This window comes from Stegostoma tigrinum, chromosome 5 (assembly GCF_030684315.1).
Source record: "Stegostoma tigrinum isolate sSteTig4 chromosome 5, sSteTig4.hap1, whole genome shotgun sequence".
NCBI classification, from domain to species: domain Eukaryota; kingdom Metazoa; phylum Chordata; class Chondrichthyes; order Orectolobiformes; family Stegostomatidae; genus Stegostoma; species Stegostoma tigrinum.
In genome coordinates this window covers 92,456,383-92,528,471 of record NC_081358.1, presented here as the reverse complement: position 1 = coordinate 92,528,471, position 72,089 = coordinate 92,456,383, and the positions used below count along the sequence as shown (strand labels likewise).

General features: G+C 41.1%; 1 protein-coding gene across 2 annotated transcripts; it reads left to right on the top strand.

Moving 5' to 3' along the window:
- The first annotated feature begins 41,162 nt into the window (after positions 1-41,162).
- cfap418 (cilia and flagella associated protein 418) lies at positions 41,163-65,860 on the top strand. 2 transcript variants are annotated; one of them, XM_048528520.1, is made up of 6 exons: positions 41,163-41,295; positions 44,237-44,339; positions 48,674-48,741; positions 53,162-53,227; positions 54,755-54,850; positions 64,550-65,860. In XM_048528520.1, exons 1-6 carry the CDS (start codon positions 41,192-41,194, stop codon positions 64,701-64,703), a joined length of 591 nt encoding a protein of 196 aa, XP_048384477.1. In that variant the 5' UTR covers positions 41,163-41,191; the 3' UTR covers positions 64,704-65,860. The 2 variants fall into 2 exon arrangements, with proteins under 2 accessions (XP_048384477.1, XP_059502348.1); XM_059646365.1 differs by having other exon boundaries at positions 41,178-41,284.
- The last annotated feature ends 6,229 nt before the right edge of the window (positions 65,861-72,089 follow it).

Genomic DNA, 72,089 nt, shown 5'->3' with positions numbered 1-72,089 from the left:
TTCACAAAGGGAAAATCATGCCTGACAAATTCATTAAAATTCCTTGTGAAGGTAACAGTGAAGAATGTAGTATGTGGATATAGTATATTTAGATTTTCAGAAGGCATTTAATAAGATTCCACACATTAGGATCTGAAATAAGAGCCTATGCAGTTGGAGAGAGTATATTGGCTTGGAAAGATGATTGGATAACTAATAGAAGACTAAAGATTAAAGCAAAAACTTGGTAGATGGGATCCAATGTGAGATAATGTGAAGTTATGCACTTTGGCAGGAAGAATAGGGAGCTAAAAACTATATAAATGGAGAAAGACTGAACAAAGCTACAGTACAGATAGATTTGCAAGTCCTCATACATAAATCACAAGTACATACAAGATTGGCAGGGAAGGCAAATAGAATTTTTGCATTTATTTCAAAGGGAATGGAGTATAAAATTAAGGAGATTTTTCAAATAAGGTATGAGACACTGTCTCTGAACTCACATTGTCTCACTTTTGAAAGCCTTCCACGAGCCATTCCTTTACTTGCGAATAGTCTAGTCCAATCAACTTTTGAATGTTCCTGTCTTATACTATTAAAATTTGCCCTACCCCAATTAAGAACCTTAGCTTTTATACAAGGCCTATCCTTCTCCATAACTATTGTGTAGATGCATTGTGTAGCCCAAGATTTTTTCACAAGCCCATGTAACTGAGAAAGCTGGAATATTGTGACTAGTTTTAAGACTCTTATCTAAGGAAAGATGTATTGGCATTGGGGGCAGTCCAGAGAAAGGTCGTTAAGTTGATCCGGAGCATGGAATGACTGTTTATGTGATTTATGAGTTCAGAGACAGTTTGTTCCTACTGGAATGAAGGGTAAGGCTGTAGGAATAGGAACAATGGATGACAAGAGATATTAAGGTTCTCAGCACGAATAAGGAGGAGGCAAATGTGAGGTGATGGGGGCAGGAGAGCACAGGGCACCGATGGCCAACTGATATTATCACTGGATTGTTTATCCAGACACCGAGGTAATGTGCTGGGGACCCAGGTTTGAATACCACCATGGCAAATAGTGGAACTTCAAATCAATAAAAGAAATATGAAATTAAGAGTCTAACAATGACCATTAATCCATTCTCGATTGTCAGAAAAACCCATCTGGTTCACTAATGTCCTTTAGGGAAGGAAACTTACCTGGGCTAATCTTCATGTGACTCCAGAGCCACAGCAATGTGGTTGATTCTTAATTTCCCTCTAGGGAATTAGGGATGGGCAATAAATGCTGGGGTAGCTGGTGACACCTTCATCCCATGAATAAACCCTCAAAGAGTATCAGGGGTGTAAGGGCATTTTTAAGAGGGAAATGAGGAGAGCAAAAAGGGGATATGAAATAGCCTTCACAAATAATATTAATGTTAATCCAAAGAGATTCTACAAGTATATTAAGAGCAAAAGAGCAGCAAGGGAGAAATAGGGCCCCTTAAAGATCAACAAAATTGTCTATATGTGGAACCAGGAGATGGGAGAATTACTAAGAGAATATTTGCATCAGTTTTTGTCATGGAAAAAGACATTGTGACTTGGGAATTCAGGGAAATAAATACTGTGTCTTGGAGACAATCCAAATTATAGAAGAGGAGGTGCTGGAGGTCTTAAAAAACATAAAGGTGCATAAATCTCCAGGGCCTGATCAATTGTATCCCAAAACATTGTGGGAAGCTGGGGAAGAAATTGCAGGGCTCCTAGCAGAGATATTTGTGTCATCTACAGCCATGGGTGAAGTGCTGGAGGGTGGCTAATGTTGTATCTTTATTAAGAAAGACTGTAAGGAGAAGCCTGGGAACTATAGACCTGTGAACCTGACAACGGTGGTAGGTAGGCTGTTGGAGGGATTCTGACAGATAGGATTTACATACATTTGGAGAGGTAAGGACTGTTTCAGAATAGTCAGCATTGCTTTGTGTGTGGGAAATCGCGTCTCCCAAGATTGAGCTTTTTGAGGCCATAACCAAAAGATAAATGAGGACAAAGTGGTAGACATTTTCTATATGGACTTCAGTAAAGCCTTTGAAAAGGTTCCACATGGTAGTCTAATTAGTAAAGTTAAATGACATGGGATTTGGGGAGAGCTTACCAATGGGATACAAAATTGACTTGGCAGTTGGAGACAGAGGGTAGTGATGGAGGTTTGCTTTTCGAACTGGAAGCTTGTGGCCAACAGTGTTCTGCAGGGAACGATGCTGGGTCCACTGTTGTTTGTCACTTATATAAACTATTTTAATGAGAATTTAGGAGACATGGTTAGTATGTCTGCACATGATACCAAAATTGGTGGTACAGTGGACAGTGTAAAAGGTTACCGAAGAATACAAAGGGATATTGATCAGTTAGGCCAGTGGTCTGAGGAGTGGCAGACAAGGTTTAATTTGGATAAAACAAACAAGAGCAGGACTTATACAGTTAATATTAGTACCCTGGGTAGTGCTATCAAACAGAAAGACCAAGGGGTTCAGGTACTTAGTTCTTTGAAAGTTACGTCACAGGTGGTTAAGAAGGTATTTAGCACACTTGCCTTAATTGCTGAGACCATTGAGTATCAGAGTTGGGATGTCATGTTGAGGCTGTACAGGGTATTAGTGAAGCCACTTTAGGACTACTGTGTACAGTTATGGTTACCCTGTACAGGAAAGGTATTATTAAATCCGGCAGCGTTCAGAAAACATTGACCAGAATTTTGCTGGGACTGGAGAATTTGAGATACAATGAGAGGCTGGATAGGCTGAGACTTTTTTCACTTGAGCATAGGAGGTTGAGGGGTGACCTTATAAAATCATGCGAGGCATGGACAAGTTAAATAGCAATGGTCTCTTCCCTACAGTGGGGGAGTTCAAAATTAGGGAATGAGTTGGATAGAGGGGTCTGTTTCCATTCTGTATGACTATGACCAATATTTCAGAGGAGATTGCTGAGTTTATGAAACTGCATGTGGATAAGGCATGCTGGAAACAATAGCAAATGCAATCTCTAGAGCAACTATTGATTTTCCTACACCGTAGGATAATAACCTGGATGACATGGATTTGTGAATAGGAAACCATGCCTGAAGAACTTGGAGATATTTGAAGATAATACTGACAAAATTGAAAAAAGTGAGGCAATGGATGTAGTATAGCCAGACTTTTAACAATCTAACAACCTCCCAGATTGCCTTAATCCTTTATAATTTACCTATTGTCACAATAGGTCCATGAGATGCCATCTCCCTGGCCCTACACTCATCCCTGGAACATGTGGATAACGAGGATACTTATGACAAATTCCTATTTATTGACTTTAACTCCACCATAAACACCATAATCCTCATTGATGCTACAGTCAAGAATGAACAGCAAAGCCTCTACTTACTCTGAAGGCAGCCAATCAAATTCAGCGTGTCCACAATGATTTTACCAATTTTTGAAGATGCATCATAGAAAGCATCCTATCTGATTCCATCACAGTTTGATATGGCAACTACTCTGCCAAAGGCCGCAAGGAATTACAGAGAGATGTGAATGCAGCCCAGTCCATCAGAAAACCAATATTCCTTCCATTGATTCTGTCCATACGTTCAGCTGATTTGGTTATGCTCTCTTCCATCAGGCAGAATATACAAAAGTTTGAAAACATGTACCAACAAATTTAAGAACAGTTTCTTCCCCACTGTTACCAGACTTATGATTGGACCTCTAATATATTAAAGTTGATCTTTCTTTGCACCTTCTCTGTAGCTGTCACACTATATTCTGCATTCTGTTCTATTGCCCTGATGTACTTATGTAATTTATGCTTTGTCTGATGTTCATGTAATACGATACCATTCAGCATATCTCAGTACTTGTGACAATAATAAGTAAAATCAAATCAAATCAAATTTTTAGATTTTACTCAAGTCCTCCATAGGAGATTGGATAGGAAAATTAAGGGATCCAAGGCAGGCAATCTACTGGCATGATGAATGATTGGTAAACAGATGGAAAGCTGACAACAGCAAGAAACAGATCATTCTCACATTGGCAAGCTGTGACTAACTGGGTACCACTAGGATCAATACCTGAGTGCCAGCTGTTCACAAATATATCAATGATTTAGAATTTGGGGACCAAATGTAATAGTTCCAAATTTGCAGATTACACAAAGCCATGTATGTCTAAAGCCAAGCCCAGTCCAAAGATATGCTGGTTAGGTGGATTGGTCATGTTAAATTGCTCATAGTGTCCAAGGATGTGCAGGGTTAGATGGATTAGCCATGGTAAATGCAGGGTTACAGGGATAGGGTAGGGGAGTATGTCTGAGTGGGATGCTGCTCGCAGGGTCAGTGTGGACTCAAATGGGCCAAACAACCTGCTTCCACACAATAGAGATTCTATGATTCTATGATTCTAAATCACATTTGAAGAAGTAGGAATGCATATTGAGAGGAAATTGTAATGTGGATTCAGGAGAATTTGGACAGACTTAAGAAATGGGCTAGAACCTGGCAGATGGAATATAATGTGGCAAAATGTGAGGTTGGGATGTATAAAAGTACAAAGGGACGAACGAGTCCTTGTCAATAAGCCATTGAAGGTTAACACGCAGATGCAGCAAGTTACTAATAAGGTTAATGGAATGTTAACCTTTTTTGCAAAAGCATTGGAATACAGGAAAAGTGAAGGCTTGCTTCAACTGTGTAGGAGCTCTGGAGTGTGTGCAATTTTGATCTCCTTATCTCAGGAAAGAGCTTAGTTCCACAGGGAGAGTACAACGAAGGTTGACTAAACTTGTTCCTGGTAATAGCGGGACTCTCTGAAAAGAGACTGGGAAAATTTGGCCTGTAGTTTTGATAAATGAGATGTGATCTCTTTGAAACTTAAAAAAAACATCAATGGAAAGACAGCGTAGATGCAGGTAAGATGTTTTCCCTGGGTGGAAAGTCTAGAACCGAAAGAACTCCAGATTCTGGAAATCAGAAACAAAAGCAGAAATTGCTGGAAAAGGTCAGCAGGTCTGGCCGCATCGATGGAGAGAAATCTGAATTAACATTTCAGATCCAGTGAACCTTCCTCAAAACTGATGGTAGCTAGGAAAATATTGTTTTTTTTTTCTGAAGATAGGGTGGGGGGGTGGTGGTGGGGTGGGGAGATTAAGGAGTAAACGATAGGTGGAGATACAGCGCAAAGAGGGAGAAGAATATTGGTCAGACAAAGGAGTGGATAACCATCAGGCTAGGAGGGTGAAAAGCTGTTAATGCGGCCTGTTAGTGGGGGTTGGAGTAAGGATATGGGAGAGCTCAAACCTGAAAATCTTTGAACTAGATATTGAGTCCAGGAGGCTGTAGACTTCCAAAGTGGAAAATGAGGTGCTATTCTTCCAGCTTGCTTTGAGCTTCACTGGAGCGCTGCAGCAAGCCTGACACAGAGATGTTGGCCAGTGAACATGGTGGTGTATTGAAGTGGCACGGTAATATTATTGTTAGGCAAGTAACTCAGATGATGTTCATAGAATCCCTACAGTGTGGAAACAGGCCATTCAGCCCAACAAGTCCACACTGACCCTCAGAGCATCCCACCCAGACCCATCCCCCTATTCTCCAGGATCCCACAGCTGCTAACAATACATCTCACTATTCGGTCCAGAGGTTTTGCTACCTTATGAAGTAACCTCTCTAATAAAACAGTACTGGATGACAAAATCAACCATCTCCGAGCAAAATCAAGCCCAGCATTTGGCAGATCCTCATGTACAGACTTTGAAAAGAGCATGGAGTTTGCCTTAGAAGGCCAGATTGTTACACCAGTTCATTATGGGTGTGAGACTTGGTCAGTCTAGGAATATTGCATAAAGCAACTAGAAGAATTACATCAGAGATAATGGGAACTGCAGATGCTGGAGAATCCAAGATAACAAAGTGTGGAGCTGGATGAACACAGCAGGCCAAACAGCATCTCAGGAGCACAAAAGCTGACGTTTCGGGCCTAGACCCTTCATCAGAGAGGGGGATGGGGTGAGGGTTCTGGAATAAATAGGGAGAGAGGGGGAGGCGGACCGAAGATGGGAGAGAAAAGAAGATAGGTAGAGAGGAGAGTATAGGTGGGGAGGTAGGGAGGGGATAGGTCAGTCCACGGAAGACGGACAGGTCAAGGAGGTGGGATGAGGTTAGTAGGTAGGGAATGGAGGTGCGGCTTGGGGTGGGAGGAAGGGATGGATGAGAGGAAGAACAGGTTAGGGAGGCAGAGACAGGCTGGGCTGGTTGTGTGATGCAGTGGGGGGAGGGGACGAATTGGGCTGGTTTTGGGATGCGGTGGAGGAAGGGGAGATTTTGAAGCTGGTGAAGTCCACATTGATACCATTGGGCTGCAGGGTTCCCAAGCGGAATATGAGTTGCTGTTCCTGTAACCTTCAGGTGGCATCATTGTGGCACTGCAGGAGGCCCATGATGGACATGTCATCTAAAGAATGGAGGGGGAGTGGAAATGGTTCGCGACTTGGAGGTGCAGACAATGGGCTTATTGATGCCCGTTACAATTTCATTTTGCAAAGTATGAAGTAACGCAGTTTTGGGAGGAAGAGCACTATTTGGAAATACATTGAAGATTATGAACAGAGGTTTGTTGTCAGAAACACGACTTCCTGAAAGTGGATGTTCAGGTTAACAAAATCATAAAAAAGGCAAAGAGTATTTTGAGGTTTTTTTTTGTTTGTATGAGGCTGTGAAGTACGATAGTGAAGAAATAATGATGATTTTGTTTGTAAAGTTTTTAGGCTGCTGTACTATATTGATGAGTTTTGGCCCTTTATAGAAAGGACATTCAAGCTAAAGAGGTAAAATTGTGTAGCATGATGAGGATAGTTTGAGAGATGTGTAAGTATAGCCATGAGGACAAACCCAAGATATTGTAATCATCTGTACCAGAGCAGAGAAGTCAGCTGAAGTTTGGCAGAGAGTTTGTCTTTAAACAAAAATAAAGGGTGGTATTGAGGAAATATAAAAAGAAAAGGGTTTTTTTTTCAGCTAGTTATGGAAGTAGTGCAAATGGATTATCATTGAGATCCTCGGACAGTATTAATGCAGATGAAGAGGATCTCTCTATTGCTGAAGAACTGGCAAAAGTCCTGCATTGGCTTTTGTTTTTGGAAAGGCACTTATCTGGCCATCTCCAGGATCAGGAATCCATGAGTCGAAGTTCAGTCTGTCTGGGGCTGATGGCCACTGGCTAATCAGAGGCCAACAGCTCTTCATTGCAAATCCAGGCTCAATGAAGTAAGTCTCAACTATTATTATCCACAGAAAAGCTAGACCAAAGCCCTCTTTTGTTCCTTGAGGGGTATATTAGAAACCTAAAGCACAAAAGCCTATCCTACATACTTTGTCATTCTACTTAGCAACAATCCTAGCTTTTTAAATTTTCCCTTTTATTTGATCCCATAGTTTCAGCGGCTAATGAAACTTTACCATGTTTTAAGTGTTTGTGGCCAAAATCTCTTTGGGCTGACTGAAATTGTATTTCTGCTACTGTGCTAGCTGGAAAGTGCGTCATGCACTGATTAACATCGTTCAGTAGCACAGTTACCTGAAATAAGCATTCAGACCAGATTTACATTGTCCGTTCCCATGGAACCCAGTGCCAGCAGTAGGTTAGACCACTTCCTGGCAGGAACCACAAGAAAAGCCACTATCTCATTAATTACTTATATTAATCTCTTTCCTTTAGTATAACCAGATTTATGCCTGTAGGGCTTATTTTAATTGGTAAAATTAACAAAGCCAACATTTTTTCAAAGCCACTTCATTTATTAGTGACAAGAAAATTGGTCACAGAGCATTGGCTGACTGACAGAACATTCTTTCAATGACCTATGCCTCATGTGTTTTGATGGTAGTGGAAAATAATTTTTGTCAAGTGTTTGTAGTTCTTTTTGAAATTATTATTTGGACATTGATTTGTCACACAATAACTGAAATTTTGTTCACAAACAAACCCAGGTGGCCTCTGATCAAATAAAATGGCCTTTCATACACTAAGGAAAAGTATAAGAATAGATCTTGGATGGTAGAATTTACACATCATTAAATCATTCTGTGATTTGCCCACCATGCTCTTATTATTCAGCGTGTTTAACATCCATAGCATATAACAACTGTTTGTCTAGAGTCACATCGTGAATGACTTCAATTGTTGTTATAAGTTAATTAACCATTTTTCATGTTTCAGGTCAATTAACTTCATTGTATTTCAATCTTGATTTTTCCCAGATTGAGAGCCTCTTAGACTAAAGCCAGGCATTCAAATTGTAAATGTTGAGGTATTTCAAGTGCTTATTTCCAATTCCAAAACTATTTAATGTAGTATAAACTTTTGATCATAATTGCTCCAAATAATTTTCAAAGAACTTCGAAGATTTTTAATCTTCCAAATTATTTTGCTGATTTGTGAACAAAGTTCAGCTACTTATAGCTTGCTAAGTGTATGTCAACTCTAAAACAGCAATTAAAAATGAAAACTGTGCTAATATCCCCCATTCTAATCATCCCCAGCTGTAGGTTTTCATCTTTAGCACGCACAGCACAGAATTTCACCCACTAGGAGTGTTATAGTGGGAATTGGGAGTTGGGTTAATTCACTGAATGATGATTTTCCGTGCGAGGTAAATTCAGTCCGTTTTGAAATTTCTATGAGCTGCCGGATGACTCTGCATCAGCAACACTAAATATTAATATTTCATCAGCTGAGTGGCTTTTTTCAAATGAAAAATCCATATTAGTTTTTAGTGCATCTGTTGAATTAGAAATGCCCTTTTCAAACATAACAGGGCAAGATATTAGATCAGATATTTTTCATAATTTCATAACCAAAAGCATTTATATGAAACTTTCCTCAGGGGTTTAAAGAAGTGTGAATTCATATGTGAATTGTTCATGATTTATGGATACCGGCCTGATGTGCTGAACTGTCTGCTTTCCTTCGTTGCTAATAAATCAGATATGTAGCCTGCATCAGAACTCTCTTCACAAACATTATAAATCAATCAATCTAATGTCATTCTAGTTAACCTATATGGCAGACATGCTGAAGTTATTAATAAACGAACAAAAATAGTGGACCACTGGCCCAACAAGCTTGGCCCAGTCTTTCCCTCATCAGTGGCAATGCCTTTCACATCTTCATGGTTGAATTGTATCTGATGGTACTGTCTTCGTATTTTTTCCAGGAAAACTGCCTTTGTTGCACTTCTTCCATGAGTCCTTCCAAACAGGCCTCAAAAACAACAGGTGATCTTTGCATTTCTCCTTTTGTTCCAAACAACAGGAGCAGCTGCTTTAAATAGCAGCTGCAGCTTTTAAGAGCTGTTGCTGCACAGCATTTCCTGCCTCCTGCTGACAACCGAGCTCCTACAAATCAACTTAATTCAGGTTGGGACTCTGCCATGAATCCCTAATAGGACCAACTTCAGGAAATCCCATGAGAATAACTTGGCCTGGTTTCAGCAAGCTTAATGTTCACTGCTCTAAGATCACTGCTTTAGCATCTGCCCGGATGAGATCTACAAGGTGTACAATGACAGAGCCACTTATCTCCCAACCTACCCAGTAGATTTGAATTTTATTACATCAGTCTTCCACTTAATACTTGGATCCTTAACTGTGGTTAGTGAAGAGTAGGAACGGTTACTGCGTAGAGTCATGGTCATACAGCACGGAAACTGACCTATGAGTCCAACCAATCCATGCTGACCAAACTAAACTGGTCCCAACCACCTGCACTTGGCCCATATCCCACCAAGCACTTCCTATTTGTGTACTTATCCAAATGTCTGTTAAACTTTGTCACTGTCCCTGTATCCACCACTTTCTCTGGAAGTTCATAAAAAGGTTGCCACTCATATTATTTTTTAAATCTTTCTCCTCTCACCCGAAAAATATGCCCCCTAGACTTGAAATCCCCCACCCTAAGAAAAAGACCGTTGCTATTCACCTTATTTATACTCTTCTTGATTTTATACACCTCTGTAAGATCGCCCCCCTCCACCTCCTACACTCTAGTGAAAGCCTATCCAACCTCTCCTTACAACTCAACCCTTCCATTCCCAGCAACATCCTGGTAAATCTTTTTTGAACTCTCTCCAGCTTAATAATATTTTGGGATGACCAGAACTGTACTCAGTACTCCAAAACTGACCTCACCAATGTTCTCAACATGATGTCCCAACTCCTCTACTCAAAGGTCTGAGCAACCATGTTCAGTTCTGTCAAATAATGAGTGCTGGCTGCAGTATGATCAGGTCCTCACTCAGGTGTCTGAATACTAACAGGCTTTATTGAACATAACCAAATACAAGGTATAATAAGAGAAGATAGCTGGTCCCAGTTCAGTATGACCTGATTCCATACTGTTTCAATCAGACCCCAGGCATGGTTCTCCAATACATTACAGTTGCCGGCAGGATACCTTAAACTGTTAAGCTCTGGCTGAGGAGGGGTGAACTGGCTACCCCTCTTCATTCACTCACCACTTCAATTAGTTACAACAATTTTAAAAGGATCCCTTTTCTTGTGCATAACTTTCTCCTAAACCTGAGTGAACTAATGCTTTAAAAAGGAGCCAATTTAGCTACGCTTTCTTGAATTAACAAAAAATGAATGAATTGGTTATGTCATACATGAAGAAATATTTACACAACTCACACGCGGATTAAAAGTAAGAGATGAGTGGTAAAAGATTTGAAAATCAAGTTTGTAAAGCATCAGTTTCTGAATTGTTCACAAAGAACAGTTAGCTGAACATTGTTGCCACTTGCATTGGAGGTTACCAGTAGCATTGGCAAAGAGTGTTGTGCAGCTGCTTTATTGATCCTTAGTTTAGCAGTTTGGTTAAGATTCTGAGTTCAGATATCTTTCAGCACAATTCAATCCCAGCACTGAAGGCCAACAAGTCCAAACACAGGGTGGTACACAACAGAATGTTCAGTTCCACTTGCACACAGCAGTGGGCTTGAAACTGTTTTTCTTTTAAAACCATTGTTCTTATGTATTCTTCAAAGGAATAAAATCACAAATGTGAGACATAATCTGCATAGGCAGATTGCCATTGAGCAGCGCGTTATCAGCCCCTCATTAGCTTTGTAGTCACAAGAGATTACAGTCCGGTCTGTTTGAAGATAGTAAGAACTGCCAATGCTGGAGAATCTGAGATAACAAAGTATAGAGCTGGATGAACTCAGCAGGCCAAGCAGCGTCAGAGGAACAGGAAGGCTGACGTTTCGAGTCTGGACACTTCTTCTTCATTTCTGAAGAAGGGTCCAGATCCAAAACACCAGCTTTCCTGCTCCTCTGATGCTGCTTGACCTGTTGTGTTCATCCAGCTCTATACTTTGTTATCCCAGTCTGTTTGAAGCTTCTTCGACACCTCTAAGTGTTATATCCCTTCAGGCTATCACAAAGTGTTTACTGGCAACAGGTTTATTTAAAAACACAAGTTTTCAGAGTGTCGTTTCTTATTCAGGTGTTAGTGAGAGAGGTGTATCAGACACAGAATTAATACTAAAAGATCAAAGGGTCACACCACTGATGAGGATGTATTAAGCAAACTGAAGATGCTATTACAGATAATGGGAACTGCAGATGCTGGAGAATCCAACATAACAAAGTGTGGAGCTAGATGAACACAGCAGGCCAAGCAGCATCTTAGGAGCACAAAAGCTGACATTTCAGGCCTAGACCCTTCTCAGAGAGAAGGGTCTAGGCCCGAAACATCACCTTTTGCGCTCCTAAGATGCTGCTTGGCCAGTTCACCCCTCCTCAGCCAGAGGTTAACAGTTTAAGGTATCATGTTCATCCAGCTTCACACTTTGTTATCTCTGCAGATGCTGTTAAATCTTTAATCAGTTAGAAGATTTTATTTGGTTAATATATGTAAATCCTCAAATTTCTTTCAAGTCACTGCCCTGACAGACCTAGGGTTTTATCAGTGTAAAGAAGAGATGACATTTTAGGTCAGATACTGCATGTTAGGTATGAGGCCTTGTTCAGAATTTGTTTGTGTTTTGGTGTGGAGTCAGACTGTTTGTATTTCTAAACTAGGAATTTATAAAATGCCACATTGACTGACTGTCTATAAATTGTGTGCTTTTGGAACAAAATAGAATGTATCTGCAAATACACTTTCACCTCATAGATTTACACGTGTGTGTGTGTGTGTGTGTGTGTGTGTGTGTGTGTGTGTGGGGGGGGTATAGACAGAGTACGTGTGTGTGTGTATGCGTGTGTGTGAATGGGTGTGTGTGTGTGTGTGTGTGTATATATGCATGTGTGTGAATGGGTGTGTGTGTGTTGTTGTGTGTGTGTGTGTGTGTGTGTGTGTGTGTGTGTGTGTGTGTGTTTAAGTGTCATGAGGTCACCTATAATGCAACATGCACTCAAGATCCCAGTTGAGGCCGTCCTCATGGGTACTAAATTTGGCTATCAGCTGCTGGTCAGCAACTCTGCATTGATGTGTATCCCAAAGTCTGCCTCGAGAAAGATCTTACCCGAAGGTCTGAGACTGAATGTCCTTGACTGCTGAAGCGTTCCCCCACTGGGAGGGAACATTCCTGTCTGGTGATTGCTGCATGGTGTCCATTCATCCATTGCTGTGGCATCTGCATAGTTTTGCCCATGTACCATCCCTTGAAGCATCCTTGCCTGCAGCAGAAGAGATAGACAACATTGGCCAAATCACATGAGCATCTGCCGTGTATGTGGTGGGTGGTGTTCCCACATGTGATGGTAATGTCCATGTCGATGATCTGACACGTCTTGCAGAGGTTACCATGACAGGGTTGTATAGTGTTGTGGTCGGGGTTGCCCTGAAGGCTGGGTAGGTTGCTGCAGTCAATGGTCTGTTTAAGGTTTGGCATTGTTTGAAGGTGAGAAGTGAAGGCGTGGGGAAGATCTTGGTGAGGTGCTCATCGTCATCAATTATGTGTTGAAGGATGTGAAGAGCATGGTATAGTTTCTCCGCTCCCAGGAAATAGTGGATGACAACTGGTACCCTATTGGTTGTATCCCGTGTCTGTCTTCTGAGGAGGTCATTATGGCATGTCAGAATTGGCAATTGATGAGTGGAGCATCATATCCTATTCCTATGAGAGCGTCCTTCAACATCTTCAGGTGTCTGTCGTGTTCCTCCTCATCTAAATAGATTCTGTGTATGCATGGGTCTTGTCCATAGGGAATGGCTGTTTTAACATGTTTAGAGTGAAGGTTAGAGAAGTGCAGCATCATGAGATTATCAGTAGACTTGCAGTAGAGTGATGTACTGAGGTGTTCATCCCCGATGGAGATATGTGTGTCCAAGAATGAGACTGATTATAAAGATTAGTCCATGGCATGTCAGATGGTGGAATAAAACTTCTTGATGTCGCAAAAAAAGTTGTCTCAGTGATTCCTCGCCATGAGTCCAAAGGAAGAAAATGTCATCCATGTATCTGGTGTATTGCACTGGTTGGAGATTCTGTGCAGCAAAGAAATCTTGTTTGAACCATTGCATGACAATGTTGGCATACTGGGAAGCAAATCTGGTCCCCAAGGCTGTTCTGTGTATCTAGATGAAAAACTGGTAGTCAAAGATGAACACGTTGTGGTTAAGGATATGAAGTTGTAGATGGAGTTGGAAATTAGCAGTTGGTGGCATTGAGTACTGAGGCTGTCACAGCGATGCCATTTTCATGAGCAACGCTGGTGTACAATGCCAAAAGCATCTATTGTGACAGGAATGTTCCTGGTTTGAATGGTCCGTCGGTGCTTGAAAGGAATTTGGGGATTTACATATACATATTAATCAATTAAACCTTCTAAATGATTAAAGATTTAACAGCATCTTAGGTTTGTTTAATACATCCTCATCAGTGGTGTGACCGTTTGATCTTTTACTTACAAATTCTGTGTCTGATATCACCTCTCTCATTAATACTTAAAGAAGAAGCGAGCCTCCGAAAGCTTGTGTTTTCAAATAAATCTGTTGGACTATAACCTGGTGCCGCTTGATTTCTGACCAAATCCACCTCAGTCCAACACCAGCACCTCCACATCATGTTTATTTACACCTGCAGTGACTTTTCCTCTGAAACAATCTTCTTTCAGAAAAGGTATTTTGGAATTGAGAAGTAGAAATGCCAAAAATGCTTTGAGATTCTGATCCATCTTCATAATATATAGCTACTTTACGTAAAGGACAATTAATACAGAACAGGAATAATAAATCTTCTACTTCACATATTCACCTCAGTCTTTCTCTCCATTGACTGCTCACACTAGAAATATATCTTGGACACCTCCCATCTCCAAAGTCTATGTGCTTGACAGGGACAGTCTGTGTGATGCCTTCACCAATCTTGCTAAATTTATGTAACGTTCCCTTGGGGATTATGGAAAGTTAATGCACACCATGCTGTTTTTGAAGGTCCTCAATTCTTGCCTCAGTGGTGAGTGGCTGCGTTGTCACAAGATCCTCCTGTGGATTACTGTTTGCAGCAATCTGGTTATCTGCTTTTCTTTCATTGACATCAAGACACTCCTATGCCTCCGAACATTAACATTTAGTGTCCAGGCAAGATATAATATCATTTACTGGAGCCTAATATTCTCCATGCACTTGCAGCACAGACCCCTGAGCCACACCTGTACTCTCCTCTCCAACATGGACAGGTCATAAGCTCTGTGTTGAAGTGGGGAACTTGGCCTGTCCTATAATGTTTTTCTGTCATTTTACACATGACACTTAGCATGAGAACATAGGAAAGGGACAGAAGTTTGATTCACAGACTACAACCCATCAAAAGATGGTGTGATGTGGGTCAAGGCATTCTGCCATGCTTGTGAAACACTGGTTGTGGAGGTTTAAATGAAAACCTTCATTAACACACAGCAGGCTTTTCCCCATTAATATGTCTCTCTCAACTTCACCAATGGCTGGTGGGTGCCTTGGTGAGTTTGTCAAGTGGACAAGTCCATATGTGGCTGAAAAAGAATGGAAAAACTCATAGACAAACTGTGGCCCATTGTTAGAGATGTCTGAGATTCCATACATGGAAAACATATGTTTTTCAAAGAGATTTTTGTGGCCACAGTGCTTCTGGATCAGGAATAATAGTCAACTAGTGTGAGTAAAGCCAAATCTTGAACTTAGGATACCAAGGCATTCCCATGACCTAACTGGAAGGCAAGGGAGCAGTTGTTCTCCTTACCTTGGCATCATGTTGGCCTTTAGTTGATCCATACAATGCCTTTCACCCCTTCACCTAGATTGTCCAATAGATGATGACAAATCTTGAAGGCAGGCATGAAACCAAAGGTCAGGTGGCTAAATGAATTGTGATCAGAGACAGTGAAAATGTTTACAGCTTGAATTCCTTGTCTAGGAGAAGGTGCCAGGATCCACAATTTGCATCCAGGTTAATGAAGATTGTGTTGTTGGAGAAATTAGCAAGTTTCTCATCTTCTGTAACCACTTGATGTCTCTCATTCTACTGCTTTGTTCAAATATGTTAAGTCAGTGCTATTTCTAATAGAATCCCTACAGTGTGGAGACAGGCCCTCTGGCCCAACAAGTCCACACCAAACCTCAAAGCATCCCACCCAGACCCATCTCCCTAATCTACACACCCCTGAACACTACGGGCAATTTAGCGTGGCCAATCCTCCTAGCCTGCACATCTTTGGGCTGTGGGAGGAAACTGAAGCACCTGCAGGAGACCCACACAGGCACAGAGAGAATGTGCAAACATCACATAGACAGTTGCCTAAAGGTGGAATTGAACCCAGGTCCCTGGTGCTGTGAGGCAGCAGTGCTAACCACTGAGCCGCCGTGCCATCCTATAGGGTGGCACGGTGGCTCAGTGGTTAGCACTGCAGCCTCACAGTGCCAGGGAACCGGGTTCGATTCTCGCCTCGGGCAACTGTCTGTGTGGAGTTTGCACATTCTCCCCGTGTCTGTGTGGGTTTCCTCTGGGTGCTCTGGTTTCCTCCCACAGTCCAAAGATGTGCAGGCTAGGTGGATTGGCCACGCTAAATTGCCCGTAGTGTTCAGGGGTGTGCGAATATAGGGGGATGGGTCTGGGTGGGATACTTCAAGGGGCGGTGTAGACTTGTTGGGCCGAATGGCCTGCTTCCACACTGTAGGGAATCTAATCTAATTTCTAATGGACTTGTTGAGTTTAGTACAGCCACATGACAGATCACCATGTAGTCAGTAATACGATTTTTAAAATAACTCTCTTTAGGAACATGTTCCTCATTTTTAAGTAAGTGTCTGGCTTTCCTGGGTGTGAACAAGAAGAGAGATTTAGTATCTGCCTTCTGCATGTGCTGTAGCATACTGTGTTCAGTTTCTCCAATGCCTTGAAGGAGTTTTGGGAACTGATGTTAAAACTCATTTGCTAGTTCATGGCTGATACCCGCATCTGCTTTAATGATGAAATTGAGAACTATGCAGGTCCACCTGCTGAATAGTGAATATGGTTGGCTGTGAATAACATCAAGTGTTTCAATAACTTCAAATTTTTTTGCCTTAAGGTTGCCTGCAGCTGGCATTTAGCCTTGAGACTGTTCTTTTTTAGACTTGTAGTTGGACAGATGTAGCGTCAAGGTAGTTTTCCACAGCCATTTAAGGCTGTCTGGTTGAACAGTGACTCTAACCTTTGTAGTGTGCGCAGTGGTGTTATTAATTGCAATGTTAGTGCAATCTTATTACAATAGTTTGCCGACTGGGTTTGCCTTGAAATCAGTACAGATGTTAGTAAGGAGGACCTTGCAGGGTCAACAGGGTTGTTTCCATTGTTATCTTTTCCGATGCCTTGGTTGATGCCAGGTAATCTGTCTGGTTTCGTTTGGCTTTTGAGAAACAAGGTTTAGTCCTTGAAACTGATTGGCTTCAAGAAGGGCAATAGCATTTGCTTAATGCTAGAAAGTGCCACATTTAGAGGTGCAGCAAGATATCACATGGAGTGAATCAAATTGACTCGAAACTGGCATCTATGTTTTTGGGTTATTAGCTCCAAAAGAGGCTAAGATGAATCATTCAATCAACAGTTTAAATTATTGTAAATGCTTCAGCCTTGCTTTTCGCACTGATGCACTGGGCTCCCCCATCATTGAAGATGGAGAATTCATGAAGCCTCCTACTGCAGTCTGTTGTTTAATTGTCCATGTCTTTTGTGACTGGATGTGGCAGGGCTGAAGAGCTTAGATCTGATCTGTCAGTTATTGAATGGCTTAGGTCTGTCTATCGCTTGCTGCTTATGTTGTTGAGCACACAAGTGGTCCTGTGTTGTGGCTTCACTAGGGTGGCACCTCATTTTCAGGTATGCCTAGTGCTGTCATTGGCATGCCTTCCTGCATTCCACATTGAACCAGTGTTCAGCGTTCAGTGTTATCCTTTTGCCATAGGCTAGTGAGAATAGGAGTAGTTACAATTACTCACTGTAGGAAAGAACAGAATGGCTGAAGAATTTGAGTAAAAGAGGTGGCATTAGATTCCTGTGTCAGTGGGTTTGTTTCTGGGGAAAGGTGCAACCTGTACAAGTCAGCCTAGTTACACCTGAACGTGACCAACATACTTGCATGGGGTAACACAGTGTGGAGCTGAATGAACACAGCAACCCGGGCAGCATCAAAGAATCAGGAAAGTGATGTTTCTGGTCTGGACCCTTCTCCCGAAAAAGGGTCCAGACCTGAAATGTCAGCTTTTCTGCTCTTCTGATGCAGCCTGGCATGCCGTGTTCCTCCAGTTCCACACTGTGTTAGCTCTGACTCCAGCATCGGCAGTTCTTATTACTATCCTTGCATGGGGGTTTGCTCATGCATTTGGAGGCAGTTTAAATCAATTTGGCAGGGGCTTGGATGTGGAGAAGTTGTTGAGATACAGTAGGGGTGATGGACAGGTAAGTGTAGAAGAAGAACTGTCGGTCTTGAACACTGCAGAAATAGTCAAGTTAAGTCACAAGGAAGCTGGGAAGGCTAGTATTTATTTTAATGCAAGGAGTCTTGCAAGTAAGACAGATGAGTTAAGGGTATTAATTACTGCACTGAATTGAAACGTCACTGCTATCATGTAGACATGATCTGAGGTACTGATCTGACAGCTCAATATTCTGGGAGATAGAGTTTTTCTGTGAGATGCAGGTTATAAGAGAGGTGGTGTCACAATTAACCAAAGAGTAAAATATTATGATAAGGAGGGATACAGTCATAGAGACATAGAGCTGTTCTGCATGGAAATGAACCCTTCGGTCAAACTCTTCCATATCAACCATAGGGGAAAAAGACCTTGACTATTCCATATCCATGACCCTGATGATTGTGTAAACCTCTGTACGGTCACCCCTCAGCCTCTGACACTCCAGGAAAAACAGCGTCAGCCTATTCAGCCTCTCCCTGTAGCTCAAACCCTCCAACCCTGGCAACATCCTTGTAAATCTTTTCTGAACCCTTTCAAGTTTCACAGCATCTTTTCTATAGCAAGGAGACCAGAATTGCACACAGTATTCCAAAACTGGCCTACCCAATGTCCTGTACAGCCTCAACACGACATCCCACCTGCTATACTCAATGCACTGACTAATAAAGCCAAGTGGGCCAGTCCTCCTCCAACGACACCATCATCCGCCTGGCCAAACTTGTCCTCACTCTCAACAACTTCTCTATCGATTCCTCCCACTTCCTACAGACAAAGGGGGTGGCCATGGGCACCCACATGGGCCCAAGCTATGCCTGGCCTCTTCGTAGGTTACATGGAACAGTCCCTCTTCTGCACCTATACAGGACCCAAACCCCACCTCTTCCTCCGATACATTGATGACTGTATCGGCGCCGCCTCTTGCTCCCCAAAGGAGCTCAAACAGTTCATCCACTTCACCAACACCTTCCACCCCAACCTCAAATTCACCTGGACCATCTCCAACACATCCCTCATCTTCCTGGACCTTTCTGTCTCTATCTCAGGCAACCACCTAGAAACCGATGTCCATTTCAAGCCCACCGACTCCCACAGCTACCTAGAATACACCTCCTCCCACCCACCTTCCTGCAAAAATTCCATCCCCTATTCCCAATTCCTTCACCTCTGCTGTATCTGCTGCCAGGATGAGGCATGCCACTCCCGCACATCCCAGATGTCCTCGTTCTTCAAGGGCTGCAACATCCCCCCCCGCAGTGGTAGAGAACGCCCTCGACCGAATCTCCTGCATTTCCCGCAATTCATCCCTCATACCCTGCCCCTGCAATATCCGCCAAAAGATAATGTCCCTAGACTTCACATACCACCTCACCAACCTCCGGATACAACGCATCATCCTCCGACACTTCCGCCATCTACAATCCGACCCCACAACTAAAGACGTTTTTCCATCCCCACCCTTGTCTGCCTTCCAGAGAGACCAGTCTCTCCAGGACTCATTAGTCTGCTTCACACTCCCCTCCAACCCCGCCACACCTGGCACCTTCCTCTGCAACTGCAGGAAGTGCTACACTTGCCCCCACACCTCCTCCCTCACTCCCATCACAGGTCCCAAGATGACTTTCCATATCAAGCAGATGTTCACCTGCACATCCGCCAATGTGGTATACTGTATCCATCGTACCTGTTGTGGCTTCCTCTACATTGGGGAAACCAAGTGGAGACTTAGGGACTGCTTTGCAGAACATCTACGCTCAGTTCGCAACAAACAACTGCACCTCCCAGTTGCGAACCATTTCAATTTCCCTTCCCATTCCTTACACGACATGCCCATCCTGAGCCTCCTGCAGTGCCATAACGATGCCACGCGAAGGTTGCAGGAACAGCAATTCATATTCCGCTTGGGAACCCTGCAGCCCAATGGTATCAATGTGGATTTCACAAGCTTCAAAATGTCCCCTTCCCCCACTGCATCCCAAAACCAGCCCAGCTCATCCCTGCCTCCCTAACCTGTTCTTCCTCTGACCCATGCCCTCCTCCCACCTCAAGCCACACCTCCATTTCCTACCTACTAACCTCATCCCACGTCCTTGACCTGTCTGTCCTCTCCGGACTAACCTATCGCCTCCCTACCTCCCCACCTATACTCTCCTCTCCACCTATCTTCTCCACTATCCATCTTCGGTCCACCTCCCCCTCTCTCTCTATTTATTTCAGAATCCTCTCCCCATCCCTCTTTTCTGATGAAGGGTCTAGGCCTGCAACATCAGCTTTTGTGATCCTAAAATGCTGCTGTGTTCATCCAGGTCCACACTTTGTTATCTCGGATTCTCAGGCATCTGCAATTCCCATTATCTCTGTACCAAATGTCTCCTTCACTACTCTGTACACCTGTGACATCACTTCAAGGAATTATGAAGTTGCACTCCAGGATTTCCTTTGTTCAGCAACACTCTCCAGGGCCTTACCATTAAGTTTATAATTCCTGCCCTGATTTGCTCTACCAAAATGCAGCACCATGCATTTATCTAGATTAAACTTCATCTGCCAATCCTCAACGTATCAGTCCATCTGATCAATATCCTGTTGCATTCTAAGGTAATCCTCTTCGCTGTCCACTACACCACCAATTTTGGTTTCATCTGTAAACTTACTAAGCATTCCTTCGATATTCACAGCCAAATCATTTATATAAATGACAAAAAGCAGTGGACCAAGCACCGATCCCTGCGGCATACCACTAGCTACAGGCCTCCAGCCCAAAAAGCAACTTTGCACCACCAACCTCTGCCTCCTGCCTTCAAGCCAATTTTGTATCCAAATGGTTAGTTATCCCTGTATTCCAAGTGATCTATTCCTTGCTAACCGGTCTTCCACGCGGAGCCTTGTCAAACTCCCTTGCTGAAGTCCATTTCGACAACATCCACCAATCTGCCTTTCTCAATCCTCTTCATTATTTCTTCAAAAGTGTAGTCAAGTTATTGAGGCACTATTTTCCACACAAAAGCTATATTGGCTATCCCAAATTAGTCCTTGCCTTAGAAAAACATGTAAATCCTGTCCCTCAGAATCTCCTCCAACCACTTGCCCACCATCAGTGTCAGGCTCACCAGTGTATAGTTCCCTGGCTTTTCCTTAACACCTTTCTTATATAGAGGCACCACACTAACAAACCTCCAGTCTTCCAGCACTTCACCTGTGGCCATCGATGATACAAATATCTCAGCAAGGAGCCCAGCAATAACTTCCCTAGTTTCCCACAAAGTTCTAGGCCACATCTGATCAGATCCCAGGGATTTATCCACCTTTATGCTTTTTAAGATGTCCAGCATCTCCTTCTCTGTAATATGTAACTTTTCAAGATACTACTATTTATTTCCCCTGTTCTCCAGCTTTCATATCCTTCTCCACAGTAAACTGTTGTAAAACACGCATTTAGTATCCCTCCCATCTCCTGCGGTCCTACATATTGGCAGCTTTGCTAATTGTTAAGGGGCCTCAATCTCTCCCTCGTTACACTTTTGTCCCTATGGTATTCATAGAAATGAAAAAAATCTTAGAAGGTTTGTCAAATAAAGTTTTTTGTCTAGAAATTAAAAGCAGGGAGGTCAATCAGTTCTCTTGAACTGTACCATAGACTCCCAAACAGTCGGGAAGAGATAGAAAGACAGGATAGGAGGAAAGCTGGTTTTAATAAAACAGAATCTGGCCAGAGTGGATGAGATGCAGCTACTTGCGAGAAATCTACATCAGGGCAGTAGGAGATGTTCAAAAGGGTAATAGTGAGAGAGCAGGGCCAACATGTTCCCGTAGAGGTGAAAGGTGGGACCAACAAATGAAGGGAACCCTGTGTGTCAAAGGCTGTGCAGAATTGGATAAGGGAAAAAAAAATGCCTATGGTGGATACTAAAGGCTCAAAACAGTGGATGCCCTACCAGAGTATAAAAAATGCAGGGTGCTGCTTAAAAAAGAAATTAGAAAAGTGAACAGGACAATGAGAATATGCTTATAGATTACATTAAGGAAAATCCAAAAATCTTTTAAGCATATCAGGGGTAAGAGAATAACTAGGGAATGAATCAGGCCCATTAAGAATCAAGACGGCAATCTACATATGAAGCCAGAAGACATAGCTGAGGTTTTAAATCAGTATTTTGCATCAGTATTCACAATAGGGAAGAATTAGCTGGAGGTCAACTTTTCAGTAAAATTGACCGTAGTCAGGCTTATCTCCAGATGAATGTAGATTCTGAGTCACAGAAATACTTGATGATTCTAACACATAAGGGATAATTCAAATGCAAGAATGCTCCGTTTAGAATAACATCTGCAGCTGCATTATTACAACAAACCACCATAGCTCAGATTTAAACGGACTGGAAGGAGCCTTCTCTGACTTAGGTGATGTTTTAGCCACAGGGCAAAATGGAAAAGAGCATATCCACAATTTAGTTATTATTCTGCAGAGACTTGAAGGTTGTGGCCTAAGAGCAAAAGAAGACAAATGTGAATTTTAAGGCTTCCATCAAATATTTAGGCTATGTCATTGATGTGAAGGGACTATATGAGTCATCTTCAAAAGTAAAAACTATGACTAAGTTACAAGAACTAAAAACGAAAACCAACTGTGATCATTTTTGGGCCTGCCAAATTACTGTGGCAGATTTGGCCCAAATCTTGTAACCATTCTCAAGCAGTTACAAAATTTGTTACGTGGAACAAGAATTGGAAGGAGGAAGATCAATATGAAACAGTCTTTGCGCAAGCCAAAGAGGCTTAATTAAAGTCACAACTCCCAACTCACTTTGAACCAAAATTACCAATGCAATTAGCATGCAATGCATCACCATTTGGATTGGGAGCAGTCATTTCTCATGTATTACACAATGGTGAAGTGAAGCCAACAGCTTTTGCATCAAGATCATGAAACAAAACAGAAATAAATAGTGCATAGAAAGAGAAAGCAGGTCCAGGTAGCGTTTTTGGCCTTAGACAATTCCACTAATACTCGTATAGCTTGCAGTTGCCTTATTAACAGATCACAGATTATTGACCACAATATTTGGTCCTCAGACAGGAATACCTTCTCCAGTAGAAAGCCATATGCAGTGGAGGACAGTGTTGCTATTAGCTCACATTTCTATAATTAAGTATCAGCAAATCAACATACATGGAAATGCTGTTGAACTGTCTGGATTCCCTTTACCAAATGAGTTATCTGTATATGGAAAGATATATTTTCTACTTCAAACAAGTAGAGAAAACACAGTAATGGCAGGACAAGTTAAGAAGAACACTAGAAATGACCCACTACTATCAAGATTGCCAGACATACTATTTCATCGCAAGAACCCCAAAACTGAAGCCATTTATTACATGGAAATGAAAACTATCCATACAAGCAGCATGGTGGCTCAATGGTTAGCATTGTTGCCTCATAGTGCCACGGACCTGAGTTTGATTCCAGCCTTGAATGACTGTCTGTGTGGAGTTTGCACGTACTCCCTGTGTCTGCATGGGTTTCCTCTGGGTGCTCTGGTTTCCTCCCACAGTCCAAAGATGTGCAGGTTAGGTGGATTAGCAATGCTAAATTGCCCATAGCATCTAGGGTGGGAAATGCAGGATAGGGTAGGGGGTGGGTCTGGGTGGGATGTTCATTGGAGGGTCGGTGTGGACTTGATTGGCTAAATGGCCTGCTTCCACACTGTAGGGATTCTATGTTCTAAGCAAGTTGTATCCTCTGGCAAATGAAGGTCATCATTCCACCACAGCGAAGGAAATGCATGTTAAATCAGCTACACAAAGGCATTGTCAGAATGAAGGAGACAGCCAAAAGCTATTTTTGGTGGGCAGGGTTCGACTCCAAAATTAAGGACAAGGCATGCAGGCCATTTCTTGGCAACTAGAATTAATATGCTAGTGGCAACACTAATTGAAGATCCACAAATAACTGCCAAATAGAGACCTCAATATGGAGGGCATCTGAAGGAGGCAGTAACTTAGTGGAGAATACCACGACTTTGTGCAAACCTTTGAACATCCAGTCATGTCAGGAAAAGACAATTACAGATGATGTTCCCAGAACATATAAAATATCAGGAAGTTAAGGCCAATGAGAAAACAAACAGATGCCACAGGTGCCAAAAGCCACAAGAGGAACCAACATCCTCCAGAACACAGTGATTGTAAGAACTGCCGATGCTGGAGTCAGAGATAACACAGTGTGGAGCTGGAGGAACATGATAGGCCAGGCAGCAGCAGAGGAGCAGGAAAGCTACCGTTTCGAGTCGGGACCCTTCTTCACAAAATGATTTTCTGAAGAAGGGTCCCAACCTGAATTGTCAGCTTTCCTGCTCCTCTGGTGCTGCCTGGCCTACCATGTTCCTCCAGCTCCGCACTGTGTTATCCTCTATAACACATCACCGACTGACTGTTGCATATGATTGTCAATATTGTCCATGTTTTCATTCTAGGAACTTCTGATGTAAAGCCGTGGGATGTTTTATATTTCTGAAAGTATGGTAGAATGTCACTTTAAAACTCTGTTAATGTATTGTAACTATGACATCATTGGCCATTTTGGGCAGGAAACAGCTTAGTCGAATCTCTATAGAGTAAAAATCTCCTTAATTAAGCTGCTGCTATTTATCACTTCAGTCTCCTGGCCCTTCTTGAAACACCTGTTCTACTTCTTCACTAGCACTTACTTCCATCCTGTCAACCACTGAATGGCATGGAATTGTTCTTCAAGGGTCAAACTGTGGTTTTCTGCTGCCCAAAATCCCATTCACTTCCGCCAGCCAGCTAGCAGTTCCTACCAGGTTATGTCATATGAGATTGGTAGGACTCATGTCACACTTAACAAAACCAGCTAAGCAGGAGAAAATGTAATTGATATTTTTAGGGGCTGACTGCTATACATCAAGAACTCAGGTTGCTCTCATGCTTTTTTGCGGGCTGCGATGCTCCAATTCTTTCACAGCAAGCATATATATCTTTGTCAATATAGCAATACTGTACAGTATGCTTGTTCATCCAAACCATTTCAACTCATATGCAAGTATCAACAAAACACCTGAAATTGTGCTTTCAGCCAAAAATATATTGGATTCTATTTTTGTATTCCTGATGCACAATTATATAGGTTTTTGGCAATGGGCACTAATTCCACAGAGATTTTGTCAACCACCATTGGACCATGCACCTCAACATGTTTTTCCCTGCACATTTCAAGTTATCAGTGACAGATTTAATGCAACAGACTTATCACAGATTTCAGTGAGAAGTTCTAGCTTCATCCAGTATCTCTGAGCTGCTGGCTCCCTCCAGTGCTTTAATGCCACTTTAACCACATGAAATTAATACACTGTAAGAATGGGATATACACGTGTTCCTCAGTAATGGCTGCTTATCAAGTGGAAGAAAATATTCTTAATGGTGAGTTCCTGCCTTAATTGTACTAGAAATACCAACTCGCAATTTTACTACTTCCTATCACACAATTATTGTACATACATACTCTTAACTGCAGAACAAATTGAACCATAAAATTTATCATTCACAGAAACTGACAGGTCTAAAATGAATATGCTCTGACTATCATCCACTCCTGATAGCAACAATGCATATATAGGGTTCGCACTTCAGGAAGAACATACCAACCTTGAAGTGGATGCAATGCAGATACTGGCATTAAAAAGTTTACATTTTCATAGAATCCCTACAGCCCAGAAAGAGGCCATTTAGCACATTCAATCTGCACCAACCTTCTGAAGAGCATCCACCCAGACCCACCCCTACACACTAACCCACAGATCTCTGGACAGTATTGGGCAATTTTTAGCATGACCAATCCGCCTAAGATGCACATCTTTGGACAGTGCGAGGAAACTCATGCAGATGCGGGGAGAACGTGCAAACTTCACACAGACTGTCACCCAAGGCTAGGGTCAAACCCAGGTCCCTGGCACTGTGAGACAGCAGTGCTAACTACTGTGTTACCCTGATGACAACTTGAGAAGGCTATCTTGCTATTTCATTGAGCATTGAACATTGAGGGGGAAGCAAATTCAGGTATTTAACATCATTAGTGGTGGCGATAATGTAGGAAGATCATAAAGGTTCTTGAAATGCAGTGGTTACCCTATCTTTGAGCCAGAAAACCTGGGTTCGAATCTCACCTGGTCTGGAGCTGTGTAATAACACGTTGATTAATGGGAAAAAAATATCTGGGGAGAGTTCAGTGCAAGGGCAGAATAACTTTAAAAGTCAGTTATTCAGTGGTAAAGTAGGAAGCATTTCTCCACAGGAAGGGAAGTAGAATTCTGAAACTCTCCCTTCCGAAATGTTGTTGATGGTAGGTCAATTGAAAATGTCAATTATGTTTTTGTTCAGAAAAAAAAGTGACAACACAGAGTAGATGGAATGGAGATAATGGATCACTGGCGTAGGGAAATTTTCTAAATTGCAGGACCCACCTTTCTAAAAGATACCTGATGCACGCATTTTTTTTTCTTTTTTGGGAGATGGAGTTTGCTTGTGGTGGTGAAAGATGGGTTTAGGCCCTCTGGGTCCAGAAACAGAGGATTGGCAGCCATTGTGGAGATGAATGCTAATGTAGCTGTTTAGAAGGCCCAGTTTGTGTTTAAGATTTACCCTGACTCCTCACACTTTTCCTAGCCCACCCATTCCCCATGGTCCTTTATATGCTTGATACTAACACATGACCTCACATGTTTCCCATGGTCCTTCATATCTTCCATGTCAATTCAAGCCCCTCACCAGTCCCATGACCACTTACACCTTCATGCCAACTCATACTTCCCATTAACCTTCCCATGCTTCCATGTTAATTCATTGCTGACTCAAATTCACAGTGGTTCATCATACCCTCATACTATCCATGCCAGCTCAAATGTCAACCCATAGCCTTTTCATGCCAATGCACTCAGTGTGCATTGTGTACAAACCCAATGAGCTACCTAACAACAATGGCAAGTGTGCAGCTTCGGAGAGAAAACAGAAAGCAAAAAGTTATTTATTTAAACATTTTTCCTCTATTTCTTTATGTGTCAAAGAGACAGATATACAAAGTATCAATGATAGAGGCTTCAAACACTTAACATCCTTACTCTTGCTCAACTAAGTATTGAGATACTGACAAAAGAGATCATTGAAATAACATTTATTATAATTGCATAAAGATAATCAAGCAAAGTCAACAATGTGAGGCACTTGTGGTAGTGTCACTACCTCTGAGCCAGAGAGATGGGTCCAAGTTCCACCTGGTCCAGGGGTGTGTCATGGCAAATCTGAACAGGTTGATTTAAAGGCATCTAACAGGAAATGAGTTAGCTAGCCAGACCTGCTAGATTTTTTTCAGCACTTTATTTCTATTTGTTATTATTACTTGTGATTCACAAGTCGTCTGAGGGCTGTGAATCATGAGTCATGTGGAAGCAACTCGGCTAAATGAAAATTGTGGAAGACCAGTAGATACATACCTCTGCAATGGAGTTGAGAGTGGAATGCAGGATGCAGACTCATTATCCATACTCTAATCACAAGCCAATGAAAAGTGGGAATGCCACAAATAGAGACAGGAATCCAAGAATAAGTCCGCTGGAGTAAGTCTGACTTTGCAAAAATCCAGGCCACAGATCAGCTATGAAATAATAGAATGATGCAAAAGGCTTGAAGGGCTAAATGGCTATTCCTATTTCTAAGGTGAAATTTAGAATTTTTTTCCCATCATTTTCTGTTATCAGAGGGGCAGTGTTACTATACAGCAGTATACTTCAATGTCATTATGTGGCTCTATGTATTGAGGAATGTCCACTTTGATGCAATAATCTGTAAGAAATGAAACAGGAAAGAAACATACTAGTGCAATTCTTGGAAACTGCAGTTGGCATTGCTTATGTTATTGCATCCCAATATTATGTCATATCTGCCTTATTCCAGCAAAGTTAGACTGCAAACCAAACCTCAGCTCTTCTGTTGTCAAAAACATTTCTCACTATTAAAAGTACATCTATACATGCAATTAGCTTTGCTTAAACACCGATACTAAAGGGAGGCAGAATTGGACACAGACATAATACTCCTATAACAGATTCTTTCATTAGTCTGTATCATCAAGCCCATAAATGAAGCACATTATGCAGGAGGCTGGAAAAGAGTTAGGGTCCAGTGGATTTCTACATTAGTGATGTATGGATCAGGCCTTCACCTTGCCTGCCAGGAAAAAAAGTGGGCAGCTGTGGAGCTTTTGGACTTGGGGGAAAAATAACCTACTCATTTATCTGCACAGGGCAACTCAACTCAATGAATAGACTGAGCAGGTTTTCAATGTTATCCCCACTTTTGGTTTGCATACCACCAGTCAAAGACAGGAAATTTGCTGCAGCTATAATTTGAAAGGTGTGAGTCAGAGGTACCAAAGCATGACCATCAGAAGGCAGACATAATAAGAAAGGATGGGTTACATTCTAGGTAGCTGCTTTGGCAAAAACCTACAGATTCTCTAAGATCGCTCTGACGAAGGGTCTAGGCCAGAAACGTCAGCTTTTATGCTCCTGAGATGCTACTTGGCCTGCTGTGTTCATCCAGCTCCACACTTTGTTATCTCATTTAAAGTCCATTTTTAGAGTCCAACAGTAGTACAGTACAGAAACAGTCATTTCAGTCCAACTCATCCATGCTGACCAGATATCCTAAATTAATCTAGTCTCATTTGCCATTATTTGGCCATTATAAGGCCACTGGAGTAAGCCTGACTTTGCAAAAATCCAGGCCACAGATCAGCTATGCCCATCCTATTCATGTACGCATCCAGATGCCTTTTAAATGTTATAATTGTACCAGCCTCTATCACTCCCTCTAGCAGCTCATGCCATACACACACCACACTCTGTGTGTGAAAGTTATCCCTCGGGTCTTTTTTAAAATCTTTACCCTCTCATCTTAAACTTATGCTCGCTAGTTTTGAATTCTCTTTTTCTCGGTCTTCTGGCTCTTCACCCTCTCCATGCCCCTCTAATTTTATAAACCTCTGTAAAATCACCCCTCAGCCTCTGAAACTCCTTGGAAAATTGTAACCGCCTATTCAACCTTTCCCTACAGCTCAAACTCTGCAATCCTGGCAACATCTTGTAAATCTTTTCCGAAGTTTAACAACATCTTTTCCATAGCAGGGAGACTAGAATTGAATGCAGTATTCCAAAAGTGGCCTAACTAATGTGCTGTACAGTTGTAACTTGACATCCCAACTCCTAAACTCAGTGCACTGACCATGGCTAAGATAAAGATCATTCAGACTTTGTGAAGTGAAGTGGGAAGTTTTTTTGATGTTATTTGATTTATTGTTGTCACATGTACCTGAGTACAGTGAAAAGATTTGTTTTGAAGGAGTGCAGGTAGATTATAACATACAAGGGCACACCAATCTTACAGTGTTTAGACAGAGAGGGGCAAACAGCGTTATGGCTGCACAAGAGGTGTACAAAAGCAAGATCAACATTAGATTTGAGATTAGAGAGGTCCATTCAGCAGTCTAGTAACTGTGGAGAAAAAGCTGTTCTTGAACCTGCTGGTATGTGCATTTAAGCTTCTTTATCTTCTGCCTGATGGAAGAGCTTGGAGGGGAGTTTTACCAGGGTCGGACGGGTCTTTGATGATGTTAGCAGTCTTTCCACAGCAACGAGAAATGTAGATGGAGTCCATGGATGGGAGGTCGGCTTTCATGATGGTCTGGGCTGTGCACATAATTTTCTGTGGTTTCTTCCAGTCCCGGGTTGAGTAGTTACTATAACAGGTCACAATGTACACAGACAGAATGCTTTCTATCTGTAAAAGTTGGAGAGGTTTCTTATGAACATGCCGAATTTCCTTAGCCTCCTGAGGAAGAAGAGGTATTGTTGTGCCTTCTTGAACATCACATCTACACGGGAAGTCCAGGACAGATTGTTGGTTATCGTCACTCCTAGGAATTTGATGTTCTCAACCTTTTCCATCTGAGCTCTATGGATGCAGGTAGGGGTGTGTCCTCCTCCTTTCCTCTTGAAGTCAAAGATAAATTCTTTTGTTTTGCTGATAAAGAGAGAAAAATTCTTATCATTGCACCACGGCACCAAGCACTCTACCTCCTTCCTGCATTCTGATTCATCGTTGTTTGATATCCAGCCTAGAACAAAATTTTTGAATGATGTTCGTTCAGAATTTGTCATGGGTGTACAGGGAATATATTCGCAAGCTAAGTACCTATCCTTGCAGGGCACCAGTGTTGAGGATTGTCATGGAGGGCGTACTGTTGTCTATCTTCACGGATTGCAGCCTGTTGATCAGAAAGCTGAGGATCCAGTTGCAGAGGGTAGAGCCAGTCTCAGAGTTTTGAGATTTGTTTGGTTGGGATTATAGTGTTGAAGGCGGAGCTGTAGTTGACAAGTAGGTGCCTGACATAGGTATCCTTCTTGTCCAGATGTTTCAGGGATGAGTGTAGGGCTAGGGAAATGGCATCTGCTGTGGACCTGTTTTGCCAGTAGACAAATTGCAAAGGATGGAGGAAAGCTGGGAGGCTAGAGCTGATGTGGGCCATGACTAACCCCTCGAAGCACTTCATGATTGTGGAGGTCAGAACCATCGGGTGGATTTCATTGAGGCACATTGTATATGCTTTCTTTGGTACCAGGATGATGGTGGCCTCCTTGAAGCAGGTGAGGACCTCAGATTGTAGCAAGGATAAGTTACAGATGTCAGTGAATGCTTCCCCCAGCTGGTCCACACAGGATCTAAGTACACAACTGGGGACTCCATCCAGGCCCATCACTTTCCTTGCGTTTCCTCTCAAGAAGATTGATCTAACATCCTTAGCAATGACAGAGGGAACAGGTGTATCTGGGGCTGTCAGAGTAGGTAACACCATGCCACTGGTATTCTTTTTGAACTAAGCATAAAAAGCATTGAGCACATTGAGAAGGGATGTGTTTTTGTCCACCATTTTGTTCTGCTTCATTTTGTATCCTGCTATGTTGTGTAGGGCCTTGTCACAGGCAGTGGGTGTCGTGAGGTCAATTTGGGCCTCTAATTTGGCCCAGTACTGCCTCTTGATATCTCTGGGTTGAATTTTGGATTTGTTCGAGTTTATTCTGGGTGATACCTAAGTGGTTGACCAGAAAAGCTTTGGGATAATGAACTCTGTAGTAAATGATAGCATGTGTGAGGGTTTCAGCATCAAAAGGATTGAGGGAAGTGTAGAGATTAATACAATTATAAAGGTGTATAAAGTGGTGAAACACATGACCTACAACTCGCCCAGGAGAAGGTATTCACTGCAGCAATCAATTGGATGTTACATCTACTTCTATATTTTTAATAGCAGCCTGTTCGGAGACGTTACTGCACATTTCTGGAGCATAGAACATAGAACATAGAACAGTACAGCACAGAACAGGCCCTTCAGCCCACAATGTTGTGCCGACCATTGATCCTCATGTATGCACCCTCAAATTTCTGTGACCATATACATGTCCAGCAGTCTCTTAAATGACCCCAATGACCTTGCTTCCACAACTGCTGCTGGCAACGCATTCCATGCTCTCACAACTCTCTGCGTAAAGAACCTGCCTCTGACATCCCCTCTATACTTTCCACCAACCAGCTTAAAACTATGACCCCTCGTGCTAGCCATTTCTGCCCTGGGAAATAGTCTCTGGCTATCAACTCTATCTATGCCTCTCATTATCTTGTATATCTCAATTAGGTCCCCTCTCCTCCTCCTTTTCTCCAATGAAAAGAGACCGAGCTCAGTCAACCTCTCTTCATAAGATAAGCCCTCCAGTCCAGGCAGCATCCTGGTAAACCTCCTCTGAACCCTCTCCAAAGCATCCACATCTTTCCTATAATAGGGCGACCAGAACTGGACGCAGTATTCCAAGTGCGGTCTAACCAAAGTTTTATAGAGCTGCAACAAGATCTCACAACTCTTAAACTCAATCCCCCTGTTAATGAAAGCCAAAACACCATATGCTTTCTTAACAACCCTGTCCACTTGGGTGGCCATTTTAAGGGATCTATGTATCTGCACACCAAGATCCCTCTGTTCCTCCACACTGCCAAGAATCCTATCCTTAATCCTGTACTCAGCTTTCAAATTCGACCTTCCAAAATGCATCACCTCGCATTTATCCAGGTTGAACTCCATCTGCCACCTCTCAGCCCATCTCTGCATCCTGTCAATGTCCCGCTGCAGCCTACAACAGCCCTCTACACTGTCAACGACACCTCCGACCTTTGTGTCGTCTGCAAACTTGCTGACCCATCCTTCAATTCCCTCGTCCAAGTCATTAATAAAAATTACAAACAGTAGAGGCCCAAGGACAGAGCCCTGTGGAACCCCACTCACCACTGACTTCCAGGCAGAATATTTTCCTTCTACTACCACTCGCTGTCTTCTGTTGGCCAGCCAATTCTGTATCCAAGCAGCTAAGTTCCCCTGTATCCCATTCCTCCTGACCTTCTGAATGAGCCTACCATGGGGAACCTTATCAAATGCCTTACTGAAGTCCATATACACCACATCCACAGCTCGACCCTCATCAACTTTTCTAGTCACATCCTCAAAAAACTCGATAAGGTTTGTAAGGCATGACCTACCCCTCACAAAGCCGTGTTGACTGTATTTGATCAAGCCATGCTCTTCCAGATGGTCATAAATCTTATCCCTCAGAATCCTTTCTAACACCTTGCAGACGACAGACGTGAGACTTACCGGTCTATAATTGCCGGGGATTTCCCTATTTCCTTTCTTGAAGAGAGGAATTACATTTGCCTCTCTCCAGTCCTCAGGTACGACTCCAGTGGAGAGCGAGGATGCAAAGATCTTCGCAAGTGGCGAAGCAATTGCATTTCTCGCTTCCCAAAGCAGCCGAGGACAAATCTGATCCGGGCCTGGCGACTTGTCAATCTTAATGTTTGACAAAATTTTCCGCACATCAGCTTCCTCTATCTCTATCCATTCCAGCATGCACACCTGCTCTTCAAAGGTTTCATTCACTACAAAGTTCATTTCTTTCGTAAAGACAGAAGCAAAAAACTCATTTAGGGCTTCCCCTACCTCCTCAGGCTCCACACACAAGTTCCCTATGCTATCCCTGATCGGCCCTACTCTTTCTTTGATCATTCTCTTATTCCTCACGTAAGTGTAAAATGCCTTTGTGTTTTCCCGGATTCCTTCTGCCAAGCCTTTCTCGTGCCTCCTCCTGGCTCTCCTCAGACCATTTTTGAGCTCCTTCCCTGCCTGCATGTAATCCTCTCTAGCTGAACTTGACCCTAGCTTCCTCCACCTTATGTAAGCTACCTTCTTCCTTTTCACTAGAAGCTCCACCGCTCTCGTCATCCAAGGTTCCTTAATCTTACCCCTTCTTGCCTGTCTCAGAGGGACATATTTACTCATCACTCCCAACAACTGTTCCTTAAACCATCTCCACATGTCTATAGTTCCCTTACCATGGAACAACTGCTCCCAGTCCATGCTTCCTAACTCATGTCTAATCGCATCATAATCGGAGCAGGTGGGACTCAAACCCAAGCCTTCCAGGCTCAGAAGTAGGGTCGCTAACATGGGGCCACAAGTACCCAACTTACTTCCATTAAACCATTTAAATCTCATTATCTGTTTATATTGCAACTTTTTTGCCTCATCCCAATCCTTGACAGGAAATTCAAATTGAGTGCAACCACAATGAAGACAAGGTGGCACAATAGATAGAATACCTACGGTGTGTAAACAGGCCCTTTGGCCCAACAAGTCCATACCAACCCACAGAGTATCCGACCCAGACCCATCTCCCTATAACCCATCTAAGCTCCGCATCTCTAAACACTACAGGCAATTTAGCATGACCATTCCACCTTTACTGCAAATATTTGGACAGTGGGAGGAAACCAGAGCATCCAGAGGAAAGCCACATAGACACGGAGGAGAACATGCAAACCCAAGGGTGGAATCAAACCCAGGTCCCTGGTGCTGTGAGGCAGCAATGCTAAACATTGAGCCACCATGCTGCCCAAAGAGCTTCCAAAGAAGAAAGAAATAGGCACACCGAGGCACTTGACAGAATAAATCCACACTCCAAATATCATCGTGCTGTTTGCCCATAGAAGACATTCATAAATGCCTCAATACTTTTTCCCCTTTTTCAGCATTTTTTGTATCCTTGCTTAATGAAAGTTTACAGGGTTCAAATTGTTGAATTCTAATAAATGTGATAAAAGAAAGGGGAAAAGAAACTGATTTATCAGTGCAATCAATCATTCAATAGGAAAATAAAGGTACTTATAGCTCATTTATGGTAGAGAATGTTCAATTTACCTCTACATAAACTGTTACAGACTGCAAAAATACTAGGTCTGACGGAGTTGTTTTTTTATATATTCCCAGCAATATAAACAAATCCAAAATTTACTGCAACGGAAATGTGCATTTGTACATTCTCACACATGTTCTGTATTTAGATGTTCCATCTGATTTGAAATGTGTTGTCTAATATCATATCTGGCCATTAAAGTGTTTGTCCTGTTTATAGCGTTCACAGAAAGACAAATTGTACTTGCTCTCATTTCCACTGAGGTCATCCCTTTAAAATGTACTTTTTGCATTTAATGTTCATGTTTATAGCATACTCTTTTACTAGATTGATTGGTAATACTGGAGTGTTAGATGCAATTAAAGCAACAGGGGGCCCATTATGTCTACTGCTGTACCGCACACTGTTAGGGAAATAGGGTCAGGATGCAGGGGAGCAGGAATGCACGTCTGAGCTGGCATTGTTCCAACATGGTGGGCCTGACTGATGAATTGGAATGAATCACTTCCTCATAAAAGATATATCTGAATTTACAAGTAAGATTAATAACTAAATTATGATTATTGTCACCACAATATAGACTTATCAATATTCTTAAATTTCTTTTATCACTGTATAAATAAATTGTGCCCTATTCAAATATGCCAAAAACATAGTAATTGACTGTACCATGGAAGCGGATCCTTGAGAACTAAAAGGTTTCATAACACTTTATTTTCAAATTTCAAATGAATGAGTCATTAGCCCTTTCAGAGACCTGGGAATAGAAGCTTCTTACTGAGATTATTAAACCAGCAGGGATGCATAAATGGGTGGCAGTCAAGAGGGTATTGATGATTATTTAAATAAAAATAACATGGGAGGGTGGTCAAGAGCAGGAGAATGGACATGGTAATGATGCTCATTTAACAAGCCAGTGCAGGAATGACAAGCTGAATGGCCTCCTTCTGCACCATAACAATTTTGAGATTAAATAATTGCACATTATTCATATTAAAAAAGTAACCTTTTGCCAAGGTTACTTGCTCTTCACACAATTGGGCATCCTTCCAGATACATCTTATAAGAGCACCACTGAAAATATGAGCATCTGATTTTCATGGGAATTGAACTACTGTGCTCCAGGAGGCCTTATGTCACTGTGGTACTGTCCTTAATTCTAAACTATAAGCATTAAGTTCAAACGCCATCTCGGGATTTGATAGCCATGGATGGTCTATCATAATACAGTGGAGAAGTTTTCTGGTCACTCAGAATCATGTGGTAACTGCAGCTCGACTCTCCTTGTACAGGTTCTTCCCATGAGTGAACATCAGCCTTGTTCCAAGGGACTAATATACACACCATTCCATCGAGCAATGTGCGGGAAAGAGCTAAGAATTCTTTGCAATGCATTGAAGAACACCGTTGATCCATTTTATCTCATAAGGAAAGAAAATTAAAACTTGCCTCTGTGGGCTTCTTCTGATTCTATTCCACTTTTCACTGAGTTGGCTGGCATTTTTAAAAAATTCACTCATGGGATGTGAGCAATGCCATTTCTCAGCCAATCACATTGCGGCGGATCTGGAGTCATATGTGGGCGACACCAGGTAAGTGTTGTAAATTTCCTTCCTGAAAGAATATCAGGACATTGATTTATTTTTGATGTTATTACTGAGACTAGTTTTATATCCTCAAATTAATTAACTGAATTTAAATTCCACCAACTGCTATAGTAGGAGTTAAAGTCATGCATACAGAGCATTAACATGGATCTCTGGATTACCACTCCAATGATGTTACCATTAAGACACATTTTCCCCATGCAATTCTTGCTCAAGCTCCAAGTACAGTTTATAGTTGGGTTTTCTGTTGGCATTAGAGTCATGGAGTCACACAGCATGGAAACAGATCCTTCGGTCCAATCAGTCCATGCCGACCATAATCCCAAACTAAACTACTCCCACCTGCCTGCCCCTGGCCCATATCCCTCAAAACCTTTCCTTTTCATGTACATATCCAAATGTCTTTTAAATGTTGTAATTGCACCAACATCCACCAATTTCTCAGGAAGTTCATTCCACACACGAACCACCCTCTGTGTAAATATTTTGCCTCTTATGTCATTTTTAAATCTCACTCCTCTCAACTTAAAAAATGTATCCCCAGTCTCAAAATCCCCCATCCTGGGGAAAAGAAAACTACCATCAACTCTATCTATACCTCTCATTATTTTATAAACTTCTATCAGGTTTCCTCACAATCTCCTAAACTCAGGTGAAAAAAGTCCCCCCTTATCCAGCCTTTCTCTATAACGCAAACCTTCCATACCAGGCAACATCCAGGTCAATCTCTTTTGAACTCTCTCCAGCTTAATAATACCTTTCCTAAAACTGGGCAAGCAGAGCAGCACACAGTATTCCAGAAGAGGCTTCACCAATGTCCTGTATAACCTCTGTATGACTTCCCAATTCTTATACTCAAAGGACTGAGCAATGAGAGCAAGCATGCCAAACGCCTTTTTAACGATCCTGTTTACAGGTGATGTAAACTTCAAAGAATTGTGTACCTGCTGCACCCCATGTCCCGCTACCACACTACCTGAGGCCCCACCAATAATTGTCTAAGCCCCACCGTTGTTTGTTATATCAAAATGCAATACCATGTTACAGTTGTGGGAGCTGTGTATACATTAGTTGCTGCATTTATTAGGATTCAGTGCAGATAAGTTACAAAGGACTTCGTAGGCATTAAACAGTCACTCTTAAAGGTTATTTATGGCAAACCAGGTTAAAAAATTGTCAACTTGTGGTGGCTTAAGGATGCTTAATTAATTAAGATCTTAACTGTCTCCTCACCAATTTCTGAGTAACAGTAAGGATAACAGTGGGGACGTATAAAGGGGAAGTTGAGATGGGATGGACAGCAGGAGATAGGAAATGGCAAACAGATTCATGATATAAAGCCAAGGATATTCTCACATAACAGGTAAAGATATGTCGAGGTGAGTTGGAAATGGCACAGTAGCAGCTAATAAAACTGAAAGCAAAGACATTAAAAATGAAACAAGAAAAAGCATAAAATACAAAACAAAATGGGGTACCTGGTGGTCAATGCCTGCAATTCATGGGTGACTTGACCAGAAAAAGTGAAAAACAAGAAGACAAGGATTCTTCACACAATATTCACTGTTACTACAATACTTTCAGAAATAGATGGGTACTGTGCTCTGGAATGCATTATCTCCCTCTCTAACATTATTTTGATTTTGTTCCCTCCCTTGTTTACAGCCACTCCCCACCACAACCTCTTGATTTTTAAGAAATTTTTGTTGCACTGCTCCTGGTGGACAGTGTTTGCAATTTATATCAGAGATAATGGGAACTGCAGATGCTGGAGAATCCGAGATAACAAAGTGTGGAGCTGGATGAACACAGCAGGCCAAGCAGCATCTTAAGGGTCTAGGCCCGAAACGTCAGCTTTTGTGTTCCTAAGATGCTGCTTGGCCTGCTGTGTTCATTCACCTCCACACTTTATTATCTCAGTGTTTGCAATTTGTTGAGTTTTAACTGTGAGATTGGTTAATTTGGTTTCTAAAATAAAAAGAAGAGTTGGGTTGTTCTCTGGTGAGGAGTTGGCTTCTGGATGGGGAACATGTTAGGATTATTGCATTGTATGGCACTGTCATTGTAGTTTGTATTAAACTGCAGATTTACTATAAAATTCTTGTAAGATTCTTATAATTTTTAAAAAATCTCTGCATGTTATTTTTTGCTGCCTAATTCAACATATAGGTATTTGTTTGCTAAATAACTAGGACATCGAAATCCTTCTGAACCTCAGAATTCTGCAGTTCATCTTCCTTTAGGTAATGCTCTGCTTCTTCTTTCTTGTTGCCAAAGTCAACCATTATACCTATTATATTCCATCAGCCAGATTTTTGTCGACTCACTCAACCTATCCATATTGATCTAAAATTTCCATATATGTACTTCACAATGTATCTACCGTGACTTTGCTCATCTCTTTTAATTGTAGATTGTAAAATGTTCCAACACAGGCCCTTGTGGCACTGCACTTCTTTAGCAGATGCATCTGTCTATGACAGCATTGGCAGGAGTGGCCAGTGCACATTCTGTGTGGAAACAAAATCTGTTCTCCACTTTGCGGAGACTTTTTTATTGTGTTGAATGGGTCTGTCACAACAGTGAATAGGATAGATTCTGAACAGATCTAGCAACACAAGACTTGGCATCCACAAAATGCAATGGGCCATGATCAGCAGGAGAACTGGATTCAAACACAATCTGTAACCTCATGATCTGGCATATCTCTCACTCTACCATTAACGTTAAGCTGGGATGGCAACCCTGGCAGAATGAAGAATGCAGTAGAGCATGCCAGAAGCAACACCAAAAGCACCTAAAAATTATGTATCAATATGGTTAAGCTACAACACAGGACTACTTCTACACCAAGCAGCATTAACAGCATACAATGAAAAGAGCTAAGTGATTCCATAAACAATAGATCAAATCCAAACTCTGCAATACTGCCACATTTTTTCACATTTATTTAGGGGATGTAGGTTTCACTGGTTTCACAAGTATGTCTAATTGCCATTGATAAGATGGTGGTGAATTGCCTTCTGGAAACGTCGCAGTCCATTTGATCAAGGAACACCCACAGTGCTGTCAGGGGTGGAGTTCCAAGATTTTGACCCAGCAATACTGAACAGCGGGTGATATATTTCCAGGTCAGAAAGATGAGTGTCTTGAAGAAGAACTTGCAGGTGGTGGTGTTCCCATATGTCTGCTGCCCTTGTCCTACATGGTAGTGGTTATGAGTTTGGAAGGTGCTACCTAAGGAGCTTTAGTAAATTGCTGTGGTGCATCTTGTAGGTGGCATGCATTGCAGCCATTGGTCGTCAGTGGCAGAGGAACTGACATCCTTTGTGAATATTGATTGGCACTGAAACAATTCTCTTGAGAAGGAGATTCAACAAATATGCCTGTGCTCAATGATGGGAAAGTCCAACACATCAGCATAAAACTCAAGGCTGGAACATTTGCAAGCATCTTTAGCCACAAATGAGAAATGGACAATCCATCTCAGCCTCCTCCTGAGGTCCCAGCAACACCAATGGCACTGACAACATCCTGGAAATAATAGTAAAATATGCTCCAAAAGTTGCCGCACCCCTAGAAGAGCTTACAACACTGGCATCTGCCCAGCAATGTGTAAAATTACCCAGTTTTCTCTGTCCAATAAAAGCAGGACAAATCTAACCTAGTCATTTACTACCATATCAGTCTACTCTCAATCATCGGCAAAACAACAGAAAAGGTCATTAATGATGTTATGAAGCAGTACTTGTCTTACAATAACATGTTAATTGATGCTCAGTTCAAGTTCCATCACACACACTGAGCTCCTAATCTTATTCATACTCTTGGTTCAAACATGGATAAAAGTGTGGAACTCTAAACATAGAACTGAAGAGTGAATGCCCCTGACATCAAGGCAGCAACTGACCAAATGTGTCATCAAGAGGCCTAGCAAAACTGGCATCAACTAGAAATTTCTCCACTGGTTGTGGGTTTGCACTGTACGAAGGAAGATGCTTACAGTTGTTGGAGGCCAGTCATTTTACCTTCAGGACAGCTCTTCAGAAGTTCCTCAGACCAGTGTCCCAAGCCTAATCATCTTCAGCTCCTTCATCATTATTCTTCCCACCACCGCCTACCCCCCACCCCACACCCATTTTATGCTAAGAGGTGGGCACATTTTCTGATCATTGCATAATGTTCAGCACCATTTGCCATTCCTCAGATAGCAATGTATGTCCAAATGCAGAAAACCTTGACAATATTCAAGCTTGGGCTTATGAGTTGCAAATAATATCTGCACCACACAAGGTTCAGGCAATAACTATCTGAAACAAGAGAGAATCCAGTTGTTGCTCCATGACATTTAATGGCATTATGTTTGCTATATTCCTCAACATCTTGAGGTTTAATCCTCAGATGAACTGATGTAGGCTTATAAATATTGTGGCAGTTCAAAGGCTAGAAATTTTACAATTAGTAACTCACTTCCTGATTCTCAAAGCTAGCCCACAATCTACAAGGACAAGTCAGGAGTATGTTATCATTCTCTCTACTTGCCTGGGTGATTGCAACTGCATTTATTCTCAAGAAGATTTACACCTCCCCGGGCACAGATGCCTCCACCACTTCGAAAACTTAACATGAACTCCATCCACCAGTGACATTCTATATCAGCATTGTATATTATCTATAAGTTCCAGGGCAACTACTCATGCTTGGGTAGTCTTCAAAAATTCACCATTCTGGCTGGAAAATATTGCCATTCCTTCACTGTGAACGGGTCAAAAGACATACATCTGACTCAAAATATTAACATATCTCTCTCCATAGACACTGTTGAGTTTCTCCAACATTGTCTGTTTTGATTTCAGATTTAGATCAACTGCAATATTTTATTTACATTCTGGATCTCTCTTCCAAACAGCACGGTGCTGTTTTCCAATACACGAACGACTGCTGCAGTTTTAAGCAGGCAGCTCACCACCAATCTCCCATGTACAGTTAAGGATGGGCAAAAAGTATTTGCCCAACCAGCAATTCCCACATCGGTGTTGATGAATAAAACAAAAATGTCTGATCATTAGGTGAGCTTATTTCAGACATTTATGAATTCTTTTCACTTTTGTGTTGAGTTTATTCGCCCCATACATCAATGTGCGTACATCGCAACCTGCGTCTGCAGCGGACACAGACGCGCGCTGCCGACGGCATCGTGCGCGGCTGCGTGCGCCCCCCAGGAACGCAGCCCGTCGTTGCGTGCGCGCTCTCGCCGGCTCCAGGCAACAGGCGCTGCTGTCATGGCGGACGATTTGGATGAGCTTCTGGACGAAGTGGAGCTGCGGTTCTGTAGGGGCCGGCCGGCGCCGAGCAATGAAGGAGCGGGCAAGGAGGTGAAAATCAGGTTAAATGGCTGTAATTTGTTTCTTTGATCTTTAGTGGTGTGTTCCCGGGTGGGTGTGGTAAGGAACCTGGGTGAACAGCACTTTATCATCACACATCAGGGCTTCAGCTCGCCTGGAGCAGGACTGTCTGCTCATGGTACAAGGCGCACCCTGTGGGTCAGCAGAGGCTGGGGCTGTTGGTCTAGTTTATCCTGAACCCTGAACTTTTCTGTTTATTATTTCTGGTTGTGGAAGATATAAAGAACTTGCGTTTGTAAAGTGACTTTTCGCACGTCCCAAACCGTTTTACTGTTAATGAAGTATTTTTGATGTACTAGTATTTGCAGGAGTTTTCACTTAATCACCAGTATGGTGCACTTTGATCGCTGAGTTTACAATGTTTAATACCCAGTATGGGCTTCTCAGTGAAGTTATTTCATGTTTGTACGAACTTCTGATGTTATGCTCAGCTCTAGAGGTATAATGAGAGCAAATGTTCAGTGTCAAATAATAAAATGTGAGGCTGGATGAACACAGTAGGCCATCTTTCCACCTTCCAAAAGTCTAGGCTTTTTATAGGACTGGAAATGTTTTATGTTGGCTATTAAATTTGTGTTAATTTTGTTTTAGTGAAGTAGTGGGTGGTTGATTTGGGGGTTGTGATCCTTAATCAGAGGAATAATGCAGTCCAGGTAACCTTTTAGGAAAATAGAGTATCAAATAGACTGTCGCAATAGAAAATTCAGGAGAAACTCTGCAGGTCTTGAAGCATCTGTGGAGAAAGAAAAAAAGTTAAAGTTTCAAGTCAGAGATAAACTCTTCAAATTTTCTCCATGATACTTTGTTTTTTAAAAAACTTTTACCCTAATGTGGATGTATTCTGTTAATGGTAGGGCCTTGGATTGTGTTGTAGAGCAGAGGGATCTAGGTGTTCAGGTACATTATTCTTTGAAGTTTGCATCACGTATATTCAAGGTAGTTCAAAAAGCATGTAACACGCTTGCCTTCATTGCTCAGTCTTTTGAGTAAAGATGTCTTCTGGAATACTGTGTCCAGTTCTGGTCGCCCAGTTATGGGAAGGATATTATTAAGTTGGAGAGGGCAAAGAAGAGATTTATGAAGATGTTGCCAGGTATGGAAGGTTTGAGTTATAAAGAATGGCAGGCTGGGACTTTTTTCACTGAAGCATGGGAGGTTGGAGGCAACCTTTCGAAGTTTTTAAAATAATGAGGGGTACAAATAGCATTCATGGTAGTTGTATTTTCCCTAGGATGGGGGATTTCAAGACTAGGGGACACATTTTTAAGGTGAGAGGAGACCGATTTAAAAAAGACACAGGGTAGTTTGCATCCAGAATGAACCTGCTGAGGAAGTGGTGGATTTAGGTAGAATTGCAGTGTTTAAAAGACATTTGGATAAATACATGAATAGAAAAAGTTTGGAGGGACATGGGCTAGGACGAAGCGGGTGGGACTAATTTAGTTTGTGATTATGCTTGGCATGGACTGGTTGGACAAAAGGGTCTGTTTCTATGCAGTATGATTCTGTGGTTCTATTAAAGTTCCCATGATTATTACATTTGCTTTTGTTACAACGTCAGTTATTTATTTTTTAAGGTTCTGACCAATGGAATAACAATTGTTAGAGACATATAAGCTGTTCTCACTATCGTTTACTGATCCTTGCTATTTCTATTCTCCACCTGTATTAATAGTACCTCCTGATCCTCTAAGCTACATCCTTTCTTACTACTGTTCTTTGTTATCAGGATCACTGCTTCTCCTTTTCAAAAGGTAGCCAAAGGGAATGTGGAGTAGAAGCCACAATTAAATCAGCTGTAATTTTATTGAATGATGCAGCAGGCTCAATGGGCCAAATGACATCCTCCTGCTCCATGTTTGTATCCTCCTATGTTCATATCTTTGATACAACTGAGGAAGGAGGAATGCACTGCCTTCCTCTCATTCTACTACTTCATGGTTCACAGTGTAAATTTATTTATTTTTCCCAGTTTCTGATTTGGCTAGCTGTATGCTTTTTCTATATTAAACTTGAAATTTGAAAACATCCATCAACCAGGTTTCTTTAATAAATACAAAATTTATTATTTTGCACCAAATTTTATTCCAAGACAACAGAATCAATTAACACAAACAATACAAAATATGAAAATATTAATATTTACCTATCTGAATAACCCCCATCATACAATACACACACATTCACTTAAAAGAGAACAAAGCAGATTTTTCTCCACAGGGATTCACTTTAGAGAAAAAACATTTTTGGTCAATAACCGTTAGTTCTTGCAGGAATAAAAAAGGGACAAGGTGCAGAATGTTTAAATTGCTGTCAGGCTGGTATTCTGGCACATGTAGACAGGTATTACCAATGTGGGCAGTTATCTTTGGGATCTTGTAGAGGCATTTTGTTCAGGAAACACAGCAACAACAAGTCTTTCAGTTGCTCATTAAGAGGACAATCGGGTTTCACGTTGGATTCAGCATAAACGTGCTTGAAAACCAGGCAACATTTTCTTTCAGCACAATTTTTCACCATTAAGAGTCCAAAACCAGGGGTAATTGAATATCAGATCTTTCCACAATCTTCCAAAGTCAAATTCATGAAATAATCAATTCACAATGCTCCTGGACCTCAGCTATTGTTTTGACTACTATAATAAATTCCCATGGAGCCCCTGCAATTTTTCCTTAGGTGCAGACTTTTGCGGTGTATTTTCTGCATTTCCTGTTAAAAACAGATGTGTCAATCCAGCTGATTTCAAAAACTACACAACCTGTTTTCTTTCTCCTGCATATTTCTAATGGTTTCTGTATCAGATTTCTGGTATTTTCTGTTCATCTTTCCGCTGTTTACCTCCTGTGAAAATTTGGATTTGCAGATTTATCATAGAATCGTATCTAATGCAATATGTTAACAATATTTGTGTTATGTTTTCAGTGCACCTTCAGTCCCATCTAAAGAAATTTCCAAAGAGGAAGATGATTTAAGTGATCTTATTGATGACATTTTTCATGATGATCCAAGTTTATCTGATCCTTCTGTAAGTTGAATATTTTCAAAATAATATCCAAAAATAGTTGTGTGTATTTATCTGAACTCCTCAAACTTTACCAGAAAAATCCTTCTCATTCCATTTGAATATATGTTGTACAGTAGTTATTTTAGAATCTCTTGTGTAAATCTAATTTCTGCACCTCAGTTTGCAATTCAGTAACTGATAGATAATGTATTATCATACCAGAAGGAAAGAAAACTATTTCCATCTGCTGGTTGTTAAGGTTGAAAATGTAGAGAGTTTGGGCATTGTCAAATCAGTTTCTAGTAGATATGGGTCCCCAGCAATAATTAGCATTTGCACATCAAAGTGGCACATGAAAAATTCTTCTGAAGTCTAACCTAATTTATATGCATTGTAAATTGAACAAAAGGTGCTCTTTCCCTATGGAAAGCTTGATGGCTATTATAAAGCAGATGTTGACCCCCTCCTTCACCCCAGTAAGTAAAACCGGAACACCCAAAGAGGCGCACCTCGTCCTATAACCTTTTAAAAGAGCCCCCAATCTGTTATAAAGGAGTGGTTAAACAAAATGAACCCCCCAACACTCATTTTATAATCAACAAATAGCAATTTGTCCATCTAACTCTAACAGTGAACAAATTGACTTAACTATTAACAAACTGAATAAATCTCTTCTAACTACTAACTATTTCCAAATAAAACAAGATTCTAATGATGTGCTGTTCCAGTAAATACAAGCCCCACTTGTAAACCAAAAGAATAAAAAATTAGAACTTAGTCTCTCAAAATTACAGCCAGGTTACATGTTCCGGAATGTTCTGTGCCTTCTCTGTCAATGTTCTGTCAGGAACCCCATCTCTGTGAATCTTTCTGTCAGGAACGTCTTCTCCATTGAATTCTTTTGTCAGGAACAGTAACTAGTTATGCTGTAGGTATCTTTGATTTAAACGATACTTACTCTGAGGCTTAGAGAATTCTGTGAGAGCCTGTGATTCATTCTTTATAGCGATGGCAATTAACTCTGGCAGATGGTAGTTCACTCTCCCCTGATTTTCCAAAACCCGTCATCTTTTATACCCTTGATGACGTGTCAGTGTCTTACAATAGGATTGGTCTTATGTTGTCAAAATTAGCAGATTTAAATTTAGAGGTAGTTGAAACTGCTGATGCTGGAGAATCTGAGATAACAAGGTGTAGAGCTGGATGAACACAGCAGACCAAGCAGCATCAGAGGAGCAGGAATGCTGACGTTTTGGGCCTAGTCTCTTCTTCATATTTAAATTTAATTGGTTTTTGGTGTCTAAGGGCCTGGTTTAAATTAATCGGCTAAATTCAAAAACCTGTTGTCTTGGTAAAAATGCTGCTTTGCCTTCTAACAGTACAGCCTTTTGATACATTTCAGTTCAGGTGCTCCGTGCACCTCCAAACCCACAAACATCGTTTTGAAGCTCTAAGCATAGAAAAAATATCATCATTTAAAGTGACCACTGCTTCCCCCATCCCAAGCATTTTATAAGCATCAATATTTTACAAACACCAAGTTCTAATGTCCTGCCTTTCAATCCAAAAGCACTGTACCCAACTTCACAACAGTGGCCTTGCAGTTTTTCTTTAAACAAGGTTATCTTTGCTATGAAATGTCATATGTAAACTCCATAGGTTTTATTGACATGTAGCCACTTTTGCTTTGAAACAATTGATATGCTGATTATCACTAACTTGCCTTTACATGAATGATGAATTTAAGAGGAAGCTAAGATGCAGCTATGGGAAGCTTGTAAATATGAAATGGAAAATTTTCACATTAGAATGTAAATGAAAAAGGAGAGAGAAATCTTTTGCTGTGGAAAAGCACTGACGTGTCTGTTGGGAAGATGGCTGTTTCTGTTCTCTATGTTATAAGCAATAAATAACATATTCCTATTATGACAGCATGAATTAAGAGAATTCATGTTTATAAGTAGAACAAGTACTTAACAATAGTTCACTTATGAGCATTGTCTTGCAATTTTAAGAAAATTTCACTGAATGGCCTGGCTGTATTTTGCAAGCATGCCCCATATGTACAAGATCATCAGATATTGGAGCAGAATTAGGCCATTCAGCTTATCAAGTGTACACCACCATTCGATTAGGGCTGATATGTTTCTCAACTCCATTCTTCTGCTTCTCACTATAGCCTTGATCCCCTTACTAGTCAAGAACATATCTATCTCTGTCTTAAATACACCCATTGACTTGGCCTTCTACAGCAAAAACGTCCACAGATTCACCATCCACCAGCTGAAGAAATTTCTCTTCATCTCAGTTATAAAGGGTTTTCCCTTCACTAATGTTGTGCTGTTGGCTCAGAGCCTCTCTTACTAGTGGAAACAACTTCTCCACATCCACTGTATCCAGGCCTGTCAATATTCTACAAGTTTCAGTGAGATCCCTGTTATCCTTCTAACCATCGAGCACAGACCCACAGTTAGCAACCAACCTTCTCATGACAAGCATGTCATCCCTGGGATCATTCTTCTCAACCTCTTTTGGACCCTTCCAATTCCAGCACATCCATCCTTAGATATGGAGCCCAAAACTGCTCTCATTATTCTAAAGGTGGTCCGACCAGTGCCTTATATAGCTTTAGCAGTACAATTCTGCTTTTGTATTCTAGTCTTATTGAAATTTCATTCACCTTTCCAACTGCCAACTGACCCTGCATATTAACCTTAAAAAAAATCCTGAACTAGGACTCCTAAATCCCTTTGTTCTTCAGATTTCTGAAGCATTTCCCCAATTAGAAAATCATCTACACCTCTATTCTTCCTACCAAAGTGCATAATCTCACACTTTCCCATATTTATTCCATCTGCCACTTCTTGCCTAATCTCCAAGCCTGTCCATGTCCTTCTGCAGCCTCCCTGCTTCCTCAACACTACCCGTCTCTCCACCTATCTTTGTGTCATCTGCAAACTAAGAAACAACACTGTCAGTTCCTTCATCCAGATCAGTAGGTGTAATGTGAATAGTTGTGGTGCCAACACTGGCCCCTACAGAACTCACTGGTGACCATCTTGAAAAAACCCTTTAATTCCCACTGTCTGCCTTTTGCCAGTCAGCCAATCCTCAACACCAGCCTAGTTAGCATCCTCCTGTGCAGCATCTTGTCAAAGGCCTTCTGGAAATCAGAATAGGTCGCATCTACTGGCTCACCTTCGTCTAACCTGCTCATTACCTCCTCAAAAAATTCTAACAGAATTGTCGGGCAGGACCTCCCCGTGACAAAGCTGTGCTGACTCAACTGTTTTACCACGCACTTCCAAGAACTCTGCAGTCTCCCTTAATAATGGACTCTAAAGTCTTGCTAACAACAGAGATCAGGCTAACTGGCCTATAGAATCAAAGAATCCTCACAGTATGGAAGCAGGCTGTTTGGCCCATCAAGTCCATGCCGACCCTCCGAAGAGCAGCCAAACCCACCTCCCTACCCGCTCCCTGTAATCCCACATTTCCCATAGCTATTCCACCCAGTTTGTACATCCTTGAACACTGTGGACAATTTAGTATGGCCACTCAACCTGACCCACACGTCTTTGAGCTGTAGGAGGAAAGGAAACTCATGCTGACATGGGGAGTCTGCACACATTCATGTGAGGGTGAAATCAAACTTTGGTCCCTGGCACTGTGAGGCAACAGTCTAATCACTGAGCCACCATGCTGCACAGTTTACAGGTTTCTGCCTCCCTCCCTTCTTAAACAGGGGTTTAACGTTAGCCATTTTTCAGTCCTCTGGGACTCTCCCTCACTCCAGTGGTTCCTGAAAGATCACCTACAGTGCCTCCACAATGTCCTCAGCTTTCTTTTTTGGAACTCTAGTATGTAGTCCATCTGGTCTGGGTGATTTATCCAGCTTTAGACCTTTCAGCCTCACTGCAACTTCTCCTTAGTGATGGCCACTACACTCATCTCTGCCCTCTGACGGCACTGCAGTAAGATGAAAGCTCAGAAATATTGTTGTAAACTGAAAATTTAATCCATTTTTAATGTTGAGCACTTCTGTTTTCTTGAGCTTTTTTTTTGCTCTATGCAACAGGTCATTTAATCGGCGGTTACTATAGCAATAACAGTTAAATGCAAAATCTAAATTTTCATTCTCGACTTGAAAAGCCATTGCATTGCAGTAGCAAAACTTCATCTGCCCAGACATGCTTGTTCAGAAAACATCCTCGTGCATTCAGGTCATACTAGTTTACATATGATCTATATTTGAATCTACGTTTAAACAATCGAGATCCTTCTTAAAAAATGAAATGATCAATGCTTTTTCTCAAAGTTCTTATATTATGTCAAGTGCCATTCATTTATTGCAGAAGTCAAGGCCAAGAGCAGTAACAAATTGTACAGGTCACAGAGCTTTTTCTCAGACCAGGGGTAAAAAGTAAGTTGACGAAATTTTGTGATGTAATTTTGAAGTTACTCACTACATTCGGTTATGTTGATATCATTGATATGAAATTTTGTACATTTACAGGCAGCTCTCCTATAACAAGATAGCTGCATTCTCATGTGACCTCGCGCTATAGAAAATCGCATTCTAGGGAAATCACAACAGAAAATCGCTATACCTGTACAGCAGAAAGTTAGCATTATCCAAACCATGTCCACTATTCATCAATCCCGTTACAGCCAATTTATGTTAACGAAACACGTTATAGCAGAACTACCTGGAGTTTTAATCAAGATTTTAAGTAATACAAAATGATGAATATAAAGCAGTCCATCGGTTTTCAACTTGTTTTGTATTTTCTTCAATGTTTTGCCTTTACATGTTTTATTTGTTTACTAATATGCTAAAATATCATCTTAGAAACAATTTTACATAAATGGGCTGCTGATAAAGCTGACTGGAATTTTGGTAATATTTTATCGACAATTTCTCCACTCACAAAATTAATGGGTATAAAGTCACAGCAAGCACACTTTCAAATGTACATTGTGAACTCTCCATGGGCACAGCTACCCACCAGTGAGAGTCCTTAAAAGTTACTGTATAGATATATATATATATACCTTAGGAATTTTTTTAAAATAGTGTAATTAAAGGATTCCGATGAATTTACTGCTCACTGCAATAAACCATCACCAGAACAAGGAATCTATTTATTGTTTTCTTCTCTCCTGCCTCCTGGATGCTCTCAGAGCCTGTAATTGGTATTGAGTTCAGCTCATGGCCAACTGTGCTATTTTTGTTTAAAAATAATGCAAAGAGAGAATTCAGCTGAAGTTGATTCCTGACCCAGCTTTGAAAACCCAGCATTAACATGTTTCTCATTTGTCATTCCAGCTGTAACTATTTCTCTTTATATATAGACTTTCATTCAGTTGCAGTATCCTTATTGTGTTTTGTAACCTGAATCCTGTCTTTATCGTTTTTCTAATCGATAAATTGTATGTTTTACATTTACTTCTGGCTGAGCCGTCCACACTCAGTTATGAGTTTAAAGTCATTCTTACAATCCTGTTTATTATTTCCACTAGAACCAGCTGAGTTTTGGTGCAGACTGTTTAAAGCCCCAGTTCATTCTCAAGTGTTACATTAAATGGAACCTGCCTTGCACCACTCATTCATCCATGTGTTCACCTTCCAAAATTTTGTTACTCAGACAATGCATGATGTTGATGATAATTCTGAGATGATTATTGATCACATTGTATGGCAGAGAAAACTCAAAGAGCCTACTCCTGTTCCTGTGTTCTATGTTTCTATGAGATTACTATCTTTGAGCTTTTTTGTTCGTTTTAACTCCTGATATTCCCTCAGCAGGACATCTCTTTTCTTTCCTATATCGTTTACCCTGAAATGAATCATTGAAGAGGGTTCAGAGGCTGGGCTGGAGAGTTATAAATTTGAAGAGAGATTGGATGAACTGGGGTTGTTTTCCTTGGGTCAGAGGAGACTGGGGGTGGAGGAAGCAAGATTGAGATGCAGAAAATTATGAGGGGCATAGATATGGTAGAGAGGAAGAAAATTTTCCTCTTAGTGGAGGGATCCACTAAGACAGGGGGCATAGATTTAAAGTTTGAGACACAAAGTTTAGAAAGTATTTGAGGATTGAAATTTTCACGTAGAGGGTGGTGGGAATCTGGAACTTACTGCCTCTCAGGGTGGTAGACACAGAAACTCTCATGACATTTAAGAAGTATTTGTGATGCCAAAGTATACAAGTCTACAGGCCAAGTCATGGAAATGGATTAAAATAACTAAGTGGGTGTTTTAACTGGCTCAGACTGATGGACCGAAGGGTCTCCTTCTGTGAAGTAGACCTCTACAATGTCACCTGGATATTCTTCCTCCTTACATCTGTTCAATGGGACCAATGCCTGTGAGACCTGTTCTATATTCCCTTAGTTTTCCCTATCCTCCTAGTTGATAGTCTCAGTCTTCCCTTTTTGTACCTGTTTTTTCTGAGGAAGTGTTGAGAAAGTTGTGCAGAATTTTTTTCCCATCCTTTATATGTCAGACAGTTTCTATTTCACATTCCCAACTCGAGGACTCTTGAGTTGGCATTTCTTAAGACAGACATTTTGTGCAGATGTGCTAATTCAGGATTTCAAACTCCTTCGTTACAGGAGGGTACAAATAGAAAATTCGGTGACAAAGTCATTGGTCATCGTGGTTAACTTTTCAATAAAATAATTGGGTTATAATTTGGGTCAGTCATTAGCTGTTTCTAAGAATACTGAACTGTTATTGACAATTTTAATAATGAGCCCACTTTTCTTTCTATGTCTAAATTCTACAGAAAACAGCCTAAAATATATAATCTTTCCTCATAACTTAACCTCTGAAGTCCAGATACCATTCTTGTAAACCCAAGTTTTACTTCCTGTAAGGCTGTTAAATCCTTCCCAGGGTGTAATACCCAGATCTGCTCTGAGTACTCCACACAGGGGCTACCAGGCTTTTGTATAATTGAAGGAAACCTCTGCATCTTTACAGCAGTCCTGTAGATATAAAGGCCAGCAACACATTAACTTTCTTGATTATTTTCTGCACGTGTTTACACCATTTTAAAAATCTATGCACTTATACCATGTATCTTTCGACATCCATTGTATCTAACTTCCTACCATCTAGAAAGTACTCTGGTCTGTCTTTTTTTGGTCCAAAATTGGTAACTTCACATTTGCTTACATTGAACTCCACAGTTTTACCCGTTCACCTAGGCTATCAATATCCCTTTGTAATTTTATGCTAACATATTTACTGTCTACAATGCCACCCAACTTTTTATCATCAGCAAATTCAGATATATAACTTTCTATGTCATTATCCAAGTCGTTAATACCTAATGTGATTAATTGAGGCCCCGGTACAGATCCCTGTGGGACACTACTTGTGACATCCTGCTAGTTTGAATACCTATCGATTATCCCTATTTTCTTTCACCTGCCACTCAACAAATTTCCCAGCCATATCATTAACTTACCCTCAATTTTTCTACCTTAGATATCAGTGTCTTATGTGAGACTTTATCAAATAAATTCCTTCTGGAAATCAATATAAACAGCATCCATAGACATTGCTCCGTACACTACTTCAGTCGCTACTTTAAAAAATCCACTCCGGTTTATCAGGCATGATCTATCTGTCATGAATCCATGTTGGCCTTCCCTGACTAACTGAAAATTTTTAGGATGTTCAGTTACCCCAACCTTGATTATACACGCCAACAGTTTCTCAACCATCACAGATGGTTCCGATGAAACGTCACCAGACTTGAAACAATAACTCTGCTTTCTTCCCACAGATGCTGCCAAACTTTGAGTTTTGCCAGCAATTTATATTTTTGTTACAGATCTCCAGCAATTACAGTACATTATCTATTAACCCCACCGTAGATGTTAGGCTAATTGGTCTATAATTTCCTGGTTTTCTTCTTTTGCCTTTCTTGGAAAATGAATGACATGTTCCAAGTTTCAAATCCTGCATGATAACTCCTTTATCCAGTGAACCTGGGTCAACCTAACTATAATCTTCCAATATGCTCCCCTACATCTTTTAACACCATCGCATCAAAACTGACCAATCCTGGGAATTTTTCTTTCTTTAGTTAATTAATTTCCTATCGCTGCTTTACTCAGCTCCTGACTGTCAGCAAGTGTACTTTAAAGAACATGTTGAGATCTAATTAACGTGCAAAGGCAATATAAATTTACATCAGCATTGTCAGCAAATCTTAAAATAATAAAGGTTAACTCCTAAATGCCAGCAAGTACAAAAGAGATCAATTCAGGCCACATTAGGATGCCTTTGGTTCAACTATTACCAATTGTGGCCCACATCTTTTGCCACCCTGATCTGGAGGTGTTGGGGGGTTCTTTAACGGTCTGCTACCCCATCTGATAGCCCAGAAAAATCTACCCCACTGATTGATCTATTCCATGAGTCCTCTGCTGTAAGCTTCCTAATGCTACATTGTTTTTTTTTCCACCAGCCAGCCAGCTGGCCTTTTGGTCTGGAGTCTGCTGTAAATAATTTAAGGAAAGACCTGCCTTAAGATTGGCAAGGCTTCGACACCTCTGGCTTTGATGGATTTTTCACCTGCTGCTCGGCTTGTCTGTGCTTTCCACCCCCACCATTTAATATCATATAATCTGTGCCAGTTTTTAAAAATTCCCCCCATTGTCCCTTCTCTGTCCATGCTTTTTTCACATTGCTAATGAGCAGTAAAGATGGTGTTGGGGTGATTCATTGCTGAACTTTGTCAACATGCTAGAAGTATGAATTGCATAGATGGAACATTTTAGATACATTAAGCTGCATACTGCATCTGAAGAGAATGCTTTGTTTTCAGGTGTTGTCCAGTTTATCTCGGTGGCAGTTCTGCACCTCTAGGATTGGGAACAAACACTTCTCAGAGGTATTTTTATTTTCAGATTTAGAATGTTCGTCCCTAATTGTAGTCCACGTCAGACAGAATTTTGTGGAGCAAAAGAGAATGGATACGATGCACCTGCTTGTTTGTGTATCATTTTTACAATATTGAAATATTGTCTTTTTGTAGTTCTATCTACGAGTAACAAAGTACTGATGCTGACTACATTGTCACCTGTGCATTTCCTCATTATCCGATTACATCCATCCATTTTCCATGATGCAGAAACCGTTGCGTAAGATATAATAGCAGAATTAGACCATTTGGCCTATCAAGTCTCTTCACTGCCATTTGATAATTTGATATATTTCTCAATGCCATTCTCCTGCCTTCTCCCTGTGTATTACGGACACTCATTGGCTTGGCTTTCCCAGTCTTTTGCAGTAGTGAGTTCCAGAGATTCACTACCCTTTGGTTGAAGGAATTCCTCCCCTCAGTAGAAATTCTTCCTCATTTCAGTTGCATCAGCAGTTTTTTATCTCTACCTCAACTCACTGCTACATGATAGAAAATTTCTTCATTTAAAACTTATATTTAGTGTCCTCATATATTTGATAAAGCTGGAATTTTAATTTTTACCCGGAGTGAGTAAATTCAAAGCATGAAGTACGTGGCTAGAGCCAGCCAATTTGAAATGCAATGCAGCCATGCTGCCTTTTAAACAGATAGCTTTGTCTCGAAATATCACAGTGGTCACTAGTATAAACTCAGAAGTTAGTACATCACCATTTGAATCTCCGCTTATGGTTAGAAGATTCTCCACTTTATATTAATAAAGACATTTAAATAACAGCTTTAACATATCTTCTTTGAATGTCATAGACCTTTTAACTTCACCTTCAATCACTGACATAGGGGAATATCAGCCCTAGAACTGTACATTCAACGATGCAGCATTTTCTCACTGGTGTTGAACTAAGTTGTTTGCTTGAGTCCTGGACTGACCCAATCATACTGAACCTAGCTAATGCTAAAGATCATTTTCCTGGCATGCCCTTCTAGTACTACTAGAACACTCTTCACTGTAATTTTCAATGGGACCTTCTGATTTCCCTTTCTTAAAAACATTTCCCAGAGCACCATGTGTAACCTGGTCAGTGTTGGTGATGGAGGTGTGTTTGATCTCCTTATTCACGTTAGCCCTTGGTTTAACATTGAGATAATATGGTTGATCTTGTGTTCCATATTTGAAGAATGAAACCTTGTGCTGCTGGTTCCTCATTATTGAATCTGAATCTGAACGATACTGAGAAGAACATTGAAAATTAGTGAGCAAGTAAACACTGAAAGCAGTCCTTCACAAACATAAAACAATAGTTGAGCTTTACAGAAACTTCTAAGAAATAATTGTATTGGTTTTATTTTATGGAAGGTAAGTTTTAATGATGTCAACCCAAGTGTTGCTAGACTGAGAGCTTGGTTTGCCAATTCCACTGTTTTAATATGGTTATATAATTAAGTTTGTGAACAATATACTTTATGATGCCAAAATATTTGTTTTCTAATAAACAGAACATGTGACCAACTCCGCTGTACTACCTGTGACTTTAGAGTAATTGCACTTGATGATTATGAATGGAACAAGTCATGTGACTACTTTTTCTTCAGGTATGCAAGACTATGTACAGATATGACAGTCCAGTATGAAACTAGAAAATTTAGAATGTTCCAAACAAACTGTTGTCTAATATTGGGTTTTCACTTAACATCCATATAGTCCCAAATATTGCTGTAAAATTAATGATGATACATACATTTGTACAAATGCTATTGGCAAGTGACAGATTTTTGCTGAACTGAAATGCAGTAATTGCCATCTAATTTGCAATACTGCATCTTTGGCTTTGTAAAAGCAGCAATATGCTATCCAGTCTATTGTTTAAATGCATTGCATGAAGTTGCATGGTTTATATGGACCAAACTTGCTACAGAAAGTTAAGTGTAGCACATTTCAGTCCATGTGCCCACTTAGCATTGCAGTAAGTTTTTAAGTGCTGACACTCAACCCCTCTGGCGCTGCAAATTCACAATCTACAAGTATGAAGACCCATTCCTTCAAGTTTTCAGTGTTGGAGAGTTTAAAATTCTCTTCTCTTCTTTTTCTTGTAACAGAATCTTTTGTTTCCTCTCCATTTCTTTGTACTCGCTTTGACATTAAATTCTAAATTCATAAAATTAGCTGGTAAACATTCTGTACTGTTCAAAACTATTGTGTTACAAATCTTTCGCTTTTCTAACAAATGTTTTATCAACACATCAAGAACAAAGAAAAGTTGGCAATCAGTTTTTTTTCTGAGGGTTCCTTATTATATCCTTGTTTTTGTACTCTGTGCGCCTAAGGATAAAGTCCAGGACCCTTTTTAATCATTTTCTTGACCTACCCTGCCACCTTCAGCAATTTGTGCAGAAATATACCCAGATCTCTAACTGTACATAGCTTTTATTGTGTATTTCATTGTGTATTGCTTCCCTTCGATGTTCTTACATAAATGTATCACTCTTCTGTCTTTCAATTTTATCTGCTGTCCATCTACTAACTCCACTACTGTAGCTTGCCACTACACACCCACTGTTGTTAGTCACTAACAGTCCCCATTAACAACTATTCATCCTCCCAGCCTGATCGTTAGCAACTCCTTTGTATGTCCAGTGATACTGGGAACTGCAGATGCTGGAGAATCCAAGATAATGAAATATGAGGCTGGATGAACACAGCAGGCCCAGCAGCATCTCAGGAGCACAAAAGCTGACGTTTCAGGCCGAGACCCTTCATCAGAGAGGGGGATGGGATGAGGGTTCTGGAATAAATAGGGAGAGAGGGGGAGGCGGACCGAAGATGGAGAGAAAAGAAGATAGGTGGAGAGGAGAGTATAGGTGGGGAGGTAGGGAGGGGATAGGTCAGTCCAGGGAAGACGGACAGGTCAAGGAGGTGGGATGAGGTTAGTAGGTAGGAGATGGAGGTGCGGCTTGGGGTGGGAGGAAGGGATGGGCGAGAGGAAGAACAGGTTAGGGAGGGAGAGACAGGTTGGACTGGTTTTGGGATGCAGTGGGTGGAGGGGAAGAACTGGGCTGGTTGTGTGATGCAGTGGGGGAAGGGGAGATTTTGAAGCTGGTGAAGTCCACATTGATACCATTGGGCTGCAGGGTTCCCAGGCGGAATATGAGTTGCTGTTCCTGCAACCTTCGGGTGGCATCATTGTGGCACTGCAGGAGGCCCATGATGGACACGTCATCTAAAGAATGGGAGGGGGAGTGGAAATGGTTTGCGACTGGGAGGTGCAGTTGTTTATTGCGAACCGAGTGGAGGTGTTCTGCAAAGCGGTCCCCAAGCCTTTGTCTGTCCAACTGTCTTTCTGTCTCTTTGGGCTCTATCTTATCGTTTACTCCCTACCACACCCACCTCCCTATCTTCTGCGTATAAACTGACATTTTCCCAGCCACCATTAGTTCTGAGGAAGGGTCACCGGACCCGAAACGTTAACTGTTTTCTTCTCCACAGACGCTGCCAGACCTGAGCTTTTCCAGCAACTTTGTTTTTGTTCCTGATTTACAGCATCCGCAGTTCTTTTGGTTTTTACTCACTCTGCCAGCCTATATATATATACTCTTGATGCCCATCACTTGCTCCTCACAGTTCACAATGCTGCTAAACTGTGTCATTTGTAATTTTAAAAAAAATTGTACCCCTCACACTCGAATCTAAGTCATTATTTTTGTTCAAGGAAAGCAACAACCCTATTATCAACTCCTGGGGAAACTTGTCATATTCCTTAGTTCAATCTTATAAACAACCGTTCACCATTACTCACTGTTATCTGTCACTTAGCTAACTTTATACCCGTGCAGCTATTCCTGTTTTATTTCATATGCTTTAATACTGCTGGCAAATTGATAATGTGAGATTAAAACAGAAAATGCAAGAAATACTCAGCAGGTCAGGCAGCATCTTTCCATGAGAAAAGATTTAACATTGCAGGTTATGTTTTCATTTCAATTTGTAAACGTTGCAACACTTTGCTTTTTGTTGTAGGCACATTGCCAAACACCTTTTGAAAACGTGTACACCACATCAATTGCCTTACTCTCATCAACCCTTTCCCACCACTACTGATAAAGTTTCTGGCCTGCAGTTCCTGATTTTAGACTTGTACTCTTTTTGGAACAAGCTCTTGGCATTGTAATTCTCCAGTCTTCTGCTACCACCCTGTATTTAAAGAAGATTGGAAAAGTATGACTAGTAACTCCGCAAATAAAAATTAAAAGCTGCACACATATTAAGTTGCTTGCAGGGCAAATTCTGCAAGTTGTAAACATCTTTGTGCAGTGCTGTTTACATAGGGGATTTCTGGTCTTACTACTGGAATAAACCATATAACAATTTGTGTGAAGATGGGAAGACAGAAATCATCCAACACTGTCAGTTAGCAGAATGTCAACATGGGGAACATGGAACCAGGTGTTACTTGTGACAATGAGGAGGGGCCTAAGTTAGAACATGTAGAATTGAGGAGGTAGAAGTGTTGGAAAAAGATGCATTCAAATATATAATCACAGAATAATTACAGCATGAAAGGAGGACCACTTAGACTATTATATCTGTATGGACTTTTTGAAGGAGCAGTTTACCTAATGCTATTCCCTAGCCTTCTCTCCATAGCCCTGCTATTTTAACATAATAATCCCATTCCTTTTGAATGCCTTGATTGAACCTGGCTTCACTGGACTCTCAGGCAGTGCATTACAGATCTTGGTCAATAAAGATGTTTTTACTCCTGTCTCCATTGCTTTGTTTAGCCAATTACCTTAAATCTTTTCCTTCTTGATCTTTCCACAATGGGAGTATGTTTTGTCTCTGACCAGCCCCCTTATGATTTTGACTGCTTCTAATAAATCTCCTGTTAAGTTGAAGTTCATCATCCCTGAAACCATTTTTATGAATCTTTCCTGCAAGCTCTCTAATGCCTTCACATCTCTGCTAAAGTATGGCTTCAGAAATTTAGAAAATATTCCATCTGAGACAACTAGTTTTCTACACAAGTTGAACATAATTTCCTTGATCTTGTACTCAATTAATGGCCCTCATTACTAAAACGTAGCATGCTGTTTATTTGTGAACCACTTTTTGCACCTGCCCTTTCACTCTTATACATACTGCATCCGCTGTACCCATTGTGGCCTCCGCTACATTGGGGAAACCAAGCGGAGGCTCGGTGACCACTTCGCTGGGTTCACAATGAACAACTGCACCTCCAAGTAGCAAACCATTTCAACTCCCCTTCCCATTCCTCAGAGGCGATCATAATGGGCCTCCTGCACTATTACAACGATGCCACCCGAAGATTGCAGGAACAGCAACTCATATTCCACTTGGGAACCCTGCAGCCCAATGGTATCAATGTGGATTTCACAGGCTTCAAAATCTCCCCTCCCCCTACCACATCTGAAACCAGCCCAGCTCGTCCCCGCCTCCCTAACCTGTTCTTCCTCTCACCTATCCTCTTCTCCCACCTCAAGCAGCAACCCCATTTCCTACCTACTAACCTCAACCTGCCCCCTTGACCTGTCCGTCCTCCCTGGACTGACCTATCTCCTCCCTACCTCCCCACCTACACCCATCTTTACTGGCTCCATCCCTGCCTCTTTAGCTTGTCTGTCTCCTCTCCACCTAGCTTCGCCTCTATCCATCTTTGATTTGCTTCCCCCTTTCTCCCCGTTTATTTCAGAACCCTCTTCCTCTCCCCCATTTCTGATGAAGAGTCTAGGCCCGAAACGTCAGCTTCCCTGCTCCTAAGATGCTGCTTGGCCTACTGTGTTCATCCAGCTCCACACTTTGCTATTTCTTCATTCAGTTCCTCTGTTCCAATATCCTCTTTAGAATCGCTCCCTTTATTTTGCATTGTCTCTCCAAGTTCTTGTTACCAAATTGAATCACTTTGCAGTTCTCAGCATTAAATTCATGGTCATCTGAAGTTCAACACTCTTCTCACTATTCACGATGCTTCCACATCTCATATTCATAAATTTTGAATTTTTTACACTGTATAACATGGCCTTGATCATGTCAAAACTGCAGAAAGTTCAAGAAATACCCATTCGTTAGCGCAGAATTTCACACTGTTATCCCTTCAGCTTCCAAGGTCATAAGTTCAAATTCCCGCAATAAAAAAACACATCTGCTTCTGTAGTTCCTTTAAGACAATCCTCAAAATGTAACTCTTTGACTAAGTTGAGATTTTAGAACATAGAACAGTACAGCACAGAACAGGCCCTTCAGCCCACGATGTTGTGCCGACCATTGATCCTCACGTATGCACCCTCAAATTTCTGTGACCATACGCATGTCCAGCAGTCTCTTAAATGACCCCAATGACCTTGCTTCCGCAACTGCTGGCAACGCACTCCATGCTCTCACAACTCTCTGTGTAAAGAACCCGCCTCTGACATCCCCTCTATACTTTCCTCCAACCAGCTTAAAACTATGACCCCTCGTGCTAGCCATTTCTGCCCTGGGAAATAGTCTCTGGCTATCAACTCTATCTATGCCTCTCATTATCTTGTATACCTCAATTAGGTCCCCCCTCCTCCTCCTTTTCTCCAATGAAAAGAGACCGAGCTCAGTCAACCTCTCTTCATAAGATAAGCCCTCCAGTCCAGGCAGCATCCTGGTAAACCTCCTCTGAACCCTCTCCAAAGCGTCCACATCTTTCCTATAATAGGGCGACCAGAACTGGACGCAGTATTCCAAGTGCGGTCTAACCAAAGTTTTATAGAGCTGCAACAAGATCTCACAACTCTTAAACTCAATCCCCCTGTTAATGAAAGCCAAAACACCATATGCTTTCTTAACAACCCTGTCCACTTGGGTGGCCATTTTAAGGGATCTATGTATCTGCACACCAAGATCCCTCTGTTCCTCCACACTGCCAAGAATCCTATCCTTAATCCTGTACTCAGCTTTCAAATTCGACCTTCCAAAATGCATCACCTCGCATTTATCCTGGTTGAATTCCATCTGCCACCTCTCAGCCCATCTCTGCATCCTGTCAATGTCCCGCTGCAGCCTACAACAGCCCTCTATACTGTCAACGACCCCTCCGACCTTTGTGTCGTCTGCAAACTTGCTGACCCATCCTTCAATCCCCTCATCCAAGTCATTAATAAAAATTACAAACAGTAGAGGCCCAAGGACAGAGCCCTGTGGAACCCCACTCACCACTGACTTCCAGGCAGAATATTTTCCTTTACTACCACTCGCTGTCTTCTGTTGGCCAGCCAATTCTGTATCCAGGCAGCTAAGTTCCCCTGTATCCCATTCCTCCTGACCTTCTGAATGAGCCTACCATGGGGAACCTTATCAAATGCCTTACTGAAGTCCATATACACACATCCACATCAATTTTTCTAGTCACATCCTCAAAAAACTCGATAAGGTTTGTGAGGCATGACCTACCCCTCACAAACCCGTGTTGACTGTATTTGATCAAGCCATGCTCTTCCAGATGGTCATAAATCCTATCCTTCAGAATCCTTTCTAACACCTTGCAGACGACAGACGTGAGACTTACTGGTCTGTAATTGCTGGGGATTTTCCTATTTCCTTTCTTGAAGAGAGGAATTACATTTGCCTCTCTCCAGTCCTCAGGTATGACTCCAGTGGAGAGCGAGGATGCAAAGATCTTCGCAAGTGGCTAAGCAATTGCATTTCTCGCTTCCCAAAGCAGCCGAGGACAAATCTGGTCCAGGCCTGGCGACTTGTCAATCTTAATGTTTGACTAAATTTTCAGCACATCAGCTTCCTCTATCTCTATCCATTCCAGCATGCACACCTGCTCTTCAAAGGTTTCATTCACTACAAAGTTCGTTTCTTTCGTAAAGACAGAAGCAAAAAACTCATTTAGGGCTTCCCCTACCTCCTCAGACTCCACACACAAGTTCCCTATGCTATCCCTGATCGGCCCTACTCTTTCTTTGACCATTCTCTTATTCCTCACATAAGTGTAAAATGCCTTTGTGTTTTCCCTGATTCGTTGTGCCAAGCCTTTCTCGTGCCCCCTCTTGGCTCTCCTCAGACCATTTTTGAGCTCCTTCCTTGCCTGCGTGTAATCCTCTCTGGCTGAACTTGACCCTAGCTTCCTCCACCTTATGTAAGCTACCTTCTTCCTTTTCACAAGAAGCTCCACCGCTCTCGTCATCCAAGGTTCCTTTATCTTACCCCTTCTTGCCTGTCTCAGAGGGACATATTTACTCATCACTCGCAACAACTGTTCCTTAAACAGTCTCCACATGTCTATAGTTCCCTTACCATGGAACAATTGCTCCCAGTCCATCCTTCCTAACTCATGTCTAATCGCGTCATAGTTTCCACTTCCCCAATTAAATATCCTTCCATTTTGCCTAATCCTCTCCTTCTCCATAGCTATGTAGAATGTGAGGCAGTTATGGTCACTGTCACCAAAATGCTCTCCCACCACAAGATCTGATACCTGCCCCGGCTCATTTCCGAGCACCAAGTCTAGAATGGCCTCTCCCCTCGTCGGCCTGTCAACGTACTGCGTTAGGAAACCCTCCTGAACACACCTTACAAAAACAGCTCCATTCAAATCTTCTGCTCGAAGGAGGTTCCAATCAATATTAGGAAAGTTAAAGTCACCCATTACAACAACCCTACTGCGTCCACACTTTTCCAAAATCTGTCGACCTATGCTTTCTTCAATCTCCCTGCTGCTATTGGGGGGGCCTGTAGTAAACCCCTAACGAGGTGACTACTCCCTTGCTGTTCCTAATTTCCACCCATACTGACTCAGTAGGTAGATCTTCCTCGACAATGGAAGCTTCTGTAGCTGTGATACCCTCTCTGATTAGTAGTGCTACACCCCCTCCTCTTTTTCCTCCCTCCCTATTCTTTTTAAATGTTCTAAACCCTGGAACATCCCATTTTGTGTAACAGCGTGTTCTTTTTGTACTTATGTTAAATAAATGCATTCTGATAATTCAAATACAGTACTTCTCCACTATTATGTACCTAGTTAGGCTTTCAAAAACACAAATACATTGTCAAACATGGTCTTCCTTTCATGGAATTACTGTGCAAAACATAGCAGGAAGATGTAACAGACAAGCTTCTCGCATGAATGCAGTTGCTGATTTGGTGTTTCACCAGAGTTTGATCAGTAGTGTTAGTTATTTTAGGAAAGCAGGGAAGAAAGTTGATCTTAAAATAATGAACCCCTAAGAAGCTGAGAATAGAACTTGAGAAAATAAAATGAGCAAAGGTATTTGTAAACAACAAGAAGTTCAACAATGAGAAACGTTTAGTACAGTGTCCAGTAGAATGTGGGGAGAAAGGTAGGAATTAAGTATATCAACAGGAGAAGTCTCACGATGAAAGCAAATATGGAAAGATTAACAGGTAAGTCACAAAAACAATTAGCAAGGCAAAGAGCAACTGTGAAATTAATTTTATAATATTCAAACAAAATGATAAAAGATTCTATGGACATTTCAACAAGAAAGGAATAAGGCGGGAACAGAGAATTAAGGTCAGCCACCACAAAATGCTAGAAATGGGAGAAGTATTAAGTAATGACTTTGCTTCAATATTTGCCAAGTCCACAGTTAATAATTCCTGTTGGTAAAAGGTCTATCAGAAAGGTATTGCAGCCATATATTTAAGAAAAAGGACAGAACATAGACTTGAAATTTGTAGACCAGACAGCTTAATGTCAGTAATGGGGGGACAAAAGTAGAAGCTCTACTAGAAGAAATAATCAAGAACCTCTAGAAACAAAAGTATAAAAGTGAATAGTCAGCATGGATTTCAAAAAAGAAGATCTTCTTTCAACAACATTTTTGATTTTTTTAAAACATGTAACTGGGATAGAAAATGGATAATAGAGCAGACGCAGATAATACTTCCAGTGAAATTTATTTTGTATTTCAAAAGGTATTTCATTAGATGCCAATGAATAAGGTTAGAGAATATGGCATTGGGGAACAAGTGACAGAGTAGATTGCTATCTGGCTTCAAGATAGAAAGCAGAGGGTGGGAGTAGAGACTAGTTATTCAGTTCCAGAAGATGCCAAGTGTCCTACAACGGTCAGTACTGGAACCATTGCTGTTCATAATATACATTAGTGAATTAAGCTTTGCAAGCGAATTTTAACAATTTATTAATTTGGTGAAGGGGTAGTCAATATTGAGGGGGACTGCATCATATTATTGGATTATTTAATAATCTTGAAGAATGGGCAAATAATCTTACAAATAACATTCAACACCGAGAAAGAGGAGGGAGTATATTTTAGCAGGAATAGAAAGGTCACTTATTATTTGAAAGGTGCAAGCCTAGATAGGGTAACACAGGGAAGTGAGACTAGTTTACTTTGGGAACGTAGTCAGCCTGGACTAGTTGAACTGAAGGGTCTGTGTCCATGTCGCATGACTCTAGCCCAGAGCACAAAGCAATAAGTTATGAACCATTGTCACAGATTAACAAACCCCATTTTAAGAAGGGAAACCAAACTCTAGGATAACAAAGTGTGGAGCTGGATGAACACAGCAAACCAAGCAGCATCTTAGGAGCACAAAAGCTGACATTTTGGGCCTAGACCCTTCATCAGAAAAGGGGCATGGGAGAGGGTTCTGAAGTAAATAGGGAGAGACGGCGAGGCGGATCGAAGATGGATAGAGGAAAAGTGGGAGAGAGATCCCCTGAGGTTTGTTCGGAGGGAGGAGGGTAACTTCTTCGGGTTCTTTATTTCTGCAGCAATATGACTGAAAGGTAGGGAAGGCTATCCTAAATCTGAATGGAACTTGATTTAAAATAATGTGCACAGTTAAGGTGGCTACATTATATCTAAGAAAAAATATTGGATTCACAGACTGGGCCTCTTTTCAAAGAAAAAGGATGAGGAATAACCTAATGGAGATCTTTGAAGGGTTTTGGTAGAGTGAATACAGAGAATATTTCTGCTCATGGGGATAAGTACATTTGGACACCATCAATATGTGATAGTCATCATGAAATCCAGTAGGGAATTCAGAATAGAATTCTTTGCCCAAAAACTGGAACTCCGTATTGTAGGGAATACTTGGGAATGATACAGATTAATTTAAGCTGCTGAGAGAGGTGCAATTGAGAATTATGATGGTAGATTTAGATAAAGAAAGATGGAAGGAAATATTACCACTTTGTTAATAAATTTAGCACAGATTTTTCCAGTATAGTTTTAATTGCAAGCAATAAATGTAATATTAGACCATATTTAAAATGGTACACATCTATACTTTCTTGCTTTCACCAACAGAAATAACATGCCTGACTTAAATAAGCTGAAAGCGAAGACATTGAGTAGGAGAGGTGTACGAGCATATGCCTGTCAGTGCAGCTGGAGGTCAATCCAGGACCTGACGGACCTCAAGGAAGAACAGGAACTTCGATGGGTGTGTGGAAAACATTGAAAACATTCAGAGCACACTTGTCTCTTCCAGTTGCCATTAGATGGTTGGTCCACTGTATTATCTAATATTGTAGATTTATTTTTAAATACAAGGCGAGCTGCAGCAATTTAATTTATTTTTCTATACTTCTTGATTAAAATATTCTTTATTACTGTCCTAATTCAATAATGTAGTTTAATAAATGTATGTCACTAATTCTAATTAGAATTCAGTTTTCCCTATATTGTGGAAAATATAGCTGACAATAGACTTTACCTTGCAGATTCTGTAGTGAAAAGCTTATTGTGCAAGCAAGACCAAACTGAACCAAGTTTGATATAAAAATCCACATGTAAAGTATGTTTAAGATTTACTTCAACCTGGCTTTTCCATTTGCACTAGGGTTTTAGACACAAGGATTTATTTTCAGTGTTACTCAATCAAACAATTTTGACTGTGCACAAGGAGTTATTAGGAAATGGAAAATGTTTTTCATAGATCATAATTACTTAGGTTTCAAAAACATTCGCAATGGAAGCGGGCCATTATGTTAACTCCTTGTGTTTACTACAAAAGTTTTTTCTCCTGACAAGTTTTGAATGATGTGAAGATCACTTTTTTTTTAAATGGTTTGAAGGATCCACCTGTCCAGATTTCTCAAAGCGAATCGCATTCATTACAGCTGGAAAAGTGCACTGAACATCCAGAAACATGGAATTTGTAGCACAAATCTAAATATGCATGCATTACATCCAAACTCAAGCCTCAGAAATGGCAAATATCCCAAAGAAGAAACAAAAACAATTTTAAAGCGATCTTAGAGGTCACAATACCTTCAAGCAGGAAGAAACCTACTGAGTTTATTAAATTGTCCGTATTAGAATTTCTAAAATGAAAAAATAACTATACACTGGATAAATCAAGGCCAATTACACCTGGGCACTATGATTGTTTGTTATGCTTTTTAGAAGAGTGTTAGATCCATTTGCCGCTGTGGTAAATATTTGGTCAAAAATGTAAATAAAGTTTTGGAATATTAGCATGTAATTGTTGTGGTTTGACTTGAACATTTTTATGTAATTGCTTCAAACTTCCGCTTTTAAGTTCCGCTTTTAAAGATTTGTACATAGTGTAAGTTTTAAGCTTGCTGACATACCAATAAATTACATACTTTGAAATCAGCGGCCCAGACGAAATTGCATTTGATCTTCAGTATCCACCAGATATTTTTGATCCATCCTGTCATTATGCTGTCTTTTCTGTTTGTTTCCAAGATATGTTAGACTACAGAAAAGCTTCAAAAATTCAGTGCCGTTCCTCAGGCATATTTTAGCAAGACTAATTTCTGGAGCAAACTACACTAGAATCTTAATTTTGTTTTGCCACATTCAACACATCATGACTTTTGGCAGACTTTTTTTTTGTCAAATTAAATCTAATGTTTTGATGTACTTTTATGAAAATATAAAACCCACAATTATTTTTGAAGGTACATTTTGTAACACAAATTTTTTGGTTGTCTACAATATGCTACCGAAAATATTTGAAGAAGTGAGATTTATTTGGCTGGAAAAAATTCTTCAGCTTGATTGTACAGCAAATTTAATCTAGCTATAGAGTTTCTTCATTCATTCTCTTGCATACCTCGAGGTTTGTACAGTTGTCCTGAAGAAGGGTAATACTGTGGGGGTAGGGGGAAGTGCGGGTAAAGAGGAGGGGGCAGTGGTTAGCAGAATGGTGGTGATAGGTGGACACCGGTAGTGGGTACGACCGACCAGCTTCTGAAGAAACGTTGACTTCTCCTTTCTTCCAGATGCTGCTTAGCTTGCTGTGTTCTTCCAGTATCCTGTATAGTCTACCTTGGATGCCAGCACCTGCAGTATTTTTTTGTCTCTAATTTTCCGGGATCATGAGTTTAAATCCCACCATTGCAGATGATGAAATTTGAATTAAAAAGGGGCTGTCATGGTACAGTGGTAGTGTCCCTCTCTTTGGGACCAGGAGATCAATGTTCAAGTCCCACCTGCTCTCAAGATGTGGTTGATGAGAAGATATCTAGATACAGGCAATCTCCAGGTTCCGTTCTTGAGTCCGTTCATAAGTCGTTTCATACGCAGTTTGGAGCATAATGCAGATCAATCTAAAGTAAAGTAAGGTTCATAATACGAAATGTTCATATGTCGGATCTTTAAAATCACCCGCTTGTACAGGATCCGATTGGTAAGTACAAAACTTCAGCGATGTACTACTTAAAAGAAAACAAAGTTCTAAGATACTAGAGCTGCCACTCTCTGTGCTCCCAATCCTAGAACTGATGGCATTGTGGTGCTGAGGGAGCATAAGTAAAACTCACTCCAACAACTGAAGGAATTTGAATCTAATTAATAAATCTGGACCTGATCTGAAAAAGTTGGCCTTGTTAATTATGATCATAAAACAATCATTGACTGTCGTAAAATTTCTTTGAGTTCACTAATGTCCTCGAGAGAAGGAAATCTGCCTTCCTTCCCCTGTCTGGCTTATATGTGACTCCAGACTCTGAACAATGTGATTGACTCTAATAAAAACCAAAATAACTGTGGATGCTGTAAATCAGGAACAAAAACTAAGTTGCTGGAAAAGCTCAGCAGGTCTGGTCGTGTCTGTGAAGGAGTTCTGAGGAAGGGTCACCGGACCCGAAACATTAACTCTGTTTTCTCCTTCACAGATGCTGCCAGATCTGCTAAGCTTTTCCATCAACTTTGTTTTTGTTGTCGTTGACTCTAAAATGGCCCTGCAATGTAATTCAGCCCAGGGGTTGTTAAAAATAGGTAATAAATGCTGGTCTTACCAGCAACATTCACATCCCCAAGAAGAATTAAAAAAAACTTCTCCAAATTTATTTCAGTGCCATAATGTCCTGTGTAATACTATTTCTTTCCTCCAATTAAACTGAGAATTACCCGCCCCTGGAAAACATGCTTAGAATACGTTATTCATTTTGAACAGGGCAAATTGTACTGCTGGCTACAAAAGACTTCTAAACCCATCCAGTACTGTGGTTGTAGTTCTTACCACATTTGACTGTTTCATGTACAATCCTGCATATTTATTCTCACTTTCCAGCGCAATTTATTTAACAATATACACATTTGTGTGATTAATTGTTCAAATGGCTCCCATTCATTACACCTCATCAACACTATTTCCAAACCTTGCCAAGCCAATCACCATCCACATTGTAAATTTAGTTAACTGTCACTTTAATGCCAAATCAAACTGTGTAATGACTAGTGTCCATGTATCCCCTTAGAGTATATCACCTGTTAAATTGGTGTGATGGTCATTGTTCCAAGTAACTGAATCCTAAATTTGTCTTACTGCTTGAAATTCTTCCCATCATTTCCAACTCAAGGGCAGAGATTTGAGAGGGCTCTGGGAGGCCATAATTGTGTGGATATCCTGAGAGGAAATGCCCTAATGCAATGCAAGTATATTCTGCCAAATCACTGATCCAAATGACCTCACCAGGGTCCCAGCAAAGAATTGTATAAGCCATATTTATGGTAATGGTATCAACGCGTCTTACAGTTTCAGTCCTATCCCCAGTGGGTGTCATTCCAGTTGTCATTGCAATTCTTAATAATTTGATTCCACAGATAAATATTTGCTCTTTGCTTTATTGTTATATACAATATCATACATGGGAAAACCACCAGCCGCAAATTCCCCTCAGAGCCACTCACCATCCTGACTTGGAAATATATCGCCGTTCCTTCACTGTCACCAGGTTGAATCCCTGAACCCCCCTTCTAGTGGCACATGCTGGGTCTACTTGCAGCACAGGGACTGCAGCAGTTCAAGAAGACAGCTCACCACCACCTTCTCAAGGGCAACTAGGAATAGGCAATAAATGCTGGCTAGCCACCGACACCCAGGTTCCACACTGTTATTTTATAAAATAAAATATATTTTCTGCAAATAAATCAATTCTGTGGACTTGTCTTGCCAGTTCTAGTAAGACACCAGTCTAAACTGTTCTTTTTGTCTACATCTACATCCAAATAGAATGTGCCAGCAAATAAATTTTCTCGTGTAACTAACAATTCTATTAATTATTCATTAACTGACAGATACTGCATTATTATTAAGATGCTACTTGTCCTACGTGATGTGCTATAAAAGCACTTCAATTTAATAGTTGGATCCTCAATATTGCATAGATGCAATTGATAATTGATAAATCTTGATACTTGAGGGAAAAGATGCAATCATTGTATTGAAGTAGATCCTTGGGTTAATCAATCATATTTCAGTCCATGACTGCTGCCTCACTTTTTAATCAGCTGCTAAAATGAATCGCATCAGAAGGTGGCGCTGTGGGTAAGAAAGAAGGAGGAATACAATGGCTCATTCAAACAAGCAGAGGGGTTAACCCGATAAATTAATGTAGCTCTGGAGCTTTAAGCAGGATAAAGGGGTACCAGAGCACAGATCTGTATTACTATCTGAAAAGGAAACTTTTGTGTATCTATGGGCTAAACATGGTGCCAGTGGCACTAGGTCAATTGCTTCTTCAAAGTGTCAACACACATTAAACAGGCACCTTGGCCTGTAACCATGTTCAGATTCGTTCATCTGCAATGTACAGTGATGTTGAGTGTCCTCGCTATTCCTCCCAGTGGTGAGGTCGCTATTCAGATTAAGGAATGGTGTGAGGCCTTGGAAAGTATGGCTAGGAAGTGACCATGGGGAGACTGCTGAGGTGCAACATGAGATAGAGTAATGTCCAGCAATCGAGATTTGGTGTGGAACACTCAGGAGGTAGGAGGTCCTGATGGAGGAAGGATATAAGAGATGGTGGGAGGCAAAATAAAGGAAGAGCAATTTTACAATTTGCATTTCCGTGTCAGCTATGGCTCAGCTCTAGCACTGTCCGGCGTGAGTCAGCAGACGATGGGTACAAATCCCACTCCAGGACTTGTGCGCAAAATGTTAAAGTCAACATTCCAGTCTAGCACTGAAGTCAGGAGTGCTCTCTTTTTATTAAGACATTAAACCAAGGCTGTGCCTGCCCATTTAGGTGAATTTAAAAGATCCCCACAATGTGAAATCAAAGAATTCTCCCCAGTGTCCTGGCCTATAATTTTGTTTCTCAGGTGGCCCCTCAACACTAAGAGTAATTGTCTTCCACTCCAGAGTTGTGTCACTTCACAGAATGTTGAATGAGTGGGCAAATGCATGGCAGATGAAGTACAATGTGAATAAATGTGAGGTTACCCACTTTAGTTCCAAAACAGGAAGGCAAATCTGAACAATGACAGATGTGGAAGCAGAATGTGCAATGACACCTGGGTGTCTTTGAACATCAGCAGCTGAAAGTGAGCATGCAGATGCAGCAGGCAGTGAAGAAGGCATGACGATTCAAGTACAGGAGCAGGGATGTCTTGATGCAATTGTGCAGGGCCTTGGTGATACCATACTTGTAGAATTGTGTGCAATTTTGTTCTCTTTATCAAAGTTTTTGCTATGGAGGAAGTGCAGTGAAGGTTTAGCAGACTTATTCCTGAGATGGCAGAACTGACATATGAGGATAGACTGAATCAGTTAGGATCATATTTATATGAATTTGGAATAATGAGGGGGAATCTCATAGAAACCTATAAAATTCTAACAGACCAAACTTAGCAACTGCAAGAAAAATGTTTCGGATGTCTGGGGAGTCCAGACCCAGGGGTCACAGCCTAGGGTATGGGGTAGGCCATTTAAGATGAGGAGAAATTTATTCACCCAGACAAAGGTGAACTTGTGGAATTCTCTATTGCAGAAAGCAGGTGACATCAATACACTGAATGTTTTCAAGAAAGAGGTAAATATAGTTCTTAGGGCTTAAGGGGTCAAGGTGTGTGGGGTGAAAGCGGAAACATGGTACTGACTTGGATGATTGGCCATGATCATACCGAATGGCAGAGCATGCTTGAGTGGCCTAGTTCTGCTCTTGTTTTCTATGCTTTTATGAAACTCCCAAGGTATGATGATTGATCCAGGTTGTCCTATGACTCATCAAGGATCTTAATAGTCAGGTATTAGTGTTTCATGGCGAGAGCATGACAGTACAGGATCTATGTCTTCCAAACATTTAGCCTAAGCCTCAGCCCCTCATATGCTTCTGTGGATGCATTGATGATAGTTGGGTTTGGCCTCCGAGCATATGTACACACAAGCATCATCAGTACTCTGCAGCTTGATGACAGAGATTGGGGTAGTCTTGATTCTGGACTGAAGATGATTCAGGTTTGACACTTTGCTATTCATTCTGTAAAACAAAAAATACCACTCCAGTGGGAAGTTTCACAGACATGGGGTGGAGTGTGTTTCAGTGAGGAAGGTGGAGAAGATGTTGGTGCAATGATACAGCCTTGCCTGATCCCAAGTTGCACAAATATTGGTTTCGTGGTTTATCCATTGGTGAGGATCACAGCTTGCACGTTGTCATGCAACAGTCAGAGGATGGTGACAAATTTGTTTGGGCAGCCAAGAGGACACTCTATAATCCCTCCCTGAAAGACAGAGTCAAAGGATTTTGTGAGATTGAAGACGGCCACATAATGGGGTTACTACTGCTCTCTGAATTTTTCTTGAACATGTCTTTATGAGAAGGTCATGACCAGGTGCTTCTTGATGGAAACAAACTGGACTGTGACTGCGATAAAAGCTCATCAGCTGCTGAACCGAGGCCATAAGAAGGATTTTTATAATAACCTTCCCAGTGATGGACATGAGGGTAACACTTCTGTAGTTACTTTAATTGATTTTTTCTGGTTTTTTGAAAATAATTGGAGCGTCTCAGAGATTCCCCGTCCTGCTTCTTGATGAGTGAGATGAGGTTATATTTCATGCTGCGAGTGCTTTTCCACCATATTTCAGTGTTTTGTCCAGGATTTCAACTGCTCCAGTGACCCTGAAATACTGCACTGTCATCATTGAACTTTTTATTGGGATCTTTGTGAATTTCAATAGATCAGCACCAAAACTTGTTTTTATTTCACTGCTGGTTGTGGCAACAATCATTGCTGATGTTGCTGTCTACAAGTAACTTAAACATTTCTGTAGTCCTCAACTCTCTGACATATAGTGGCACTCCGTGCTCATTTAATGAACCAGTTATAATACTGATTTTTTTAAAATTGGGTCATCTATTTTCTTCTGGTTTCTTGATTGATTTCTTCACTTTGTAATTAGATAGCTGTTTTCCAGCCATTCACGGCTCATCCAAACACACTTCCATAGTCTTTTGGTGCCACGAAAGCTTTAGTCATTGAATCCTTCCTTCTGTCCATTCATCCCTTTTGTTCTTCTTTCCCACCTCCATCCCTTTCACCAGCTCAAAACCGATTATATTTCTTGTTTCCCTCCATTCCAATGAAA

Excerpts from the sequence above, each read along its gene's own strand:
- cfap418 (XM_048528520.1), top strand. The coding sequence starts at position 41,192 with ATGGCGGACGATTTGGATGAGCTTCTGGACGAAGTGGAGCTGCGGTTC. Across the intron at positions 44,340-48,673 it reads CAAGTTTATCTGATCCTTCT|AAGTCAAGGCCAAGAGCAGT; the intron begins GTAAGTTGAATA and ends CATTTATTGCAG. Across the intron at positions 48,742-53,161 it reads TCTCAGACCAGGGGTAAAAA|GTGTTGTCCAGTTTATCTCG; the intron begins GTAAGTTGACGA and ends CTTTGTTTTCAG.